The following is a 59,134-nucleotide window of genomic DNA, read 5'->3' on the forward strand; positions in this document are numbered from 1 at the left end:
GGCAATGATTGATGAGTTTTACCTGTATTCTTGTGCCTTCTGAACCCAATAAAAGCCCATTGAGGAACAGGCTCCTGGCCCTTCTCCTTTGAGAGATTGGTCACCTATCCTCCCCAAGCAGATCATGTCTTGGTAGACTTATACTCATTCGTGGTGGTCAGAGGCAAGTGCGGGGGGCCTGTAGACAGAGGCCCGCCTCCAGAGTTGGTTATTAAGAAAACTAGGTATTCTTAATATTTATAACATCTCATTAACTGAATATTATGCTCACAATTCAACTTAAACAAATGTATTAATAAAATTCTTCTGAATTGTTCTTTTTTATGTTTTCTTTTTATATGGCACAAAATAAAAAAAAAACTCACTCCATTGTGGGAGTTGAACCATTTATCAACATCCATGGACGATCACTGCTTTTACAAAAAACTCCAATCCATGATGCAGGTGGTATGAACCTCAGAAATGTCTACCCCCCAAAAAAATAAATAAATAATCATTCTGAAAGTTTGCATTATATATTTTTAAGATGCATGTAGTGTATTGTGTCACAGGATCCTTCATTTAGAGAACAAAATGAGAGTGTTGAATCCTAATCTAAAACAAATATATTAAGACTTTTGTTAAAGATGTACTAAAATCAATTTTCATACACTAAAAATTTTCAGCAATATTTGTACATTTGATTTGAAATTAACTGCTAAACATTTATGCATCATAGTTTCATTTTTCCTTTTAGGTTAATAAAAAACTTTCTGCTATATATATTTTAGTTTTTACCCATGTTCACAAATCTAACACCACAAGGTTTTAAGTAAGTTTCTGAACATTTATATAATATACTTCATTACATAACTAAATCAATATACTTTTCTACTGTTTTTCAGAGATCTGGTTTTTAAAAAACTAAGGGATTTTTAATTCAGAAAATAAAAGAGAAGATAGTGGCATAGGTAAATACAGCTTGCTGCCTCACAAAATCACATAAAAGTTAGCTAAATTACAGAAACCCATCACTCAAAACCATCAAATCCGCTTGAAAGAAAGTCTGACAATTATAGAATTAGAAACCACATCCATCCAGACTGGTAAAAAGGGTGGAAATGCAGAATGGACTGGTGCCACATCCATGTGTTGTGGGTTGGATATCTCAGGGATATCCCTCAGGAGGGATATCTCAGGAACAAGGAGTCCCAGACCCACACCAGGCTCCCTCCAGCTTAGGGTTCCAGTACCAGGAAGATAAGTCCCCATAACTTCTGAATGCAAGACACAGCAGGAATTCAGTCAGTAGAAGAACTTCTGGAGTCCCAAGCACTTCTGAGGCAGGAGATAGTCAGGAAGGAAGCTCCAGAGGCCCCACAGGGCTCAGGTAGAAAACATCTATACATGACAAAGATCCCCTAAGATGGGTTGTTCCTGTTTTCTGGGATAACTCTGAATCATGGAATGCACCTGCGCGCTACCCGTGATTCATTATAATATCATTATAATGAAATAACATTGTGGGACTCCCTTCTCCAGTAGCCAATCAAGAAAATCATGGGAAACCACACATGCTCAGTAGCTTTGAAATCCAACTCCTTGTACCTGCGCAGGAAAAGCTCTCCAAAGACTAGTGAAGGTGCTTCTGCCCCTATAAGAATAGAATCCCCCAGCCCACGTGTCCCTTCTCGGCTCAGAGTTGGCCCGCTCCCATGTCCTGTGGAGTGTACTATCACTTAATAAATCTTCCCTCTTTCTTTATGCTAAAAACTTTGTGTGTTCGGTTCAGTTCTTTGTCCTCGATCACTAAGAACCTGGTTACCTGTGCACACCTGTGACAGTTCCTTTTAGAGAACTCACACATGAAGTTACACAGACTCACTCTCTCTGAGCTCCAGCACTGTGGTAGCAGCTTAAAAGGCACCTGTGGCATACAGGGAGGGACTGGAATGTCTGGTATCAAGGTGAGAGCTGGGGGGACAGCTTTGTCCCTAGACATAATGGTGAGCAGAACCATAGAGCTGGGAAGGTGGGTACCATATCTGAGACTCAATTGACCTAGCAAATAATGTCTGCCCAGCCCTAGGGATCACCTGAGGCTCCATCCCCATCCCAACTTACAGCTACTACAGTGACATTCTATATGAATGGCTGGTATTGGCTCATGCTTCACAACTTCCTAAATCCTTTCAAAGAAGCAACAGAAGGCCTCAGTGAACCCCAGCTACCTCCCCTTTCCTCCCCCATACCACACCTCTTGCCAAGTGGTCCCAGGCATTGCACTAGCGCCAGCCAGCCTAAATTCACAGCTTGTTTTCACCTGAGAATCTCCAATCTCAGCAAGCATAGTAGCCATCTCAGATTGCTGTATAGCTCAGACAGGGTGGCCCTGGGCCAAGCAGAGGAGGGGGTGAACCATGACCTATACCACACAAGAAACCCCAAGACTTGTGCACCCAGTGGACAGCTACAGACCATGGTGGAGCACCACCGCCCTGCCTCTGCATAGCTGATCTTCCACAGAGAGCAGAGGTTGGTGGTCAGTGGTAACAGCCAGTCCTTACAGCTGACTGGCCTGGGTAAACCCCTCCCATTAACTTGCCAATAGCACCCAAGGCTCAGCTGCAAGAGGAAGGGGTACACAGCCCACATGAAGGGCACACTTTGAGTACCTAGCTTGGTTGATAGGAAGGGTGTGCCACTGGACTCTACAGGACACCTACTACATTTGGCCACACTACCAAGATGCAGAGCCAAAGTAGCTCTACCTATTGCACAGAAACAAATACAAGGGGTACCAAAAAGAACAGACAAAGAAACATGGCCCAAATGAAAAAAAATGATCAAAACTCCCGAAAAAAAACTAAATGAAATAGAGATAAGCAATCTGTCATGCAGAGTTCAAAACACTGGTTATAAGGATGCTCAAGAAACTTAGTGAGGACCTCAACAACATAAAAAGATCCAGTCAGAAATGAAGTATACATAATTGAAATAAAGAACAACTTACTGGGAAACAACAGTGGGGTGGACGAAGACAATAACCAAATCAATGATTTGCAACATAAGGAAGCAAAAAAACAACCACATAGAACAAGAAAAAAAAAAACCCAAAATGTGCATAGTATAAACTGCCTCTGGAACAACATCAAGAGATCCAACATTTACATCACACAGGTGCCAGAAGGAGAAGAGAAGCAGCAAGAAATGGGAGATTTATTTGAAAAAAAATAATGAAAGAAAACTTCCCTAATTTGGTGAAGAAAATAGGCATGTAAGTCCAGATAGTGCAGAGAATCCCAAACAAGATGGATGCATAGAAACCTACTCTAAGATGCATCATAATTAAAATGCCAAAGGTCAAAGACAGAGAGAGAATCTCAAAACCAGCAAAGAGAAAAGCAGTTAGTTACCTGCAGGGGAGTTCCCATAAGACTGTCAGCTTATTTTGCAAAGAAATTTTGCAGGCAAGAAGGTATTGGCAAGAAATATTCAAAGTCAAGAAACTCAGGGACCTATAGCCGAGATTGCTTTACCCAGCAAAGCTATCCTTTAGAACTGAAGGGCAGATAAAGTGCTTCCCAGATAAGAAAAAAAATAGAAGTGTTTATCATCACCAAGCCCTTATTATATGAAGTGTTAAATGAACTTATTTAAGAAGATAAAAAAAAATGAAAAAAGAACAAGTAGAAGATCAAAACTGTGAACAATAAAATGACAATAAATATCTATCTACCAACAATTGAATCTGAAAAACAAACCAAGCAAACAAGAAGATCCAAGAAGAGCAGAGACAGAGTCATGGTTACAGAGAGCATTTTGATGGTTGCTAGATTGGAGGGTGGTTTAGCTAAATGGTAGAAGGGAGAGAATTAAGAACTACAAATTGGTAGTTACAGAATAGACATGGGGATGTAAAGTATAATACAGGAAATGGAGTAGCCAAAGAATTTATAGGTATAACCCATGGACATGAACAATGGTGGGAGGGTGTCCTGAGAGAGTTGTGGGCGGGAGCTGGGTAGAGGGAGGCAAAGGAGGGAATATTGGGACAACTGTAATAGCATAATCAATAAAATATAATTAAACAAATAAAAGACACTAAATCTAAAAAATTGTTTTTTAGGGCCCTGCACCATTCTTTAAGCAGATAAGCCCTGAAGGGATCTTTTTTGTGTTTGTGGAATCTAATGGTCCAGGTGTCAGAGACTCATTTTTTCTGGAGACTACAGTTTTAAATTCTGTTACTAATAAAAAACACAACTCAAAGAGAACCCTGAAAGGTGGAAAGAAGAAGGAAAATAATTTGGTACACCAGGGTTAGGGAAAAACAGTGTGAGGGGGTATCTTATACTCCCACCCAAATGAAAGTGACTGAGGCCTGATGCTTCCCAGACCCTACCTAACAACAGGAGGTGGTGAAGCAAGCCATTCCCCCTCTGCTCTGCAGAGGGAAGCCTGCCCAGCAACTCCAGGCAGGCCTACAAGGTGATCCATCAGGACACCTGCTAACAAAAGCAAGCAGAGCAAGTGCCTCTCCTTTCCCTAAGAGAAACCAGGGTGGGTGGGTTGGAGGTGGGACCAGCAAAGAGGATTTTATGACTAAAAAAAATGTACTTAGAAAGGCTCTTCATCCCTGAGGGCATGAGACTCACATCCCCAATGAAAGACATTAGATAGTTGGACATTAAAATGTTACATTCACATAAGTCAGCCACGAAAATTAACTAACAGCACATAAATGTAATATAGATAAAAGGCAATGACAGCATATGAGAGTGAAAAAAGACAGAAAGAAAAATGTATGCTGTGTGATTTCATTTATATGAGGTTCAAAAACAAGCAAAGAGACTCTATAATACTCAGTCAGCCCAGTGGGTAAGCAGTGAGGGAGGAGAAGCAGTGAGAGAATGGATACTCAGGAGCAGGGCTGTGGAGGACTGCCCACTGCATTTGGTGATCTGGTTTGTAATCACATGGTTCCATTCTCTGTGTGACCAATGTGCTCAATTGTGATGTAGTTAGTGTCCTTCACATAAGGTAAAATTAAATAGCAAAGTTTATTTTAGAAACCAAGCATATACAGGAGCACAGTTTTCTATGAAAAAGCAAATGTGCATTACTGGTATACAGTATGACAAAATATTATGAAGTCAAACAATGGAATATTAGAAGACTTTAAGTAGCTGTAAATATGTACAAAAATATGAATGAATCCTACAAATACAATATTGACTGAAACAAGCCTTAATAAAGTATATGAAATGTTTGATATTTTACCCTTTTTTCTTCATTATCTATGTGGAGCAAGTCAGAGTTCTTAGAAGCACAGGCCATCAAACTCTCAGTCCATGTTTTTCGTTCAGTGCTGATGTAATAGCAGTTGTTGGAATATGTGAACCACTCCAGTGGACAATGACCACAAGGATATGCTGAGGAAAGATGATGAATTATTACACAATAACAACTTGCAGTTTAAAAATGAAAATTAAGTTATATAATTGCACAAGTATAAACACATATGTACATAATATGTACATGTATCCTCACAGTCTGGTACATACAATGCAAAACACACTCATATACAAAGCCATCACCCCCTAATTTATGTAAACACACACACACAAAATAGCCACTCTGTACATGCCCAAGAGTCAATGAATGAAAGCACTTCTTAAGAATAGTAAAATTACTTATTTTGTCATATTATAACAATGGTAAGTTTGAGCCCATAGGCAGCAATGGGTTTGGAGATTTTAAATGAATATTTCTCTATATTTGCATAAGAAAAAACACTCTTCCATAAATGTTATTTATGAACAATTATAGCCCATTCTACAATTCACATTCCCCCAAAAAAATCTGTTATCATTTTTGCATAGCCTAAGATAGAGACAAAATATGAACTGTGAAAATATGAGAACTTTGAAAATTATGTACCTTCCCGGATCTTTGTTATTGTTGAGCAAAAGTTCTGCACCTGTGTTGCAGTAGCTACAAAAATTAAAGTCATTCATAAGAATTAATCTAAACAAATTATAATACTTTGAATTATGACATATTGTTTAGGAGTAGAATAATCTGGAATAAAATTTATTTTTCCAGGAAAAATAATAAAGTTTTAACCATTCAGGGGAAATATATCAAAAGTCAATATATCAAACTTCACTATTTCTTAACATTATTTTGTTTATCCAATCTTAAATAGAATTTGTATTTCTAAGGTCTTGAGTCTTCAAAAACACGTGTTTGAATTATGTGATCAGAATATATGAAATACTCTCTATAGCATTATTAGTCATGCATTTAGCAAATTCAAAATAACCATTCTACATTTAGTCTAAATGCATAATTTAAATGAGTGCTATAATGTTATGAAGTATTTAGAGGCACTGATGAATATTAAAGTGAAAAGTTCCATATAATCTTACAAATATTTATTTATGTTGATAACAACTTTTGTTATATATGTATATATATAAATTACTTTCTAAAATCATTCTGATATTTATACCTGGAGAAATTCAGAATAACAATTTTGCACTTAGTCTAGAGGTATACTTTAACATGAGAGTTAATTCTATAATATTATGAAGAGTTCAGAGGCACTAGTGAACATAAAAATTATAAATTTTTAACTGAACATGATTTGAATAAAAAAGTAAAATTTAACCTACATATATGCATAGGTATATACATATATCAGCACAATGCCTATGCACACTGACAGGATGATACATATGAAACAAAAAGTGGTCATACACATCTGGGAGGAAGGTTATATATCTCATCTCCAACTTTGTGCCTATATTAAAAAAACGCACATATGATCTTACCTATTAGTGGAACCTAATCAACAAAACAAACAAGCAAGCAAAACAGAACCAGAGACATTGAAATAAAGAACAAACTGAACATAACCTTGGGGGAGAGGGGAGGTGGATAATGGGGAAAAGAAGGGGAAGGATCATTGGAAAACATGTCCTTGTCCGTGGCCCAGGGACAAGGACAACAGGGGTATGATTGAGGGTGTGGAGTGGGCATGGGTGGGGCAAGGGAGGGTGGTGGGGGAAGTGGAGACTACTGTGCTAGAACAACAATAAAAAATAAATTAAATAAATAAATAAACACAGAAGCAAATATATCCAGTTTCTAATGCCTAGGACGACAATGAATGTAACTACGTTCTTTTTAGAGTAGGAATGTTATTTGTTCATCTTTTAGAGCAGTAGGACATTTAAGCCAATTGGTCCCAATTGGTATGGTGATGTTATTTTATTCATTTATTTTTTATCTTCACATGAGGATATGCTTATTGATTTTAAGGAGAAAGGAAGGGAAAGAAAGAGAGTAAACTGTGTTGTGAGAGAGAAACATTGATGAATTGCCTCCCACACAGGCCCTGAATAGGGACTGAACATGCAACCTAGGTATGAGCCTTGACCAGGAATTAAACCTGCTATATTTCGGTGCACCAAACATTGAAATCAGCTGAGACGCCGAGCCTGGGGAGAAGTAATGTATACTTCTTCATATTGTTGTATAAGAAAAAAGAACTCCTTCATAATCATTAGTTATAAACATTTATTGCCATATTTTATCATTTATATTCTCCCACCATAAATATATTATGTTTCTCTTCCATAGAGCAGAGAAAAATATAAACTATACTAATAACAGAACTTTGAAAATCAGAATGTATCTTTTTCCATCCTTGCTACTGTGCAGAAATTTTCCCCTCCAGCTCTATAGTACCTAGGAAACATTACAGTGATTCTCTACATAAAACTTAATATTAATAGAATTAAAACATCACAATTTTAGTTTCATAGTTTGAAATTTGGTATATTGCTTAGGAGCAGAAAGATCTGAAATAAAATTGATTTCACCAAAACAATTAAAAACAAAGTAAAGATTTAGGGAAAGAATATTTCAAAAGACTGTAGAATCACATGTCACCATTTCTTACAATATTGATTTAAACAATCTCAAGAATTAATTAATATTTATCAATAAAGTCTTTTAGATTTCTAAAGCATATATTTGAGTAATGAAATCAAAATATACAAATATATTTAAAAAGCTCTCTATAATCATTATCTTATTCATTTGACAAATTCAGAATAACATTCCACATTTATCTAAATGCTTACTTTAAATGAGAGCTCTATTCCATAATATATTAAAATGTTTAGAGGCACTGAGATTCATTAAAGTGAGAAGTTCTCTTGAATGTTTTTCAAAAGTATATTTACAGGGAATAAATACTATCACTCTCACTACAGTGTACATCAAGATAAGGCAGATGACTCCCAGGATCCCAGCAATGAGATTCTCTGTTGGTGACAGTGAATCTGTAACAAGAGAAAAACAAATGGAGACATTGGCTGGACAGTTTTCAGAGAGAACCCAAATGAACAGGGAATCACATAAATAAACTTGAACCACCCCCAAACCAAGTTCTCCACTGCAATCTCCCAACCCTCCGCCATATTATAGCATTGCATTGCAGGAAATATAATCCTCCCTGACTTGCTGGTCAAAGGTGACCTCTTACAATTATGTCTGAATAAATCACTGCTCAGATTTCATATTAAGACACTGTTTTGCAACTTTAAACTCTGATCCTCACAAATGAAAAAATGTCAGCTAATTTCCTACCCTTTCCCCCACACTTCTTCATGCCAACTGCACATCCCAGAACAGTTCTACTGTGTGTCTGTTAAATGTGTCACCTGTGCAATGGTCCTTGTCATTTCCTTGAAGATCTTGAGAAGCATTCGGATACTCTATTTCCACAGAGGACATTTGCTGTTCAGTTTGTAAAGTGGAACTTTTTCATGCCCTTGCCCTTCCTTTGCTGTCTCCTGGAGTCCTCAGCCAGATGCAGTTCTGAGTTGTTTTCTCGCTGGAGATCCATCTCTGCAGCTGAGTAATGTCAGGGATGGTGCCTGTGATGACAGTCCTTCAGGGTTAATACGTGATGTTCACATATCACTGACAGGACCCCTAGGAGAGTCAGAGTGGGTGGAGTGTGAGATAAGAAACAGTACTCACTTTGCATTGAGCCAATGTGAAATCTTGTTCTCACTGATTTAGAGATTTAAATAGGTGTTTCTGGGAGAAGAATGGTTTTCAAAATGATATTCTATGTTTGACATGATATTATTGGTTGAAATAATGAAAGGTAACAAGTTAGCAAAGAATAAAGTAATTCAGAATAATATCTTTATAAAGTCTGATTCCACTGAAACATTTTAATACTGTTAGAATAACTGTGAAAACTAAAATGCTGTATAAAAAAAACAATGCATCAATTTTAATGACAATTTCTAAATCCACTCATGTTTAAAGATTGAGTGTTCTAAAGTTGGAGGAATATTACTATTTGCATATATGGTAATTAACTGCAATAAATTAATGTAATTTACTCACAATTATTAGGTGAAAGGACAGAAGAGTTGCTATCAAATATTTTATTTTGAATAATTGTAGAGTTCTGAGAGATCATTTAAATTTTAATGAAATTTTTTATATGTTGAAAATGTTGCATGGCATACTAAAGTTACCCAAAGCTCAGTAAATAATGAATGCAATAGAATATGAAAGGAGTATTTAACATACTTTACACCAGTAACTTGTAATTTATTTAATGGTTAAGACATGAAAACACAAAAAGTGATGAATAAATGTGTTGTAGATCATTTATGGAGGAACACTGTTGGCAAAAAAATCCCTTGGCTGTCAAATTTTGTGAAGGTAGCTTTAGTGTACAGTAAAATGGAATAAATCAGAAAATGTATTTTAATAATTCAGTCACTGGGCATTGCAGTCAGTGAGATTTGGAATACATTCTGGCTTTGAAATTCACAATGTACAACCTTTAGTAATTAGTGTCTAGCAACCTAGTTTGCTAATTAAAGTGGGAATGAAAATAATGTGAGATAAAATGCATGTAAAACACTTAATACTCAATCTGACATTTACAAGCTTTCCAAAGTTCATTTAATTACTGTACCACAGTTGCCATGTTACTCTTTTTACTTATATCAGACAATGTAACAATTCTTGCCACAGGAGCATCTTATCAATGTGGCATCTCTTGTTGCAACGTGTTGTTCCATTTCTAAAAATCTTTTGAGTATTGATAATTAAGGTTAAATAACCATTTTACAGAGACTACTAAACCCTGATTTTTACTGCAAGTCAAACAGCTTTTATTTAACTGAAATGCATTTTTGAAGAATTATGTTTGACCTTCATGATTTGATGAATTCATTTTAAGAATCTATTTGTGTGGTCTGGATTAAATATGAAGTAATACACATATATTATTATATCTATTAATTACAAAATCCAAAGTTAATTGCTCCTTGTCAGAATGCTTACAGCTTTTCCATTTAAGTTACCATGATTTTCAAACCAAAATATGCATGTGATATGCTTGCTAGTAATTTTGCACAGGCAAAGATTTTATTTTTTTTCAAATTTTACTCTTTACCCTAAACTATACAGAAATGAATACCAGTGTTTTCTTTGATTTGATTGTATATTAATGGTACTTCATCTGTATCACATCCAGCATTTGTACTTTTCCCATGAAAAGAATTGGGTCAGTAGAGACACAGGAGACTAGAGACACAGACCTCTGGGAGCCAGAAAGCCCTGCATCCTTCACAGGAGACCTGCTGACTCCCATCTACAAGCAGTGTCTGTGGTCCTCACACACTGACCTCCTGAATACTGAGAGTGAGGCAAAATTCGAAAAAAAATTAGATTTCTCATCACTGTGTCACTTAAAGTTTGAACAGGAAATTCTTACACTTGGGCAATTTTGAAAATGGTTTATCTCATCACACACCTCCAGAATATAGGAGACTGTGAGCTTGTGGAGTGTCATTTAGTTTGTGCATTTGTAAGTGCCCCTGAGAAGTCACTTGCATATTCCCAAAGATTTCTGGAACAAAAAACTTGTCCACCCTACTCTTAACTTATCTTCACCTTAAAATTTACAAACACTGAAAATTTAGGCCTTGTTAAGAGGATTTTATATATTTCAGCCCTACTCTTGGAAAGTGTTGCTAAATACTGGCATTACTTAAAATTATTTATATGCTCCTTGTCTGTCAGTTATAATGGAAAAAGATAAAATCATAATCCCATTAGCAATAGGTACTCAATGATATTTGTCACTAATATTCTGAGGAATGACTGCATTTTCAACTTAGGATAACTGTCACAAATATTAATGCCCAAGCTTACCTCCTCAATCTCTCTGCCCTTGGTTTTTTGTGAATGGCTGCATTAAATTTGTTATTTTTATATGAGAAATTTATATTTCCCCTGATGAAAATAAGTGTCTCTGAAGGAGAAAAAATTAAACAAACATTGTACTATACTATAATGTAAGAGATTGAAATTTAACATTGCTACTCATTCATATTATTCATTAACTCATCCTCTAATCATAAATAGCTGTCTGTATTTTAATAGAAATATTTGTTGTAAATGACAAAAGCCAAAATATAACTTTGTAGGATGAAAACTAATGTAATTTTTTAAAAATTTAACCTAACTAAAATGCGGGAGGGCAGAGAAAGTATTTTTGAAAACACGAGTTAAATGACACATGAATCTCAAAAGAAATAAAACACTAAATCTGAGTTATCTGGTGTGTACCAAATGGAATCATTTTCATCCATGTCATATTGCATCAAGAAAAGAGAAAACATCTCCTATCCATAGTGAGTTACAATTGGAAGTACCATGTGGTCCAGCAATCCCACTTCTGGGTATTTATTCAAAGGGACACAATTATTATGAAGAAGTATTATGAAGGAACCTGTATTCCAAGGTTCCTTAAAGCATTATTCACCTTAATTAAGGTATGAAAGCAACCTAAGTGTGTTTAATGGATGAATGGATTTTAAAAAGTTACATACACACACACCCAGTAAATTATTATTCATCCTTGAGAAATAGAAATTTCTCTCATTGGTGACCAGGATGCACCTGAAGGCATTTTGCTGAGTGAAATAAGTGAGACAAAGAAAGACTAATGCTGCATGGTATCATTTACAGGTGAAATTTTAAAATAACAAATTCAGAATAAACAGTGGTTGTCAGAAGCTGGGAGTAAGAATACAAGGAGAAGTTGGTAAAAGGTACAAACTTTCACTTGGAAGATGAAGAAGCCTAAGGATCTAATGTATCACATGGTGGCTACAGTCGATAACACTGTATTGTGTAATTGAAATGTACTCAGACATGGATCTGAAATGTTCTTACCAAAGGGGAAAAAGGTAACAAATAAAGCACAGATTGTAAAACTTTCAATTGATATGCAGCTCTACTGCATAGGAGAAGTTCTAAAAGATAATTTTACAAATTGGGAGTTACAAAATTGTCATGCAGATGTAAAGGTTAGTAAATATGGTCAATAATATTCAAATAATCACATAGAGTGCTGGGTGGGGACTAGACTTATTCGGGGATCACTTCACAAGTTATATAAGGGTCTGACCACTATGCTGTACACCTGAAAATACTCTACAATGTTGTTGGATGTCAACTGTAATTGAAAAATAAAAATTAAAGTAAAATTGCATTTGCAAAACTAAAAAGACATTCTGTAATGTGGTTTGATCTCATTGCATAGGTGCAATTGTTGAAAGCCCCATTAAAAACATTACTACTCATTACCTGTTATATACTGAAAATAATTGAGGTCAGAAAATCATGGGGTGAAAAGTATGGTCCTCACACCATGCAATTCATTCACACAAAAGAACAGAAAATCCAATGCACTTTTCCTAAGGGTATAATATGCTTGTGCATGTTGGGTTAAAAAAAAAAGAGGTTTCATTCTGATGGGTGTGAAGAAAAGACAAAAAACTGTACTTGAACAACAATTAAAATTTTAAAAAAAGAAAGAGAAAAAAGAGGTTCCAGAAGATTTTCTATTTTGGGAGTATAAGGCAAAATTATTTAAAGTTTTAAGCTTAATTTTTGGGAAATCCATTTTTTAAGTTACTTAACAAATACAATGAAGAAATGTGTTTATAGTATCAAAAAGTGTATTTACATTACAGCATTGGAGAGAGAAACCATCATCTGATGGATGTTCTTACTCTGTAAGCATTGGCTTAGCTGTTTGAATTAGTCTTAAAATGAGTTATCTGGGAAATACCCACTCGAAAGAAAATTATGCAGTTTCAGGTATGACATATGTTGCCTCTCTTTTTGTAATTATTATTTTTCTCTGCTATTCACTGTGTCCCCAAATTGTCAAAATCAGTAAATATTACAGGACAATGAAAACATGGCCTTATACTCAGAAACATGAACAGGCAAAGAATCACCATTTGCTCAGGTCTCTACACTTATCTTCTCAGATCTTATGTATTTATTTTTAGAGAGGAGAGGAAGTGGAGAGGGAAAGAAACATAATGTCTGGTTGCCTGTCACACACCCCCTACTGGGGACCTGGCCTGCACCCAGGCATGTGGTCCTCATTGGGAATCAAACCAGGGACATTTTGGTTCACAGGCAGCCACTCATTCCACTCAGCCACACCAGCCAGGGCACTGTCTCTCCACTTCTTATGTGGTTAGTACAAAGGTAACTTCTAAACAAATCATGTCCTTGCCAGGTGCTGAGTGTTATGAAGGAACTATGGGAAGTGTAGCTGGTCATCTTCAGCAGGTAATAAAACAGACACATTTTAAACTACACAAATTGTAGCCATCAGTCTTTGAAAATGAGGTTTATTAGACATGATTTGCCTTCAAATCAACTTAAATTTTGATAATATCTATTTTTCATTGTTGTCCAGTTACAGTTCTCCCCATTTCCCCCCAGTTGCTGTCCCCTACCCCACCTACTCCTGCTTCCACAGCCAATTCCCACCCTGTTGCCCATGCCCATGGGTCCTTCCTACACATTCCTTCACTAGACCCTTCTCCTTCTTCCCCGAGTTATGCCCCTCTCTCATCCCCTCTGGTCACTGTCAGTTTATTCATTATTTCCATGTCTCTAGTACTATTCTGTTCATTTGTTTTATTGATTAGCTTCTACTCATTAGTGAGATCCTATGGTATTTGTCTTTCATGGACTGGCTTTTTTCACTTAGGACAGTGCTCTCCAGTTCCATCCATGCAGTCATGAAGAGTAGGGACTTCCTTCTTTTTTCTGCTGCGTAGTATTCCATTGTGTAAATGTACCACCATTTTTTTGATTCACTCATGTACTGATGGCCACTTTGTCTGTTTACAGCTCTTCCCCATTGTAAATAGCACCACTATGAATATAGTGGTGCATTAGTTGTTTTGAATAGGTGACTCTGGATTCCTACCATATAGTCCAAGCAGTGGAATCACTGAGTCAAAGGCAGTTTCATTTTTAGTTTTTTAACAGCCATTAATATTTCAAAAATGGGGGCAACAGCATACAATGGAGTAGACAGCCTCATCAATAAATGGTGCTGGGAGAACAGGACTGGTACATGCAAGAAAATGAAACTAGACCACAAACTTAGACTATATACAAGAATAAACATCAAAGTGGGTAAAAGACAAATATAAGTTGTGACACCATAAAAGTCCTAGAGGAAATCAGATGCAAGAAATTTTAGATATCCCATGTAGCAATACTTTTGCCAATGTATCTCCTACTGCAAGGGAAATTAAGTAAAAAATAAACAAATGAGACTACATCAAACTAAAAAGCTTCTGCATGACTAAAGAAACCATCATCAAAATGAAAAGGGAACTGACTTTGTAGGAGAACACATTGTCCAATGACACATCAGACAAGGGTTTGATCTCCAAAGTATATAAATAACTCATATGAATCAAAATCAGAAAGACAAACTATCCAGTTAAAAAATGGGCAAAAGAGCTGAACTGATACTTTTCCAAGGACACACAGATGGCCCACAGACATATGAAAAAATGCTCAACATCACTAGCCATGAGAGAAATGCAAATTGAAATCACATTGAGATGTCAGCTCACAACTGTCATATGGCCATCAGCAATAAATCAGCAAACAACAAGTCCTGGTGAGGATGTGGAGAAAGGGAACCCCTAGTGCACTGTTGGTGGGAATGCTGACTGGTGCACTCACTGAGGAAATCAGTACAAAATTTCCTTAAAAAACTAAACATGTTTGTTATATTTTAAAGTGTTAAGAACATTGAAAGACTTGAAATGTCATGGAGACATGGATTCTCAGTGGACTGTTGCTTCTGATTTTATGACAGGACATTTTCCCCCTCTCTTCTGAGAGCCTTCACATCAGACTCCCAACATTAACAAGCACATGGTTGGAACTGAGTTTTTAGAAACACCAAACCATATACAGTCTCCAGTTACAATGATACTCAGACAAAAGATATAGACATTGGCCCTGGCTAGTGTGGCTCAGTGGCCTGAGCACCAGGCCTGAGAACCAAGGGGTTGCCACTTCAATTCCTAATCAGGGCACATGCCTGGGTTGCAGGCCAGGTTCCCAGTAGGGGATGCATGAGAGGCAAACATACATGGATGCTTCTCTCCCTTTCTTTCTCCCTCCTTTATTCTCTCTCTAAAAATAAATAAATAAAATAAATAAAAAGATTTCGACATTAACTTGCTTTTTTTAGTCATTTTCTTGTATCTCATTCCCACACCCCTCCATCCCCTGAATTAATGTCTACAACAGGCCAAGAATTAGACCTTATCTAATAGGGCCTCTGCAAATGTAAACAAATTAAGATAAGGTCCATGCTGGTGTAGGAAGGCCTTAAGTAATACATATGATATCCTATAACAAGAGAGACATTTGAACCCAGAGACAGACACACAGGATGAGAACAATGAGATGACAGAGGCAGAGACTGGAGTAAGATGTCTGGAAGCCAAGGGATGCCAAGGACTGAGGGCTCCACCCAATAGTAAGAGAAATGCATGGTCCAGAGTCTCCCCTGGATCTTCACAGAGAAGATAGTCCTGTTGACCCCTTGATTTCAGAGGCTAACCCTCCAACTGTGACAGATGAAATATTGTTGGTACAAGCCAGAAACATTAAAATACATGAGTAGAAGCCTCATGGCCAGGGACAACAGGTAGGGACTAGACTTCAGGGTGGGTGGGCAGGGCAGGGGAGGGAAACAGGGAAAATGGTGGGACAACTGCAATTGAACAATGATAAAACAATAAAAATAATAAGAAATAAAATACAAATAAAATACATCATGTTCAGAGGTATAAGTGTTGCATGAAAGCATTTCAGAGAAAGTTAGAATAACTGGGAATGCCATCTGGGAAAAAAAAACTGCAATATCATTGGGTTCCACTGGGAACACAATATTCAGCTGAAGACATGAAGTTGGTGTAAAAACCAGTAACATTGATAAATTTGACGCTAATCATCACAGTATGCAAGTGATATGGTCTCAAGTACATTCTCCATTCTTGTAACTTGATATTTATTTGTCTTTTTGTTATGTACACTGAACATCTGTGGAGGGCAGAGCATTTCAGACAGACTCTGCAATCTCTGTGATGATGCTGTCAGAGTCACTTTATGTCAGAGAAGCAGCTGTTGAGATGAATGGGGACTTTAACCATATACACAAAAGTCACCATTTTCCCAAGATCATTCAAAGAAGTCTGACCACTTTTTTTTTTTCATATTGGCTTTGATCAACTAATTTCCTATGCAGAATTATTCTCCTGATCATTGCGTTTGGTGATTTCTCCTCAAAAATTTAATGGTTTCTATTTGTTTCCCTATATTGACAAGAGGTACTTTAAATTTGAGAAATTATTCTTTATCATTAAATAATGACTCTATTGATGTGTAAATTGATTGTGTTAAAATACAGGACACATACCTGGCAGTACTGAAGTGATGTGAGGACCAATGTGGCTCTGCAGTGCGTGTGGATATGTCATACTCTGACCTCTGGGATTCCCATAACCCCACAGGGGTCATCACTGCTGAGACACTACTCCCATCTGCACATATTTCTATGGCTGTTATTGTAGATTACATTATTTTTCAGTGAATCTACATTTCTTTTCTCTGACCACTATGAGAAGAGTATACTTTGCAGAAAATTAACAAGGTTGGCCACGTGACTGGTTTGGTTAATATAATGTTTGTGAAAGTAACAGTTTATGAGTTCAGAGCACAGGCATTAAGTAGCACATTTCTGCTAGCTCTGTCGAGAGTGGCTAATCCCTGCTCTGAGAAGATCACATGTCAGGTAGCCCATTGTTCAGAGAATAAAAGATATAAAAAAGATCTGAACTGAATCTGTGGTCTGCACCTAAGCTCATACATGCTCAGCCTATAGCAACTGGAAACCAACCGAACCACAGATGTGTGACTGAGAAAAACTGAGTAAAATTAATGCTTGTTTGTAAATGCCAATACAACTGGGTTGTTTGTAACACAACATCAGGTATTAGAATACAACTCAATGCACCTATCACTTGTAAATTAATTTTGAATAATCACATACTTCATATATATGAACATAATGAAGAAATACAGAGACCATAAACAAGATATATTTAAACAGATGAATGTATAGGGAATGTATTAATTCATTTTGCATATGATAAACAAATATAGAATTTCCACTATTTGTAACTGAATTATAGTGAAACTACCACTTAATGATGTCAAATTAATAAATTTGTTTCCACATTCTGTCAATAACTAATGTTTAATTCACATGGACATGTTATCTTTTTAATTTTTATATTCTTAATTTTAACATTGTATTTTTTTCTATCAATGTAGGTTTCTAAGCATAGTAATTAAGAATGTTTAAAGGGAAAGACAAAGAATTCAATAAAACAAGATAAGTTCAAAAATAAGTAAAATCCAGTAGAGGAAAATAGATATATAAGAGATATCAAAGAACAGTAATTATTGCCCAATGAAACTACTAGTCTCTACCAAAAAATGACTACAATCATGGATAATGACTCACTAAATAGATTCAGAAGATATTTGTGTTGGTTCTGTTATCCAAGCAAGTAGAGTATAGTCACATGGCTTTTGTTATAGAAACCTTGGTGTTGTTGCATAATAAGAGTGAGTGCCAATTAGAAATTCAGTTCTCTCTGCTCCAAATCTATATGCTTTGCACTTTCTGAGATCATGGCAACAGATTGTACCACCTCTTCTCCAGTCAGCTCACTTGATGTTTTGTCAGTGAAAGGACACTGGGAGAAAGGACCCCTCTCCCTGGTTTCATGCTGTTTTCTCTCCTTTGGCTCCAGTGCTGTGGCTGACATCTGCATGCATGCAGGAAGTTCTTGTGGTATTCACCCCCCAGCAAGTTTCTGTGACTAGTCACAGCCAGAGCTCCCCTTCTCCAACCTGGGCCTGCTGACACTTTGTCAGAGAGGTCGCCCTAGTTGCCAGTCACACTGTGAGATCCACCCTCACCCACATCAGCCTGCAGAGTAGGAACTGCTCTCTCCTAGAGCCATCCAGTGAACCTGTCTGCTATAGAGTTCTCTGTAGTGACATGAGTCTAAACCCATTGCTGAAGAGATTGTCTTTGGTCATATATGATTCTTCCTTTTGGTAATCTTCTTTGATTAAAACTTTGGTACATTTTGTAATTTTCATCTACCCCTCTCTGTAGGCTATCCCCATAAAATACTTAATAGTTCTTTAAATCATCCCTGGTTTCTCTCTCCTGACTCCACTGCCTTACACACCTTTGATATCCTGATATGTTCAGTCCTCATTTTCAACATTCAAAGGCTAGGGAAAATTACATTAAGATTGTGTGTACAATTATTCATGTTATTTTAGACTTAGAAGTAACAGTGCTGGATATTAAAATTCATAATTTATACTTGATATATTTTAACTAATAACAAGACTTTTAAATGTTTAATATGCACCTGGATATATATTTTAAAGGTTACCATAAATATAGATATCAAAACAATTCTATAATACCAAGGATGAAGCTTCAGATAAAGTATGGACTTTTAAGTGACCATGATGTGTCAGTACAGACTCACTCTCAGTAACAAACGTCCCACTCTGCTGAGTGATGCTGATAATGGGGATGCTCTGCATGCAGGGGAACATGGGAAATGTCAGTACCTTCCTTTTATTTTTGTGGTGAAAACAAAACTGATCTCAAAATAATTCTTAAAACTTAGTTTTACAAAAATAATTGTAGCATTCTTGAAGAAACTAGAAATGTGTTCTTTAGGGATGGTGAGAGTAACATTATACCAAATTTAGGTGAGCTAATGTGACTGGTGCTTACAAATATATGTTCTCTTTTCTAGACAGGATTCAGAGCAGAAGTTGTGTGTGTCAGAATTCCAATATACACAATTCTTGTCCAACTCTGAAGTTTTTGCAAATCTGAAATGCAGAGATAATAAATCATTAATCTGAAGATACATAACTTAATATTTAAATAAACAAATATTTAAAGTAATATTTACAAAGTAAACCTGAATATTTCTTAATATTTTTTGTAAAAAACACTTAAATATTTCTTCACATACTTGTTTACCCATTGCCTTTTGTTTCTAAGATTAATTCCTGATTTGAAAGCATGAGGGAATAATACTTAGGCATTCTAAAGAAACTTACAGTTCAGAAGAGAGAGTTGTGCCAATTGTCCACACCCAAGAATTAGTATTATTTCTCTGGGACAGTCCAATCCATGCAAACATTTCAAAAATGTTCAAAAAATTCTATGAGAAAAAAAGTTATGAGAAATTAAGTAAAATTAATTTGTATTTGTAAAAACAATCAAAGTGGCTCACAGATAGAGGGGGAGGTGACAGCTAAATAAACTGCACAGCCCACCAACATCTGATGACATTAGTGAATAAGCAATCAACCACATCCTGCACTCCAGGAATTCTTGGTCACCCCACCCAGCTGGCCCAGCATATCCAACACCCAAAGATCACACCACCTTGTGTGAAAAAATTAAGGACTCTGAATCAACGTGGGACACATCAAGATTCACCTGATTTGAGGCAACAGCTGCAGCAGAACCAACAATATTCTAAACAACTGGCCAAAGAAACAGGTAAGTCCATGAAACAGTTCATATCTCCTCCTACCACCCTCAGTGAACAGCATGGAAGGAAAATACAGGTTAATTCTCAGTGGCTGAATTCAGAGCATCACTGACCAACTCGCCTCCAAAGGTGAGCAGCTGAGAAAGAGAAAGAGTGTTTTGCATGAGTGGGGAGCCTGTGCCAGAGCATCTGGTGGAACTCCTGAGGAGAGCTCAAAGGAAGGAACCTTGTGTTCTGGAAAAGCCAAACTCACCCTCAAGCTCAAGTGCAAGATGAGGGAATTACAGAGGATGACCTCCACCTTATTCATAAAAAGAGTCTTCTCTTAGGCAACTGGAAGCTGATATTATGGATATTCATAAACTTTTAAAATGTCTGGGAATGATAATTCATGGAAAAAAGGTGTGATCACATTAGAAGCCAAGTTGAAAATGCAGGGGTGCATGTGCAACAAGCCAACAAGCACCAATCAAGGGCAGCAGAATATCAGAATGAGAACCCTGCATGTTGCTGTGAGATGCACAAGACTTCAAAGAAAACTACAAATCTACAACTGTGCTCCCATAGGAGGATAAACAAAAGTCTAAACCTTTATATTTTATTTTATTTATTTATTAAAGTTTCAATTTATTTAATTTTAGAGAGAGGGGAATAGAGGGAGAAAGAAAGGGAAACATCGATGGGTTGCCTCTCCTATGCTGGATCCCAGATCAATCCTGCAACAACACAGGCACCTGCCCTGACTGGGAATTGAACCAGTGACATTTCCCTTAATACAACAATGTTCAACCCACTGAGCCACACCAGTCAGGGATACCTTTATGTTTTAAATGACATATTATAATTCTTTTGCCTCTGACTTTTATTTGTATATTGAGAATTTGAATGCAGGTTTTGTTAATATTGAACAATGAGAATGATTTTGGACACTAATAAATTGGCCATAGGAAAATGCAACAATGCTATTTTCAGAGAACTTATTTTGAAAGCAACTTTTAAAGAAATTGTTTTTTTCTTTACAGTTCACATTCAATATTGTTTTGGACCTGTGTATAGCTTCAGAGGTGACCACCCGCATGGATCTGGAGCCCATCTGACACCATGTATAATTTTTAAAATATTGTTGACTATATTCTCCATGTTGTGCTTTGCATTGCTGTGACTGATTTTATAACTGGCAATTTACAAAAGAACTTTTTCATAAAGTTTCAAAGTGCACAAGCTTTTAAGCTACTCTTAATTTTCATACATAGGTAACCATTTTTTACCATTCTTCATTTAAAAAAAATAGATGTATGCCAATTAACTCACTTCCCTTTTTAAATCAATGATATTCTTTGTTTTGTTTCTCACTTTATTTTTATTGATGAAAGAGAGAGAGTGAGCAATCAGTTAGTTGGTTCATTTAGTGTGGCATTCCTTGGGAGCTTCTTGTATGTGCATGATGGGGCATCAACCAGCACCCTGCCTGTATTCCAATGATGCTCTAACCAGCGGACCTACCAGGCCTGGGTCTATATCAGTGTTGTTTTAACATTCTAATTGGAAGACAGAAAGAGAATTATATAGGTTATAGTTTGTATTTTATACTGTTCTTATATGGCAGTTTGAAAAAGGCAATGTTTTATATGCAAGCTATGAGACTTCAAATGGAATCAAATAAAATATCCAGTAACTAAATCATATATTTGCAACCTAATTCAAGATGATTTTAAAAATGATAAACCAAATACAGTTATTTTTTCAAGGTTAGAGTGATTGAATTTATAATATACTTTTATATATTGGACACATTAAGAAAATGTATTAGCATGATTACAAGAAGGGACAAATATAATAATTTCATGCCTCTGAAATTTGATCAAAGAGTAAAAATAACATGAGCATTTATTACTGGAAAAAGCAGCTAGAGATTCCAGTAAAAATAGAGCAAATCTGTAGTCTTCATGTCTAAGACTGCTCCCATGTGTCCCCCATTCCCCATCTCAGTGCCTGAGTAAGAAGTGTAATTCTTACTATTTGGGGAATGCTGAAACATCACTGGTGTCCCCACAGGGGAAGTCTGATTACCTCTGGAAGTGGTGGTGAAACTGCCCACTCCTTTTTCAGGTCAAAGTGCTGAATTCACTAGGTTAAAAGTGAAGATGACCACCCTTTTTCTGGTCTGTGTCAGCACAGTGCCAGCTACAAACAGGAAGGTACTCAATATGAGAGCACAGTACAAGAGGTGATATTAACTCTCTACACCTACTTGATTGGTGGGAAAAATATTTGCACTGTGTAGAAGAAACAAAAATAATCTGGTAAAAAATGTAAGCCAAAGTTGTTTGAATAACTGATTTTAAAATTATGAGTACTCCCTTACAAACACACACACACACACACAGTACAGCAAGTAGCAGAGGGTGGAGCCATACTGACTTGAGGTATTTGAATAAATTTTTAAAGATCATTGTCTGTCAAGTAAGCTATGCAGGCCCAAGGGGAATCCCAGTAATTGAGCCTAAAAATAAAATAATAACAAGAATTTTAAAAACTGAGTAAGCACACTTCAAAAGAGATGATTCTACAGTAATAGTTTACTGAAGTTACAAAGTATAAATCTAATAAGCATGTAGGAGGATCCATGTTTATTATACTATGTTATTGAAAATGTGAACTTACCCACATTTTAAAACCATGTAAAAGAAACTAAAAAATATCTTCCATATTCAGGGGGATAAATCACCCATACAAAATAACTTTCACTGGGATAAGAAATTGGATTTTTATACAAATATTTAATACTAGTTATTATACATATATATACACCTAAAATATATTTTAAAAACTATGTTCCAATAACTCTATGGAAATATGATGGCAGTGACAGAACAATTAGGAAAATAAAAACTGTATGAATAAATCAAATAAAATTATCAGTTGAAAAATCATTATCTACATTACAAAATTCAATACATTTACATAAATGTTGAGATATAGAAGAAAGAATTGATGAAATAAAGATGGAGTGACAGAAATAATTAATTCCTGAAGGTAGAGAGAAAGAGATAGAAAAACTAATGTCACCTCAAAGACCTTTATAGAATTTTATCAGTTAAACCGACTTAGGTGTAATTATTCCCTCTGAACAAAAAGAAAGACAAAAGAAGAGAGAAAAACAATTTTTGAGACACAATGAATGATCATCCTCTTAAATTTTATGTTAAAATATATAGACCCATGTATATAAAGTTGTTTATGTAGAAAAGATCATCTGCTATAAATTATGCTGTATCAACTAGGTAATGATGCAGGAAAGTGGGAACTTGACCTCTACCACACAGCATCACAAACACAGCATCACAAAAATATACATTCTCAAAGTATTATAAACCTAAAAGTAAAAGTCCATCAATAAAGAAAAAAAAAGATAAACCATAAAGAGTAATGCAGTAGATTATCTTCATGAACTTTGACTAACTTGTGAAACATGTCCAAAATAATCACCAACATCCAAAATGAGATATTGGACGATGGTAACGTTAATAAATCCTGGTCATTAAAAAACTCCAATATGAGAAAAAAAAATTAATTAACAGTCAAGAAAGCCATTTGCATCTCACAAATTCAAAAAAAAGTCATATGGAAAATATAACTACTTCTAAGAAGGAAAATAACAAGTAACATACAGGAGAAATGGTCAAGAGACATGAATGGGCACTTCTCATTTTCACAGTACAGAAATTCATAATGAATGGTGCTCTGAAAGATGTGTTCAATTGATCAGTATGAGAAAAATACATATTTATGTCATAATGATGCTTTTATATAATGATCAGAGCTGATGGCATTAAAATTTGTGGCAGTACTAAGCTTTGGATCATGAAACTATTGGATGTAATGTGTATTTATACAACAAACTAGAGAGTGCAGGGATAATTTACATACACATATATTTTTGACCCTGCAATTTCATTCTAATGCAAAATGGCAATACATTTTACTTATACACATATGCCATTAGAACAACTATATTTATAAATAATTATACTATTATAAACATAACATTTATGGTATATCAATTTATATATTATATGTATTATTATGTATAAATTATTTTAAATATATATTATTTGGAAAAAAGACATACACAAAGATTTTTATTAAACAAATATTCATAGCAACCACATATTAAAAATATCTCTATTCTGAGTAGAATAGATTAAAGAATGCCAGGTATATACACTAGAGTAGTGAAAATTAACAAACTTCAGGTACATTCAATAATATGGATTAATTGAAAAAATACCATGAGTGAGTTAATGGAGACATGTATAATGCATAATGAATGATTCCCATTACATAAAATTCAAAATTAAGCAAAAATAATTTGTGATATAAAATCTCAGAACAGTGGTTAAGTGAGGGGAGAGGAGAAGTCATGAGAGAGTGCACAGGAGCGGGCTGGCAACACCTACTTCATGACCAATTTCAGTCTGTAACACGCACAATCACATCTATAGTCTCCATGATGCATGATACAATGAAGTAGCAAAGTTTATTTTAGGAAAAAAAACATTATAGAAGCCTGATTATCTATGAAAATCAAGAAAACTGTGATGTTATAGAGTCAAACAATAAAATACTAACAATCTTTACAATAAATTACAGATATATACAAAAATATGAATGAATTCTATAGAAATATAAAATAAAATACTCTTTTAAATAAAATGTTGGAAACATTAAACATCTTACCATTTCTTCTTCATTATCTATATAGAGCAGGTTAGAGTTCTTAGAAGCACAGGCCATCAAACTCTCATTCCATGTTTTTTTTCCAGTGCTGATGTAATAGCAGTTGTTGGAATATATAAACCACTCTGGTGGACATCGACCACAATGAATTGCTGAGGAAAGATTATGTATTGCTATCCAAGAACAATATGAAATGTAAAATGGAAATTAATTTCAGTATTTGCATAGGTAGAGACAAATTAGTGCACAGTATATGCATATGCCCTCACAGACTGGCATATATAAAGCATAATACACTCATACACACTCACACACACTCACAGAGAAGGGTCAGCCCCTCATTCCCTAATTTATGTGCCCATATTAAGCAAACACACAAAATGAAAATATTCACTTTGTATATGCCCTGAATGTCAATGAAAGAAACCACATTTTTAGAAACCAAAATTATCTTTCAGTCAAATGGCAGCAATGAGTATGATGAAATTAAATGAATATTTCTTCATATTTTTGCATAAGAAATGCACTCTTCTACACTCATTTTATATATGTTTATTGCCCAGTACTATAATTTGTGTTCCCTTGACCTCCCCAAAAAACCTATAAATTTTGACTGTGTTAGAGACAAGGTAGGAGCTGTACTGATATCAGAACACAGAAAATAATTAGGTACCTTTCTGGTTCCCTGTTGTCTGGTTCTCTCCTGTACCTATCTGGTTCCCTGTTAAAATAATTTATAATTTATATTATGTACAAGAAAGAAGAATTTTTCTGCACCAGTATCACATTAGCTAGAAAAAGAATTAGTATAAAAAAGTAATGTTGATGTACATAAATCATAATATGTTTGTTCCTTACTTTGAAATGTGGTAAAATTGTCTAGGATTAAAATAATCTGAAATAAAATTGATTTTACCAAGAGAAATTAATGAAGCTATGTCAAATTGGGAAAAATATTTCAAAAGCCTTGAGAAGGAAACTTCACCATCTCTTACAGTTATGGTCTAATCAATATGAAAAATTTATTTGTATTTCTCAATAAAGGTCCTAAAGAATGACTTGAATTATAATACAAAGATATATACTGATATGTGGGATATATACATATAGATTTATACATTACTTTCTAAAAAGTTCTGATATTTATACCTTGGACAAATTTTGTGCAGAGTAACAATTTTGCTCTTAGTCTATATGCAAACTTTAAAACAAGTCTTTATTCTACAATATTATGAAGTGCTTAGAGGCACTGAGGAACATAAAAATAATGAAGTTTTAACTGAACACAATTTGAATTATAAAACAAAAACTTACATATGTGCATAGGTATATGCATACATCAGCACAATATCTATGTACACTTACAGGCTGATACATATGAAAAAAAGCATTCATATATGCATCATGCAGAAAGGTCATCTCTCATACCCTACTATTTGTGCCCATATTAAAAGACATATAAACAAATATATCCATTCTCTAATGCCTAGGACATCAGTGAATGCAACCACTTCTTATGTACCATAGTAATGTTATTTGTTCATCTTTTAGAGCTGTAGGACATATAAGCTAATTGGTCTCACTGGGTAAGTGATTTTATTTCATTAACTTATTTTTGTATCCTCACATGAGGATATGCTTATTGATTGTAAGGAGAGAGGAAGGGAGAGAAAGAGAAAAAGAAACAGTGATGTGAGAAAGAAGTATTGATGAGTTAACTCTTGTACATGCCCTGAACAGGGATCAAACATGCAACCTGGGATGAGCCTTGACCAGGGATCAAACCTGCAATTTTTTGGTGTGTGGGATGACATTCAAATCAGCTGAGCCACTGAAGCAGACATGGATATGGTAATTTTAAATGTATGCTACTTCATATTACATGAGAAATAATCACTCTCCTATAATCATTTATGAACATGTATTGCTATATTTCATCATTTATATTCTCACCCTCATAAATATATTTTATTTGTGCCTTCCCTAAAACAGAGAAAATATAAAAGGTACTAAAAACAGAACTTTCAAAATAATAATGTATCTTTTTCCATCCTTGCTGCTGTGGACAAATTGTGCCTCCCCAGTTGTACAGTACCTAGAAAATGTTAGTGACTCTCAAAATAAAAATTAATACTGATAGAATCAAAGCACCATCATTTTGGTTTCTTAGTTTGAAATTTGGTGTATTGTTTAGGAGCAGAGAAATCTGAAAGAAAATTGATTTCACCAAAGCAAGTAATACAAAAGTAAAGATTTAGGGGAAGAATATCTCAAAAGACTTTGGATCACATGTTACCATTTCTAAAACTAGTGGTTTAAACAATCCCAAGAATTAATTTGTATTTATCAATAATGTCCTTAGATTCCTAATGCATATATTTGAGTAATGAAATAAAAATATACAAATGGATATGAAAAGGTCTTTACAATCATTCTATTTATGCACTTGAATAACTCAGAATGACATTCCACATTTATCTAAATGCTTACTTTAAAGTGAAAGCTCTATTCTATAATATATTAAAATGTTTAGTGGCACTGAGATTCATTAAAGTGAGAAGTTCTCTTAAAATATTCAAAAGATAACTTACAGAGAACCATTCTGACTAAAGTGTACATCAAGACAAAGCAGATGACTCCCAGGATCCCAGCAATGAGCTTCTCTGGTGGAGATGGTGAATCTGCAGCAAGAGAGAAACAAATGGAGACATTGGTTGCACAGTTTTGAGAGAGAACCCAAATCACACGGGGACTCACATAAATAAACTTGAACCACCCCCAAACCAAGTTTTCCACTGCAATCTTCCCCCCAGATTATAGCATTGCATTGTCAGGAAATATAATCCTCCCTGAGTTGCTGATCAAAGACTACACCTTACAACGATGTCTGAATAAATCACTGCTCAGATTTCATATTAAGACACTGTTATGCAACTTTAAGCTCTGATCTTCACAAACGAAAATATATGTCAGCTAATTCCCTACTCTTTCCCCTACGTCTTCACGCCAACTGCACATCCCAGAACAGTTCTACTGTGTGTCTGTTAAATGTGTCACCTGTGTGATGGTCCTTGTCATTCCCTTGAAGATTGTGAGAAGCATTTTGATACTCTATTTCCACAGAGGACATTTGCTGTTCGATTTGTAAAATGGAACTTTTCTTGTCCTTGCCTTTCCTTTTCTGTCTCCTGGAGTCCTCAGCCAGATTCAGTTCTGAGTCGTTTTCTCGCTGGAGATCCATCTCTGCAGCTGAGTAACGTCGGGGATGGTGCCTGTGATGACAGTCCTTCAGTGTTAATACGTGATGTGAACACTCACAGGATCCCCAGGAGAGTCAGTGTGGGTGGAGGGTGAGGGAAGAAACAGCACTCACTTTGCACTGGGCCAATGTGAAATCTTCTTCTCATTGACTTAGAGATTTAAATGTTTCCCATACAATAATTGGATAATTCTATGATATTCTATTTTTGACATGATATTATTGGTTGAAGCAGTGAAAAGTAATAAGTTAGCAAAGAATAAAGTAGTTCAGAATAATATATTTATAAAGTCAGATTCCACTGAAACATTTTAACACTATTAGAATAACTTGGAAAATTATAATGCTATTTTTAAAAATTCACCAATTTTAATGACAGTTTCTAAATCCAATAATGTTGAAAGACTGAGTGTTCTAAAGTTGGAGGAATGGTAGTGTTAGCATATATGGTAATTAACTGCAATAAATTAATGTAATTTAGTCACTTACAATTATTAGGTCAAAGGACAGAAGAGGTGCTATCAAATATTTTATTTTGAACAATTGTAAAGTTCTGAGAGATCAGTTAAATTTTAATGAAATTTTTTGTATTTTGAAAATGTTACATGACACACTAAATTTACCCAAAGCTCAATAAATAATAAAGGCAATAGAACATTAAAGGATTATTTAACACACTTTACACCAGTAACTTGTAATTTATTTAATGGTTAAGATATGAAAACACACAAAATGATAAATAATCATGTTGCAGATCATTTATGGAGGAAACTATTGCTGCAAATGTCCAGAAAAATCCCTCATCTGTCACACTCTGTGAAGGCAGCTTTAATGTGCAGGTAAATGTAATGAATCAGGAAATGTAATTTAATAATTCAGTCACTGGACGCTGCAGGCAGTGAGATTTGTAATACAGTCTGGCTTTGAAATTCACAATGTATGACCATTAGTAATTAGTGTCTAGGGACCCAGTTTGCTAATTAAAGTGGGAATGAAAATATGTGAGATACGATGCATGTAAAACACTTAATACTCAATCTACATTTATAAGCTTTCCAGAAAATTATTATAACACAGTTGACATGTTACTCTTTTTACTTATATCAGACAGTGTAACAATTCCTGCCACAGGAGTATCTTATCAATGTGGTATCTCTTGTTGCAATGTTTTGTTCAATTTTAAAAAATCTTTTGATTGTTTATAATTAACTTTAGTTTACCATTTTACAGAGACTACTAAGCTCTGATTTTTACTGCAAGCCAAACAGCTTTTATTTAATTGAAAAGCATTTTTGAAGAATTATATTTGACCTTCATGATTTGATGAATTCATTTTAAAAATCGATTTTTATCATCTGGATTAAATATGAAGTAATACACATATATCATTATACTTGTTAATTAGAAAATTTGAGAAGTTAATTGCTCTTTGTCAGGATGCTTACAGCTTTCCATTTAAGTTATCCTGATTTTCAAACCAAAATATGCATGTGGTATGCTTGTTAGTAAGTTTGCACAGGCGAAAATTTGAATTTTTGTCAAATTTTACTCTTTACCCTAAAGTATACACAAGTGAATACCAGTGTTTTCTTTCATTATATATTAATTGTACTTCATCTGTATCACAGCTAGCATTTGTACTTTCCCCTTAAATGAATCCGGTCAGTAGAGAGACAGGAGAGTAGAGACACATACCTCTGGAAGCCAGAAAGCTGAGCATCCTTCACAGGAGACCTGCTGACTCCCATCTACAAGCGGTGTCTGTGGTCCTCACAGACTGCCCCCTGAACACTGAGAGTGAGGCAAAAGTATAGAAAAAAATAGATTTCTCATCACTGTGTCACTTAAAGTTTGAACAGGAAATACTTACACTTGGGCAATTTTGAAGATCGTTTATCTCATCACACACCTCCAGAATATAGGAGACTGTGAGCTTGTCGAGTGTCATTTAGTTTGTGCATTTGTAAGTGCCCCTGAGAAGTCACTTGCATATTCCCAAAGATTTCTGGGACAAAAATTTGCCCACCCTACTCTTAACTTACCTACATCTTAAAATTTGCAAACACTGAAATTTTAGGCCTTCTTAAGATTATCTTAGATGTTTCAAACCTACCGTTGGATGATGTTGCTAAATACTGGCCTTACTTAAATTTATTTATATGCTCACTGTCTCTTAGTTATAATGGAAAAGGATAAAATCACAATCTCATTAGCAATAGGTACTCAATGATATTTGTCACTAATATTCTGAGGAATATCTGCATTTTCAACTAAGGATAACTGTCACAAATATTAATGTCCAAACCTACCACCTCAATCTCTCTGCCCTCATTTTTTTACATGGCTGCATTAATTTTGTTATTTTTATATAAGGAATTTATATGCTCCCTGATAAAAATAAGTGTCTCTGAAAACAGAAAACATGAAACAACATTGTACTATACTATAATGTAAGAGATGGAAATATTAAATTGCTACTCATTTTATTATTCATTAATTCATCCTCCAATCATAAACAGCTATTTGTATTTTAATAGAAATATTTGTTGTGAATGACAAAAGCCAAAATATAACTATCTAGGATGAAAATGAATACAATTTAAAAAAAATTAACCTAATCAAAATAGAAAATGGCAGAAAAAGTACTTTTGCAAACACAAGTGAAATGACACATGAATCTCAGAAGAAATTAAACATTACATGTAAGTCATCTAGTATGTGTCAAATGGAATTAATTTCATCCATTTCATATTGTATCAAGAAAACAGGAAATGTTTATCTATTATTGGTAGTGAGTTATAACTGGAAGTACCATGTGGTCCAGCAATCTCACTTCTGGGTATATATCCAAAGTGACACAATTATTATGAAGAAGTATCTGTATTCCCAGGTTCCTCGAAGCATTATTCACTGTAACTAAGGTCTGAAAGCAACCTAAGTGTGTTTAATGGATGAATGGACTAAAATCATACCCACATTTACACACCCAATGAATTATTTTGAGCCATGAGAAAAATAAACTTTTCTCATTGATGACCAAGATGGACCTGAAGGCATTTTCCTAAGTGAAATAAATGAGACAAAGAAAGACTAATGCTGCATGGTATCATTTACATGTGAAATTTAAAAGTAACAAACTCAGAGACTAATGGTTGTCAGGGGTTGGGAGTAAGAATTTAAGAAGTTGGTAAAAGGTGCAAACTTTCCCGTATAAGAGGAAGAAGCCTAAGGATCTAACATATCACATGGTGGCCACAGTCGATAACACTGTATCACATAATTGAAGTTCACTCAGACATGGATCTGAAATGTTCTTACCAAAGGGGAAAAGGGTAACAAATAAACTGCAGATCATAAAACTTTCAATTGATATGCAGCCCACTGCATAGGAGAAGTTCTAAAAGATTATTCTACAAATTGGTAGTTACAAAATTGTCTTGGGATGGAAAGGATAGAAAATATAGTCAATAACATTCAAATAATGACATAATGTGTTCGGTGTGGACTAGACTTATTCGGAAATCACTCCATAAGTTACATTAGGGTCTAACCACTATGCTGAAACTATACTACAATGATATGGGAGGTCAACTGTAGTTGAAAAATAAAAATTAAAGTAAAATTGCATTTTCAAAAATGAAAATGCATTCTTTAATATGGTTTGATCTCATTGTATAAGTGCAATTTTTGAAAGTCCCATGAACAACATCATTACTTATTACCTGCTATATTTTGAAAATAATTGAGGTCTGAAAATCATGGGGTGAAAAGTTGGTCTTTAAACCATGTACTTCATTAACACAAAGGGACAGAAAAGCCAATGCACTTCTCCTAGGGCTATGATATGCTTGTGCATTTGGGTAAAAGAAAAAAAAAGAGGTTCCAGAAGTTTTTCTATTTTGGGAGGAGAAGGCAAAATTATTTAAAGTTTTAAGCTCAATTTTTGGGAAATCTATTTCTTAATTTACTTAAATAAAATGAAGAAATGTGTTTATAGCATCAAACAGGTTATTTGTATTATAGCATTGGAGAGAGAAACCATCATCTGACTGATGCTTTTACTCTGCAAGCAATTGGCTTAGCTGTGTGTATTAGTCTAAAATGAGTTATCTGGGAAATATCCATTCAGGAGAAAATTATGCAGTCTCAGGTATGACATATGTTGCCATTCTTTTTGTAATTATTTTTTCTCTGCTTTTCACTGTGTCCCTAAATTGTAAAAAGAAGTAAATGTTAGGATAGTGAAAACTTGGCCTTATACTTAGAGACAAAATTAGGCAAAGAATCACCATTTGCTCTGGTCTCTCTACTTCTTTTTTAAGATCTCATTCATTTACTTTTAGAGATATGGGAGAGGTAGGAGAGAGGGAAAGAAACATAATGTTTGATTGCCTCTCACATGCACCCTACTGGGGACCTGACCCACAACCTAGGCATGTGGTCCTCATTGGGAATCAAACCAGGGACCCTTTGGTTTGCAGGAGGCCACTCAATCCACCGAGCCACACCACCCACCACATTGTCTCTCCACTTCTTATGTGCTTAGTACAAAGGTATCTTTTAAACAAATCATATCATTGCCAGGTGCTGAATGTTATGAAGGAACTATGGAAAGTGTAACTGGTCATCTTCAGCAGGTAATAAAACAAATTGTAAACTACACAAATTGTAGTTCTCAGTCTTTGAAAATGAGGTTTATTAAACATAGGATTTACCTTCAAATCAATATAAATTATGATAATTTCTGTTTTTCATTCATATTCAATTACTGTTGTCTCAACTTTCTCCCAGTTGCTCTCCCCCGCCCTACCTACCCCTGCTTCCACAGTCAATTCCCACCCTGTTCTCCATGCCCATGGGTCCTTCATACACATTTCTTCACTAGACCCTCCCACTCTCCCTCGTTATGTCCATCTCCCATCCCCTCTGGTCAATGTCAGTTTGTTTGTTATTGCCATGTCTCTAGTACTATTCTGTTCATTTGTTTTGTTCATTAGGTTTCACTTATTAGTGAGATCATATGGTATTTTTCTTTCACAAACTGGTTTATTAGCATACTATTTTGCAGTTCCATCCATGCATTCATGAAGGGTAGGAGTTTCTTCTCTTTTCCACTGCGTAGTATTCCATTGTGTAAATGTACCACCGTTTTTGGATCCACTCAGGTACTGATGGGCACTTAGGCTGTTTACAGCTCTTGCCTATTGTAAACAGCACCACTATGAACATTGGGGTGCATAAGTTCTTTTGAATAGGTGACTCAGGATTCTTAGAGTGTATTTCCAGCAGTAGAATCACTGGATCAAAGGCAGTTCCATGTTGAGTTTTTTAACATCAATGAATATTTGAAAAGGGGGCTACAGCATACAATGGAGTAGACAGCCTCATCAATAAATGGTGTTGGGAAAACAGGACTTGTACATGTAAGAAAATGAAAGTAGACCACAAACTTAGACTATGTACAAGAATAAACATAAAATGGACAAAAGACAAATATAAGTCATGACACCCTAAAAGTCCTAGAGGAAATCAGATGCAAGAGAATTTCAGATATCCCATGTAGCAATACTTGTGCTGATACATCTCCTAGTGCAAGGGAAATTAAGTAAAAATACACAAATCAGACTGCATCAAACTAGAAAGCTCTGGCATGACTAAAGAAACCATCATCAAAATGAAAAGAAAACTGACTTTGTAGGAGAACATATTTTCCAATGACACAGCAGACAAGGGTTTGATCTCCAAAGTATGTAAATAATGGAAATGAATCAAAATCATGAAGACAAACAATCCAGTTAAAAAATGGGCAAAAGAGCTGCATAGATACTTCTCCAAGGAGGACACACAGAGGCCCCCTAAACATATGAAAGGATGATGAGCATCACTAGCCAGGAGAGAGATGCATATTAAAACCACATTGAGATGTCACCTCACAACTGTCATATGGCCATCAGCAGTAAATCAGCAAACAACAAGTCCTGGAGAGGATGTGGAGAAAAGGGAGCCCTAGTGCACTGTTGGTGGGAATGCAGACTGGTGCACTCACTGTGGAAATCAGTGCAAAGTTTCCTTAAAACCACTAAACATGTTTGTTATATTTCAAAGTGTTAGGAATGTTGAAAGACTTGAAATGTCATGAAGACATGGATTCTCAGTGGACTGTTGCCTCTGATTTGATGACAGGACATTTCCCCCTGTCTTCTGAGAGCCTTCACATCAGACTCCCAACGTTTAACAAACACATGGTTGGACTTGAGTTTTTAGAAACACCAAACCAGATACTGTTTCCAGTTACGATGATGCTCAGACAAAATATTTAGACATTAGACCTTCCTGGTGTGACTCAGTGGATTGAGCACCTGTCTGTGAACCAAGGGTTGCTGGTTCAATTCTCAGTCAGGGCACATGCCTGGTTTGCAGGGCCAGATCCCCAGTAGAGGGTCTGTGAGAGGCAACCACACATGGATGTTTCTCTCCTTCTCTTTCTCCCTCCCCTCCCCTCTCTCTAAAAGTAATTAAAAATAAATTAAAAAAGATTTAGACATTAACCTGCTTATTTTAGTCATTTTCTAGTATTTCATCCCTACACTGCTCCAACCCCTGAATTAATGTCTGCAACAGACCAAGAATGTGACCTTATCTAATAGGGCCTCTGCAAATGTAAACAAATTAAGATAAGGTCATGCTGGTGTAGGGAGGTCTTAATTAATACATATGATATCCTATAAGAAGAGGGACATTTGGACCCAGAGACAGACACACAGGATGAGAACAATGAGATGACAGAGGCAGAGACTGGAGTAAGATGTCTGGAAGCCAAGGGATGCCAAGGACTGAGGGTTCCACCCAATAGTAAGAGAAATGCATGGTCCAGAGTCTCCCCTGGATATTGACAGAGAAGACAGTCCTGTTGACCCTTTGTTTTCAGAGGCTAACCCTCCAACTGTGACAGATGAAATATTGTTGGTGCAAGCCAGAAAACATTAAAATACATGAGGAGAAGACTCATGGGCCGGGACAATGGGGAGGGAATAGACTTCAGGTGGGTGGGCAGGGCAGAGGAGGACAATGGGGAAAATGGTGGGACAACTGCAACTGAACACAATAAAAAAGTCAAATTAAAAAAATAAAAATAAAATATTTCTTGTTTGGAGGTATAAGTGTTGTATGAAAGCATTTCAAATAAAGTTAGAATAACTAGGAGTGCAATGAGGGTCAAAACTGCAATATCATTGGGTTCCACTGGGAACATAATATTCAGCTGAAGACATGAAGTTGGTGTAAAAACCAGCAACATTGATAAATTTGACACTAATCATCACAGTGTGGAAGGGATATGGTGTCAAGTACATTCTGTATTATCATACCTTGTCATTTATTTCTCTTTCTGTTATTTACACTGAACATCTGTGAGGGCAGAGCATTTCAGACAGACTCTGCAATCTCTGTGATGCTGCTGCCATAGTCACTTTATGTCAGAGAAGCAGCTGTTGAGATGAATGGGGCTTTAACCATATACACAAAAGTCACCATTTTCCCAAGATCATCTAAAGTAGTCTGACCAGTTTTTTTGTTTGTTTTTGAATATTGGCTTTCATCAACTAATTTCCTATTGAGACTTATTCTCCTGATCATTTCATTTGGTGATTTCTCCTCAAAAGTATAATTATTTCTACTTATTTCCCTGTATTGACAAGAGGTACTTTATATTTGAGAAATTATTCTTATCATTAAATAATGACTCTATTGATGTGTAAATTGATTGTGTTAAAATACAGGACACATACCTGGCAGTACTGAAGTGATGTGAGGACCAATGTGGCTCTGCAGTGCGTGTGGATATGTCATACTCTGACCTCTGGGATTTCCCTAAACCCCACAGGGGTCATCACTGCTGGGACACTGCTCCCTTCTTCATGTGTGTCTATGGCTGTTATTGTAGATTACATTATTTTTTAGTGAATCTATATTTCTTCTCTCTGACCACTATGAGAAGGGTATACTTTGCAGAAAATTAACAAGCTTGACCACGTGACTGGTTTGGTTAATAGAATGTTTGTGAAAATAACCATTTATGAGTTCAGAGCACAGGCATTAAGTAGCACATTTCTGCTAGTTCTGTCCAGAGTGGCTAATCCCTGCTCTGAGAAGGTCACATGTCAGGTAGCCCACTGTTCAGAGAATAAAAGATATAAAAAATATCTGAACTAAATCTGTGGTCTGGAGCTAAGCCCATACATGTTCAACCTGTATCACCTGAAAGCAAACCAAACCACACATGGGTAACTAAGAAAAACTGAGCAAAACTAATGTTGTGTGTAAATGCCAAAACAACTGGGTTGTTGTAACACAATGTCAGCTATTAGATACAACTCAACACAAATCACATGAAATTAATTTTTAATAGTCACTAATTATATATATATATGAACATAATGAATAAATACAGAGAACATAAACAAGATATATTTAAATAGATGAATGTATAGGAATTACTAACTCATTTTGTACATGATTAACAAATATAGGATCTGTCACATTTTTAATTGAATTATAGTGAAACTGTCACATAATGATGTCAAATTAATAAATTTCTTCCCACATTCTGTCAATGACTAATGTTTAATTCACATGGACATATTATCTTTTTACTTTTTATATTCATATATTTATTTTTAACATTGTATTTTTTCTATCAATATAGGTTTCTAAGCATAGCAATTAATAATGTCAAAAAGGAAAGACAAAGAATTTAATAAAACAAGGTAAGTTCAAAAATAACTAAAATCCAGTACAGGAAAACAAAACATGATATATAAGACATATCAAAGGACACTAATTATTGCCCAATGAAACTACTAGTCTCTACCAAAAAATGGCTACAATCATTGATAATGACACACTAAAAAGATTCAGAAGATATTTGTGCTGTTTCTGTTGTCCAAGCAAGTGAATAGTCACATGGCTTTTGTTATAGAAACTTTGGGGTTGTTGCATAGTAACAGTGAGTGCCAGTTAGAAATTTAGTTTGCTCTGCTCCAAATCTATACATATTTCCCTTTCTGAGATCATGGCAGCAGATCCTGCAACCTCTTCTCCAGTCAACTCACTTGAAGTTTTGTCAGGAAAGGGCACTGGGAGAAAGGACTCCTCTTCCTCTTTTCATGGCATTTTCTCTCATTGGCTCCAGTGCTGTGGCTGACATCTGCATGCATGCAGGAAGTTCTTGTGGTATTCACCCTCCAGCAAGTTACTGGGACTAGTCACAGCCATAGCTCTTCTTCTCCAGCCTGGGATGCTGACACTTTGTCAGAGAGGTTATCCTACTTGCCAGTCACATTGTGACTCACACATATCATCCTGCAGAGTGGGAACTGCTCTTTCCTAGTGTCCTCCAGTGTACTTGTCTGCTGTAGAGTTTTCTGTAATGACATGAGTCTGAAACCCATTGCTGAAGAGATTGCCTTGGGTCATATATGGTTCTTCCCCTGGGTAATCATCTTTGATTAACCCTTTGGTACATTTTGTAATTTTCATCTACTCCTCTCTGTAGGCTATCCTCCTAAAATACTTAATAATTCTTTAAATCATCCCTGGTTTCTCTCTTCTGACTCCACTGCCTTACTCACCTTGTTATCCTGATATGTTCAGTCCTCATTTTCAACATCCAATGGATGGGGAAATTATATTGAAGATGTGTCTACAATTATTCATGCTAATTTAGACTTAGAAGTAACAATGCTTGATATGAAAATTCATAATTTATACTTGATATATTTCAATTAATTACAAGATGTTTAAATGTTTAATATGCACCTGGATATATACATTTAAAGATTAACATAAATATGGATATCAAAACAATTCTATAATGCCAAGGATGCAGCATCAGATAAAGTATGGACTTAAGTGACTATGATATGTCAGTTAGACATTCTCAGTAACAAATGTCCCCCTCTGCTGAGTGATGCTGATAGTGGGGATGCTGGGCATGCAGGGGAACATGGGAAATGTGAGTACCTTCCTTTTGTTTTTGTGCTGAAAACAAAACTGATCTCAAAATAATTCTTAAAACTTAGTTTTACAAAAATAATTGCAGCATTCTTGAAGAAACTAGAAATGTGTTCTTTAGGGATGGTGAGAGGAACATGATACCAAAGTTAGGTGAGCTAATGTGACTGGTGCTTACAAATATATTTTCTGTTTTCTAGACAGGATTCAGAATAGAACTTGTGTGTGTCAGAATTCCAATATACACAATTCTTGTCCAACTCTGAAGTTTTTGCAAATCTGAAATGCAGAGATAATAAATCATTAATCTAAGGATACATAACTTAATATTTAAATAAACAAATATGTACAGTAATATTTATATAGTAAATCTTAATATTTCTTAAAATTTTTTCTAAAAAAATACTTAAATATTTCTTCACATACTTGTTTACCCATTTCCCTTTGTTTCTAAGATTAATTCCTGATTAGAAAGCATGAGGGAATACATAATATATAGGCATTCTAAAGAGACTTACAGTTCAGAAGAGAGAGTTGTGCCAATTGTCCACACCCAAGAATTAGTATTATTTCTCTGGGAAAGTCCAGTCCATGGATGTATTTTAAAAATGTTCAAAAAATTCTATGAGAAAACAAAGTTTATGAGGAATTAAGTAAAATTAATTTGTATTTGTAAAAACAATTAAAGTGTCTCCCAGATAGAGGGGACGGTGACAGCTAAGTAAACTGCACAGCCCACCAACATCTGATGACATTAGTGAATAAGCAATCAACCACGTCCTGCAATCCAGAAATTCTTGGTCACCCCACCCAGTGGGCTCAGTATATCCAACACCCAAAGATCACATGACCTTGTGTGAAGAAATTTAGGACTCTAAATTAACGTGGAACACCTCAACGATCATCTGATTTGAGGCAACATCTGCAGCAAAACCAACAATATTCTAAACAACTGGCCAAAGAAACAGCTAAGTCCATGAAAAAGTCTGTATCTCCTCCTACCACCCTCAGTGAACAGTGTGAAATTAAAATACAGGTAATTTCTTAGTGGCTGAATTCACAACATCACTGACCAACTCTCCAAAGGCCAGCCTCTGAGAAAGGGAAAGAGTGTTTTGCATGAGTGTGGAGCCTGTGCCAGAGCATCTGGTGGAACTCCTGAGGAGAGCTCAAAGACAGGAATCTTGTGTTCTGGAAAAGCCAAACTCACCCTCAAGGTCAGGGGCAGGATGAGGGAATTACAGAGGATCTCCCCCACCTTATTCATGAGAGAGTCTTCTCTTAGGCAACTGGAAGCTTATATTATAGGTATTAATAAACTTTTCAAAAGTCTGGGAATGATAATTCATGACCAAAGAGCTGTGATGGCATAGAAACCAAAGTTGAAAATGCAGGGGTCCATGTCCAACAAGCCAACCAGCACCCATTAAGGGTGGCAGAATATCAGAAAGAGAACCACGCATGTTGCTGTGAGATGCACAAGAGTTTTAAGAAAACTACAAATCTACACCTGTGATACCATGGGAGAATAAACAAAAGTCTAAACCTTTATATTTTATTTTGTTTTTATTAAAGATTCAATTTATTTAATTTTAGAGAGAGAGGAAAAGAGGGAGAAAGAAAGGGAATCATGGATTGGTTGCCTCTCCTATGCTGGATCCCTAACCCATCCTGCAACAACACAGGCACATGTCCTGACTGGGAATGAAACCCATGACATTTCCCTTAACGGAACAATGTCCAACCCACTGACCCACACCAGTCAGGGCAACCATTATATTTTAAATGACATATTATAATTCTTTTGCCTCTGGCTTTTATTTGTGTATTGAGAATTTGAATGCAGGTTTTGTTAATATTAAACCATGAGAATGATTTTGGACACTAATAAACTGGTCATAGAAAAATGCAACAATGATATTTTCAGAGAACGTATTTTGAAAGCACTTTTAAAAAACTGTTTTTTCTTTAGTGTTCATATTCAATATTGTTTTGGACCTGTATATAGCTTCAGAGGTGACTATTCCAATGGATCTCAGGCCCATCTGACACCGTGCATATTTTTTAGAATACTCTTGACTATATTCTCTGTGTTGTGCTTTGTACTGTTGTGACTGATTTTATAATTGGCAATTTACAAAAGAACTTTTTGATAAGGTTTCAAAATGTACAACCTTTTAAACTACTTTTAATTTTCATATGTAGTTAACAATTTTTTACCATTGTTCATTAAAAATAGATGTATGCCAATTAGCTCACTTACCTTTTTAAATCAGTGTTATTGTTTGTTTTGTTTCTCACTTTATTTTTATTGATGAAATAGAGAGAGAGCAATCAGTTAGTTGGTCCACTTAGTGTGACATTCCTTGGGAGCTTCTTGTATGTGCATGATGGGGCATCAACCAGCACCCTGCCTGTGTTTGGATGATGCTCTAACCAGCGGACCTATCATGACTGGGTCTATATCAATGTTGTTTTAAAATTCTAATCATAATATGGAAAGAGAATTATATAGGTTATAGTTTGTATTTTTATAGAATATACCAATTTGAAAAAGGCAATGTTGTATATGCAAGCTCTGAGACTTCAAATGGAATCAAATAAAATATTAAGTAACTAAATTGTATATTTGCAACCTAAATAAAGATGATTTTAAAAATGATAAACCAAATACAGTTATTTTTCTAGGTTAGAGTGATACAATTTATAATATACTTTTATATATATTGGACACATTAAGAAAATGTATTAGTATGATTAGGTGAAGGGACAAATATAACAATTTCATACCTCTGAAACTTGATCAAAGAGTAAAAATAACATCACCATTTATTACTGGAGAAAGCAGCTAGAGATTCCAGTAAAAATAGAGCAAATTTGTAGTCTTCATGTCTAAGACTGCTCCCATGTCCTCCCCCAATTCCCCATCTCAGTTCATGAGTAAGAAGTGTAATTCTTACTGTTTGGGGAATGCTGAAACATCACTGGTGTCCCCACAGGGGAAGTCTGATTACTTTGGAAGTGGTGGTGAAACTGCCCACTTCTTTTTCAGGTCAAAGTGCTGAACTCACTAGGTTAAAAGTGAAGATGACCACCCTTTTTCTGGTCTGTGTCAGCACAGTGCCAGCCATAAACAGGAAGGTACTCAATGTGAGAGCACAGTACAAGAAGTGATATTAACTCTCTACACCTACTTGATTGGTGGGAAAAATATTTGCACTGTGTAGAAGAAACAAAAATAATCTGGTAAAAAAAAATAAGCTAAAGTTGATTTGAGAACTGCTTTTAAAAGCATCAGTACTCTCTTACAAACACACACACACAAGTACATCAAGTAGCAGAGGGTGGAGCCATACTGACTTGAGGTATTTGAATAAATTTTTAAAGATCATTGTCTGTCAAGTAAGCTATGCAGGCCCAAGGGGAATCCCAGTAATTGAGCCTAAAACTGAAATAATAACAAGAATTTTAAAAACTGAGTAAGTGCACTTCAAAAGAGATGACTCTAAAGTAACAGTTTACTGAAGTTACAAAAGTATAAATCTAATAAACATGTAGGAGGATCCCTGTTTATTATACTATGTTATTGACAATGTGAACTTACCCAAATTTTAAAATGGTGCAAAGAAACTAAATAATATCTTTCATACTCAGGGGGAGAAATCACCCATACAAAATAACTTTCACTGGGATAAGATGTTGGGGTTTTCTATGCAAATATTTAATAGTAGTTATTATAAATATATATATGCATAAAATATATTTTAAAAACTATCATCATGTAACTCTGTGGAAATGTGATGCCAGTGACAGAACAATTAGGGAAATAAAAACTGTATGAATGAATTAAATAAAATTATCGGTTGAAAATTCATTATCTACATTACAAATTCAATACATTTACGTAAACGTCGAGATGTAGAAGGAAGAATTGATGAAATAACGATGGAGTGACAGAAATAATTAATTCCTGAAGGTAGAGAGAAAGAGATAGAAAAACTAATGGAACCTCAGAGACCTTTATAGAACTTTATCAGTAAAACCTAGTTAGGTGTAATTATTGCCCATAAACAAAAAGAAAGGCAAAAGAGGAGCAAAAACAATTTTCAGACACAATGAATGATCATCTTCTTAGATTATGTTCAAATATATAGACCCATGTATATAAAGTTGTTTATGTAGAAAAGATCATCTGCTATAAATTATTCCACATCAACTAGGTAATGATGCAGAAAAGTGTGAACTTGACCTCTACCACACAGCATCACAAACACAGCATCACAAAAATATTGATTCTCAAAGTACTATAAACCTAAAACTAAAAGTCCATCAATAAAGAAAAAAGATAAACCATTAAGAGTAATGCAGTAGATTATCTTCATGAACTTTGACCAACTTGTAAAAAATGTCCAAAATAATTACCAACATCCAAAAGGAGATATTGGACGGTGGTAACATTAATAAATCCTGATTGTAAAACACTCCAATATGAGAAGAAAAATGTAATTAACAGGCAAGAAAGCCATTTGCATCTCACAAATTCAAAAAAGAGTCATATGGAAAATATAACTACTTCTAAGAATGAAAATAACAAGTAACATACAGGAGAAATGGTCAAGAGACATGAATAGGCACTTCTCATTCTCACAGTACAGAAATTCATCATGAATGGCACTCTGAGACATGTGTTAAATTGATCAGTATGAGGAAAATACCCCTTAAAGTCATAATGATGCTTTTATATAATGATCAGAGCTGATGGCATTAAAATTTGTGGCAGAACTAAGCTTTGGATCATGAAACTATTGGATGTAATGTGTATTTATACAATAAACTAGAAAGTGCAGGGATAATTTACATACACATATATTTTTGACCCTGCAATTTCATTCTAATGCAAAAAGGAAATACATTTTAATTATACACATACACCATTAGAACAACTATATTTATAAATTATTATACTATTATAAACATAATATTTATAGTATATCAATTTATATATTATATGTATTATTATATATAAATTATTTTAAATATGATGTATTTGGAAAAAGACATGCACAAATATTTTTTATTAAACAATTATTCATTGCAACCACATATTAAAAACATCTGTATTCTGAGCAGAATAGATTAAAGAATGCGAAATATGTACAACATAGCAGTGAGAATTAAACTTCATGTACATTCAATAATATGGGTTAATTGGAAAACTATCATGTGGGAGTTAACAGAGACATGTAAAATGCATAATGAATGATTCCCATTATATAAAATTCAAAATTAAGCAAAGATAATTTGTGATATAAAATATCAGAACAGTGGTTGAGTGATGGGAGAGAAGTCATGAGAGAGTGCACAGGAGCGGGCTGGCAACACCTACTTCATGACCAATTTCAGTCTGTAACACGCACAATCATGTCTATAGTCTCCACGATGCATGATACAATGAAGTTGCAAAGTTTACTTTTGGAAAAAAAAGCATTTATAGAAGCCTGATTGTCTGTGAAAATGAAGAACTAAAAATTATCAAATGCACATTAATGGCATAAAATATAAATTAAATATTATAGAGGCAAATAAAATATTAACAATCTTTACAATAAATTAGATATACACAAAAATATGAATGAATTCCATAGAAATATAAAATAAAATACCCTTTTAAATAAAATGTTGAAAACATTAAAAATCTTACCATTTCTTCTTCATTATCTATATAGAGCAGGTTAGAGTTCTTAGAAGCACAGGCCATCAAACTCTCATTCCATGTTTTTCCTTCAGTGCTGATGTAATAGCAGTTGCTGGAATATGTGAACCACTCTGGTGGACATCGACCACAATGAATTGCTGAGGAAAGATTATGTATTGCTATCCAAGAACAATATGAATTGTAAAATGGAAAATTAATTTCAGTATTTGCATAGGTATAGACAATTTAGTGCACAGTATATGTACATACCTTCACAGACTGGCATATATAAAGCATAATACACTCATACACACTCACACACACTCACAGAGAAGGGTCAGCCCCTCATTCCCTAATTTATGTGCCCATATTAAGCAAACACACAAACAAAAATATCCACTTTCTATATGTCTTGAATGTCAATGAATAAAACCACATTTTTAGAAACCAAAATTATCTTTCAACCAATTGGCAACAATGTGTATGATAAACTAAATAAATATTTCTTCATATTTTTGCATAAGAAATATACTCTTGTATATTCATTATTTATGTAGATTTATGCCTGGTATTATAATTTATGTTCCCCCCACAAAAAAATAAAACCTATAAATTTTGACTGTCTTAGAGACAAGGTAGGAGCTGTATTGATATCAGAACATAGAAAATAATTAGGTACCTTTCTGGTTCCCTGTTGTCTGGTTCCCTGTCCAGTTCTCTGCTGTAACTGTCTGGTTCACTGTTAAAATAATATATAATTTATATTATACACAAGAAAGAAGAATTATTCTCCACCAGTATTGCATTAGCTAGAAAAAGAAGTAATTATTATAAAAAAGTAATGGTGATCTATATAAATCATATTACTTTTGTTTCTTACTTTGAAATGTGGAATATTGTCCAGGATTATAATGGCCTGAAATAAAATTGATTTTACCAAGAAAAATTAATGAAGCTATGATAATTTGGGAGAAAATATTTCAAAAGCCATGAGAACCAAACTTCATCAACTCTTAAACTATTTCAGTTAATCAATATGAAGAATTTATATGTATTTCTCAATGAGGTGTCCTAAAGCATGCCTGGAATTATAACACAAGAATATCTATGGATACATGGGATATATAATTGTGTGTATATATATATACACACACGCTACTTTTTAGAAATATTTATTATTTATTTATTTATTTACTGTTGTTCAAGTAAAATTATCTCCATTTTCACCCCACCTAGGCCCCTCACCTTACCCATTTCCACTTTCCACCCTTAAACTTACCCCCTTTGGCTTTGTCCATGTGTCCTTTATGCATTGTTCTTGAAGGCCTTCCCTATTCTCCACCATTATCCCTCTCCCCTCTTCCCTCTGGTTACTGTCAGTTTGTTCTTCAATTCAATATTTCTGGTTATATTTTTCTTGCTTGTTTGTTTTATCCATTAGGTCCACTTATAGCTGAGATCAGATGGTATTTGTCTTCTACATTCTGGCTTATTTCACTTAGCATAATGCTTTCCAGTTCCATCCACACTGTCACAAAGGGTAGGAGTTCCTTCTTTCTTTCTGCTGCATAGTATTCCATTGTGTAAACTTACCATAGTTTGTTTATCCACTCATTTACTGGTGCCCTTAGGTTAGTTCCAGCACTCGGCTACTATAAATTGTGTTGCTTTGACCATTTGGGAAAATATATTTGCGAATGTTATCTTGAACAAAGGTTTCATCTCCAAAGTATATAAAGAACTCACACGACTCCACTCAAAGACAACACACAACCCAATTAAAAAATGGGCAAAAGACTTAAATAAACTACTTTTTAAAATAATGCAGATGTTTATACCTTGGAAAAATTTAGAATAACAATTTTGCACTTAGTCTAAAGACATACTTTAAAATGAGAGTTCTATTCTCTAATATTATGAAGTGTTTGGAGGCACTGATGAACATAAAAATGAACAGTTTCATATAATCTTACAATAATTTACTTACAGAAAATAATAGCTCTTGCTACCACAGTGGTCATCAGGACAAGGCAGATGACTCCTAGGATCCCAGCAATGAGCTTCTCTGGAGGTGATAGGAATGCTTCAGGGAGGGAAATGGAAACACTGAGAAAGGAGGGATGCAGACAATTGTTTGGACAGTTTACACACAGAGAATCGTGTACATAAACTTGGACCCCAACCCATATCTACCACTGTAATCTTGCTCTCAGAATATACCATTACATTTTCACTAAATATAATGCTCTACAAGTTACTTGTCAAAGACTACAACTTACAACAATGTCTGAATAAAATTAGTCCTCAGCTTTCATCTGAGAATACCACATTCCAGCTTCAAGTCCTGATCCTTAAGATGAAAAAATATGTGAGCTTATCCCGTTCTCTTTCCCATAGGTATGCACCCAGCTACACATCCCAGAACAGTTATACTGTGTCTACTGAATGTGTTACCTTTGCGGTGGCCATTCTTGTCACTCCCTCGAAGATCCTGAGAAGCATTTTGAAGATTTAACTGTGCATAGGTTAGTTCCTGCTCAGTTCCTAGAATAGAGCCCTTAGTGCCCTTAGGTTTCACGTGCTGTCTCTTTCCATCCTTAACCAGATTCAGTTCTGCATAGGTTACTCTTTGTTCACTCATGTCTGCAGCTGAGTGGTGGCTGAGACTGTGCTCTACAACATGTGTGCTTACGTACAAGTGACACACACACTGAAGACATCCCTCACAGTGACACTGAAAAGGGTACGGGGTGAGTATCAGGCTCATTTCCCAGTTAAGAACCTGATGTTGTGCTTATAGATTTCTTAGATCTTTAAACAAGTGCGTCATGGTAGATACAATATTTAAGATATTCTACATTTGATAGTATATTATTTGTTTGAGCAATTAAAAAGCTGTATGTTAGTGATGAATAAAATGATTTCATAAATAACATCCTTGTTTATTAGGGTCAGATTCCAAAGAAATATTTTAATACCATGTCTATTTAACACTAGAATGTTAGTATGAAAAATAAAATACAATAGTAAAAAAACGAGACATACTAGTTATGATAAATTGGAAGTTGAATAATGATTAAAGACTGAGTGTCCTCAAAATGGGGTACTAATCATGTTGGCATATCTAGTAATTTTCTGAACTAAATTTTTATTTAGTGACATGCATTTATTCATTAAAGAGGATGAGCTGTTGTCAAACTATCTTCTATTATGAATGAAAATGTTTCATATGTTAAAAAATCTTTGTCATGCTAAACTTATTCAAGACCTGAACATATTGACAACACAGTGAAATTTTTTAAACACATTACACAAGAAATTGGCAATTGAGTAATTGAGTTAAGGACAAAGATATAAAAGCATAAAATGTGAAAATTTATCTTTGACCTCCATAATTAATATATTTTAAACATGTCTTTTTAGAGGCTGGGCTAAATGCAAAATAATAAATAATTATATTAATATTGATTATAAAATCAAAAAATAGCTGTTCCTTTTCATATTCTTATAGGATTTTTACTTTAAATTGTTTTGATTAACACAATCAATTATTCTTGTGTATATACACTTGAATAATTGTCCACAGTGAAGAATTTGAGTAGTTCAAGACATCCTCAAACATATTTCATATTTTATTCTTGACTTTTTACTCTAATTTATTTAAATAAAATATTAATATTGTCTTTGATTTGATTGTATATTAACCGTACCTCACTGATATCACATCTTATGTTATATTCTCCCCCTACATGAGATGGGCTAAGACAGAGACAGGAGAGGAGAGACACACACATACCTTCTGAAGGCCAGAAAGTCGTGCATCCTGTAGTGGGAGACCAGCTAACTCTTGTAAACAAACAATCTCTGTGGTCTTCACAGACTGACCTGTGGAGGCTCAGAGTGAGGCAGGAGTGAAAAACCAGATTTGTCAATAATGTGTCACCTAACGTTTGAACAGGAAATTCTTACACTCGGGCTGTTTTGAAGAGTGTGTATCTCATCACACACCTACAGAATCTAGGAGATATGGACTGATAGTGTGTCATTCAGTTTGTCTATTGGCAAATGCATCTGGAAATTGTTTTCTTACTCTGAAAGTTATTAGGGGACAAGCACTGGACCACTCATGCTGTGAACATTCTTCAACCTTAATCACAGACTCTGAAATCTTAGTCCTTGTTAAGAATATCTTGTATGTGTAAATTCTACTCCTAGACAGGGTTATTTAATTTTGGCTTTACATATTTCTTTTCCTTATATTCTCATTATGACATTTCTATTACAATGGAAACAATGTTAAAATCATAATTTCATAAACAAAAGATATTTGATGATATTTGTCAGCAATATTCTGAAAAATCACTACATTTTCACTGTTATGGTAACTGTCACAATCACTAATCCCATACTTTTTTCTCAATTTCTTGCCTTAGTTCTTAAACTTCCTCTATTGATTTTATTGTTATTAACTGTTATTTAGATTTCCCCTGGTAAAGATAATATCTCTGTGAAAGATAAAATATTAAACAACATTGAACTGTATCACCATGGCAGAGGTTAAATTGTTATGTAAGTAACAATTGCTGATTCATTTTCAAATCACTACTAATTGTCTGTAATTTAATTGGAATATTTGTTTTAAATTACAAAAGCACAAATCTAACTATGTATGGTGAAAACAAATGTAATTTAATTGTTTTCCTTATTTAAAATGGGAAGGACAGAAAAAACAGACTTCTGAAAGACAATTAAATGACACATGAGCATCAACAGAAACAAAAATTTTACTTCATAATGTAATCATTTGCATATATTGCAAAATGATTATCACAATAGGTTCAGCTAATATCCCCCTTCTCCTGGAGTAAAAATTAAAAGGAATAAAGAATACAGAGGGTAGTCACAGTGCTTGTGTTACTCAACTACTAATCACATAGTAGCTGTCTGTGTCATCAGACCAGCGATTTTCAACATTTCATCTGTCATGGCACAATTAACTAATTACTGAAATTCTGTGGCATACCACAAAGTATTTTTTGCTGTTGTGAACAAACATAGGTATAATTTTGATTGACTGATGAAAAAATAATAGTACTATTACCTACTCTTTTTGCTTTAATTTGACTTTTTAAAATATCAAGTGCCCATACTTGTATATGGTGAGGTCTGTCTGAAAAAAGACCAGCCATTGTTAATGTAACCAGAATGGTTTGCATGACATCATTGTAACATGGCAGACAAGGAGAGTGGACTGGAATGTACATACATGAACAATGCCACTGCACTGTAGTATTCAGTGGGGGCAGTTAGATGCCACTGATTGAGCATGTGTACTGTGTGGCTGTCACATTCAGAATGACTGAAGAAGTACAGAGCAATGAACCTGTGCCAAATTTTGTGATTAGCATAAGTATCCCTCCATAGAACATACAGGGATGATTCAGAAGGCTTTCAAAGATGATGCAATGAGTGCAGTGCAAGCAATAAAGTGTGGCAGAAATGCTTCAAAGGTGGTCGAGAATCTGCTAAAAGTAACCCATGTTCTGGAAGGTCTACAACAAACAAAACACCTGAGAATGTTGAGCGTGTAAGGTCTGCAGTCATCAAAGATGGGGGACTGACAGTGCAAGAACTAGCAGCTGATCTGGGCATTCCATAAACTACTGTGTCATATGTTTTTTTTTATTTTAATTGTTGTCTCCCCTCTCCCCTCTGGTCACTGTCAGCCTGTTCTCTATTTCATTGTGTGTTGGGTGATATTTTGCTTGCTTGTTGGTCTTGTTGTTTAGGTTCCTGTTAAAGGTGAGATCACATGGTATTTGTCTTTCTCCCTTCCTGATCAGCACTCAGTCAGCCTCATGTGCACTCTCCCCAGGGCTAGCCTGGGACCTCTCCCTGGGCTTTTGGTGTGGGATCCAGGCCTTCCTCAGAGCACACTCTCCTCAGGGTTACAAGTGTGGGCTCCTGGCCTTCTACAGAGCTCACTCTCCATGGTTTGGGTGCATGCCCTTGGCAAGGTGGCCCTGGGTCCTACCTGTTTGGGCTTGCACTCTTCCCAGGGCTACAGGAATGCACACTCAGGCTTCTGCACTGCCCGACTGGGTGGGGAGGAGGCTGGAACAACTGCTGCAGGTGAATTCTCCAAACAGCGTCTCTTTATTCACTTTTGCTTTTTGACAAAATCCTCCTACTCAACCCTTCTGCTCCATACAAGGGCCTGGCCTCTCCCACAGCCCAGTTCTCCAGCCAGACTGGGGACTATCTGGGTCAGGGCCCATTAAGGCCCTGCTCTCAACTTTCCCCAGTGGGTGTCCACAGACTCCGTGGGTGCTCATAACCCCTGTGTGTTCTCCATTTTGTCCTTATTCCTCCTCTGGGATTTCAAGCAACCAGATCTCTTCCTGTGCTGCTCAAAACTTGTGTGGCTGGGGAGGGAGCTGCTGACTCAACTCTCTCCCAAGAACTCTGTGGCAGACCCAGGGGGCACTGGACTTGGGGCTGCAGCAGTCATGGTCCCCACACTGGTCCCTGGGACTTTATTGTCCTGAACAACTCTCCTCACCATCTGCTTTTTCAATGTCTGCTATAATTTTTGGTCTCCTGTTTTCATATATGCTGGGGTACTGTTGGCTGTTGCTCTGTTCCTCTGTAGATCAGTTAGGATTTTCTCCCATATTGGGGGAAGTGGAATCTTCTACTTTCTACCTCACTGCCATCTTTCTCCTCTGTGTCTTAGATTTTGATGCAGGATCTTAGCATGGGAAAATCCCTTCTGTGGCTTCTGCTACCTGAGCAAAAGGAACATCATGCTGCAGTTGCTAATGCTAGATTTAAACTGCTACCGATGAACTGGATTTTCTCAAGAGGGTCAAAACTGGAGATGAAATCTGGGTGTGTGGCTGTGATCCAGAAATGAAGGCCCACTGGTCACTATGGAAGTCACCTGGTTCTCCAAGCCTCAGGAAGGCACAGAAAATTTGAAGCAAGGTCCAGACCACTGTAACTGTGTTTTTTTCATGGGGAAGGTGGTGTCCATCATGAGTATGCCTCTTGGGGCCAAACAATTCATAAGGAGTACTGCCTCAATGTCCTTGTCATTTGGGGATACAATAGGACAGACACAGCAGCAGCTATGGGCTTCTGGTGATTTCAGCTTCATTTCAACAATGTGCCTGCTAATGCACAACATCTTTTCCAGAGTTTTTTTGGTGAAACAAATCACGCAGGTGACTCAGCACCCTTACAGCCCAGATGTGGCACCCTGCAACTTCTGAATATTCCAAAAACTAAAATCACCTTTGAAAGGGAAAAGGTTTCAGACGATTGATTAGATTCAGGAAACAGAACAGCACATTTGTGAAAAATCAAAGAAGGGATTTTACAGAGTATTTTGAACAGTGGGAGAGATGCTGGGAGAACTGTGTGAGGTCCCAATGGGCCTGCTTTGAAGGAGACTGAGACGCCATTGTCATTTGTACAAGATTTCTTGTATCTTGTAACTTCTTTAATAAGTCTCTATTTTTCATATTATATGGCTGGATACTTTCTGGATTTCTGTACCAAGAATTAACCAACCAGACACAAGCTTATTATGTGTCATGATCAGTCAGATTCAACTCTAGTAATGACCTATATATTTATTGTTGATGGAAGTACATTCAGACAGTATGGATATTGTGTTGGTTGTTGTCATATTTTACTTTGACAATCTAAGGGAAAAGAGGTCAGTGTCCCTGACTAAACAGTCAGGTATTGCATGTTTTAAAGATTCTTGCAGCATTTCTGTTCAAAATCTCTGAGCAAGGCTTTTGTGGTGTCACAGTGCTTGTGTTCAACTCTCACTTATTCATGAACCTCCTGAAATTAAATCATTGGGTGGAATGCAGCATTAAAGTTACCCATATGATGACCTAAGGATTACAACCTTTGCAGCCACACGTTTCTAAAATGAAAAGAAAGACACAGCAACTTCCAATTATAGTGTCCTACCAAAACTATTCAGCAAAAACCCCCTTAACTCTCTACCTCTAACCACTGACATGGTCTGCTTCTGACCCCATCACTGACATGGTCATGACTCAGTTGTTAACATCATTAAAAACTAATAACCCTCTATCTGACATATTCACACAAGGTTACCACCAACCTATTGCTATGTCCCAATCCCTATGTCATTCAACTCAAATCATATCATCACGTAGGCATTTTATCATCTCACATCATCATGTGGAAAAGGAGGGTGAATACAGCACAGTAAGGTGTTTTGAGAGAGAAAGAGACCACATTAACAAAACTTTTGTTACTTTATATTGTTATAATTGTTCTGTGTTATTATTGATTATTATTGTTAATCTCTTAATGTGTTAATTTATAAATTACACTTTATCATAGCTGTGTATGTGTAGGAAAAACATAGTACACAGCAGGGTTCAGTACTTTTCATGGACTCTGGCATCTTCTGGGAGTCTTGTAATGTGCACTCTGCAGACACTGGGGAAAGTACTGTGTATCCCAGAGCAGGGTTAGCAATAGTAATGTTGTACTTACATCGTTAGTACTTCTTTAATTTGAGCTGATCTTTGACTTTTTTGCTGGGAACCGCCCTGACTGGTATCAGAAGCTGAAACCCCCACCTAGGCTAAGGCTAAGGCAAACACCCTTGGAACCGCAAGCCATCAAGGAGACAAAAGCTTATCTCCCTGGCAGGAATGCTGCTTCTGCTGCTTTATTCATAACTGAACCCCAAAAAGCTTGGTCGGTTAGCCAAAGACGGGTAAGATTCCCCCATGGGGGGAACGACCTAAGACAGGCACGATCACTTTGGGAGGCCCCCCAAAAGAAGGACTTGGGGGGCTGCAGCAAAAGAGGGTGATGGACCCTCGCTCCTTGGCTTTGACATAGCCTGAGATTTCGTGTCTGGGGAAAAAACTTCTAATCTCTCAGTTGCTTTAGTTCCCTTGCTCCACCTAAGCCTGAAACAATGACAGGGTGGTGCAGGTCTGTGCTGAAAAAGGAGGATTCCCTGGGGTGATCAGGCCTAAGAAAGAATATGTAAATTACTGTGAAACTTTCTTTGTTTTGAATGCTCTCAGTTGAATGAAAGGGGTCCAAGGAGGAAGTTAGTTTGTTCCTCAAAGCCTTACAGCTCTTTTACCCCAACTCAAAATAGACCAGCAGAGTTCCTTGTTTTCTATGGTTCCTTACTTCCCCTAATGAGTACTGTACTTTACCTGAATTATTATGCAAAATGAGCCCAATAAAAGCAGGTATGGACTGTAAATCAGTGCGCTCCCCACTAGGGGGTTGGCCATTTCATCCCTACTTCCCTACAGAAACTAATCTGTCTCTGTGCATGTTGTTTTTTCTCGCATGTTTTTCGGTGAGCCATCTGCAGCGTTCCGTGGTCACTGCTAGCCAGAGACCCACGCAGCACTTTTTGACCACCTTTTTTTAATTCATTGTCTCCCTAAACCCTCACCTTTTGAACCACAAGTCTGATCTCTTTTTATATAACCTGTTTTTGTTGTCATTTTTGGGTTTACATATGAGATCATACAGTATTTTATGACTATAGCTTTATAGTATAGCTTGAAATCAGGAAGTGTGATATCCCTGCTTCATTCTTTTTCCTCAGATGTATTTGACTATTCAAAGCCTTTTGTGGTTGCATATATGTAGGAGTGGTTTTTTCACACTTCTCTTAAATATGTCTGTGGATCTTGATAGGGATTGCATTGAACCTATAGATGGATTTTGGTAGTATTGACAATTTAACACTATTAATTCTTCCAATACATGAACATGGAATACCTTTGATTTATTTGTGTCTTCAATTTCTTTTATTAATACCTTGTGGTTTTCTGCATAGAGATCTTTCATCTCCTCAGTTAAATGCATTCCTAGAATTTTACTGTACCTGATTCTTTGTAAATGGAAATTCTTTATTTCTCTGTCAGAAATTTAGTCATTAATGTATGCAATACTACTGCTTTTGTTGCAATATGTACCTTCTAGGCCCAATATTTTGGGTTTTTATCATGGTAAATGTTGAATTTTTGTCAAATGCTTTTCTGCATTTATGGTGATAATCATATAATTCTTTTCTTTCATTCTGTTAATGTGCTGTGTCACATTAATTAATTTGGCTGTGTTAAACCATCCTTTCATCCCAGGTGTAAATCCCATTAGATCATGGTGAATGATCTATTAATGTTCTGCTAAATTTAGTTTGTTAACATTTTATTGAGAATATTTGCTTTTAAATTTATCAGGGATATCATCTAGTAGTTTTCTATTCAAGCAGTGCCCTTCTATGATTTTGGTTTCAGGATGATGCTGACCTCATAAAAAGAGTTTGGGAGTGATCACTCCTCTTTAATTTTTGGAAGAGCTTGTGAAGAATTGGTGTCAATTCTCTTTTACATGCTTGGTAAAATTTTGCAGAGAAGCCTTATGGTCTTGGGTTTATCTTCATTGAGAATTTTTTTGATTACAGATTCAATCTCCTTACTAGTAATTGGTCTATTTGAATTTCTATATATTCTTGATTTAGCCTTGTTAAGTGTATATTTCTAAAATACCTCTACTTTGTAAAATTGTCCAGTTGTTGACATATAATATTTCATAGTAAACTTTTAATGACCCTTCTAATTTCTGTGGTTTCTGTTGTAATATCTTCTTGTCATGTATATTTTTGTCATCTTGGGTCCTATCTCTTTTTTTTATTTTTTAGATTTTATTTATTTATTTTTAGAGAGGGAAGGGAAGGAGAAAGAGAAAGAGAGAAACGTGCGGTTTCAATGTGCGGTTGCTGGGGGTCATGGCCTGCAACCCAGGCATGTGCCCTGACTAGGAATCTAACCTGCGATGCTTTGGTTCGCAGCCCATGCTCAATTCACTCAGCTACGCCAGCCAGGGCCCTATCTCTTTTTTACTTCATTAGTCTAGCTAAGGGCTTGACAATCTTGTTTATTTTTTTTCAAAAAAGCATCTCTCAGTTGGTTTAATCTTCTCTATTGTTTTTCAGTTGTCAGCTCATTTATTTCTGTTCTAATATTTATTTTCTCTCTTCTGCTGACTTGGTGCTCGGTTTGTTCGTTCTAGTTGCCTAAGGCATAGAGGAAGGTTGTATGACAGGAATTGATTTTGTTTTATAAAGTTTCCTATAAAAGCATTCTCCAAGCTTTGTTGCCATTAGTACTTAAAATGTACCACTAAAAATATGATAGTATTGGAAATTATTACCCTAAGTGAAATCAGAAAAAAACAAATGCCATATGTCAGTCTGAAAAATACAAATATCATATGTTCTCAGTTTTATATGGCATCTAAAGAACAAAATAAACTTTTGAACAAAATAAAATACAGGCATTGATACATGGAGCAGATGGACATCTTTCAGAGGTGAGGGATGGTGGAGGAGACTGGATGAAAAAAGCGAAGACAGAAGCCAATGAACCTGTGTGCATAACTTTAAACACAGAGAAGAGAGTAATGATAGTCAGAGGGAATGGGGGTGGGGACTGGGTGCAAAGAGGTGGGGTGGTTAAAGGGGCATCTGTACTAGTGTAAGAAATAAAAATATAGTTAAGAAAAGAAGACTGTGGAAACAGGAAGAAGGTAGTGAGGGCTAGGGTGGTAGGAAGGCATAGGGGGAAAAGGTAGAAAACCGTATTTAAACAACAATAAAATGTTTAAAGAAAGAAAGAAATCACAACTGTAAAAAAATAAAAGAAAAAAATAATAAAAAGGATGAACAATTTTTAAAAATATATAATAGTATTTATATACAAAGTGTTCCAGGAAATAGAAAAAGAACAATGCTTTCCCATATAGCTTTGACAATAGAAACTGCTGAATATTAACTGACCATAGAGACATGGGTTTATTTCTGGTTTCTCTATTTTGTTGCATTCATCCATATGTCTGTTCTTCTGCCAATACCAGACTATTTTGATTAAAATGGCCTTGTAATATAGTTTGATGTCAGGGATTTTGATTTCTCTTACTTTGTTCTTCTTTCTCAAAATTACTGCAGCTTTTTAGGGTCATTTATCATTCCATATAAATTTTTGAAATGTTTGTTGTATTTCTTTGGAATATTCCATTGTATTTTAATAGTAATTGTGTTGAACAAAGGGGATTAAAAGAAGTAAAAATGGCCTCTTAAATAAATGGTGTTGGGAAATCTGGACAGCTACATGCAAAAAAAATGAAACTTGACCAGCAACTTACCCCATACACAAAAATGAGCTCAAGATGGATAAAACACTGAAATATAAGTTTCAGCACCATAAAAGTCGTAGAGGAGAACATAGGCAGGAAAATCTCAGATATTCTATGCAGCAATATTTTCACCAATATGTTCCCTAGAGCAAGGGACATCAAGGAATGAATAAACAAATAGGACTTCATCAAAATAAAAAGCTTCTGCACAGCTAAAGATAATGTCAGTAAAATTAAAAAGGAACCAACTGTATGGGAAAGTATATTTCCCAGTGACACCTTGGACAAGGGTCTGATCTCTACAATATAAGATGCTCACACTACTACACTACAGGAAGACAGACAACCCAGTCTAATAATGGGCAAAGGACCTGAACAGATACTTATCCAAGGAAGACATACAGAGGGCCCAGACACACATGAAAGGATGCTCAGCATCACTAACCCTTAGAGAGATGCAAATTGAAACCACAGTGAGATATCACCTCACATCATTCAGAATGGCCATCATAAACAAATCAACAACAACAAGTTCTGGCGAGGCTGTGGAGAAAAGGGAACCCTAGTACATTGCTGGTGGGAATGCAGACTGGTGCAGCCACTGTGGAAAACAGTATGGAATTTCTTCAAAAAGCTAAAAATGAAACTGTCTTCTGACCTGACAATTCCTCTGCTGGGATTATACACTAAGAATCCCAAAACACAAATTCCAAAGAACTATGCACCCCAATGTTCATAGCAGCACAATTCACAATAGCCAAGTGTTGAAAGAAACCTAAGTGCCCACCAGTAAATGAGTGCATAAAAGAATCTAAAGAGACATCAAAATAAAGCACAAACTGACAGTAACCAGAGGGGTGGGCATAGAGGGATAACAGGGGAAAGAAGGGGAAGGGTCATCAAGGAACATGTATAAAGGACCAATGGACAAAGCCAAAGGTGGGTAGGATTGACAGTGGGAGGTGGGTGGGATGGTGAAAGTGGTGGCGGGAAAAGGGAGACAACTGTACTTGAACAACAATAAAAAATAAATACATAAATAAAAACTGTCAGGTACATAACAGAAATAAAAGCTCATTCAGAACTCTTTATAAACAATGATAAAAAAGCAACTTAATGTAAGTGTAATAGGTGCACTGAAATTTAAAGGACAAAACAAAAGGATTATTGACGCTTTAAGTTAGAATGCAGGATTGGTTTAATATTTGAATAAAATAAAAGTAGTTTATTTCATAAACCTTTTACACAGAAAACATTTATCATTCCAAATGGTACAATAATAAAAATGGAACATCAATCCAATGTAGAATCTATTAGAAAATACCAATATTGTGGAATTGCTTTAATATGTGAAAAGTATAATTAAAGAAATTTAAAACAAAGCTCAACTTTACAATGAAATATTTAAATATTTTTCCCAAAAGAGAGAAGGATCCATATAGAGCTTTTACTCGCCACACTGTACAACATTGGAAATAAAACCCCACTCTGTGGTAATAAGTCAAGGCAATAAAAAATTGTACTAGGAAAAAAGAAATTAAATAAATGTTTACATAAATTATTCAAAGGAATATATGTTTGAAATGCTACAACTAATACAACAAAGTTAATATGTAAACCTCAACTTTATATCTTTTTAAAGTAGCAAAATTTACTAAAGAAAAATGTTAAAGGATGCCATTTAGAAAACCATGACAATGCAATACCAATATTGATACTTCTTTAAGACTTCAATAGAGGAAAATTAAGAATATATACTAAAGAAATGAAAGAAAACCAAGTACATGGAAGAAGAAAGCATGATTTGAGTGGAGGGGTCTATATTTTAAGTTGCCTAATCTTTATAAATTGCAGGTAGTAATTTCTTTAAAGTTTACATACAATCCCAAACAACCCAAGTCTTCTTAAAGCTTTACTGAGGTGTAATTATCAAGCATACATCTCATACATTTAGAGTGTGCATATCAGTGATTTTAAGTACATTCACAGAGCCTTGCAGCTATCACCACTACCGGAATTTGGAAAGTTTGCAGCCCCCAACAGAAGCTGTGAGTAAACCAATCAGTAGTCATTTCCTATTTCCACTTATCCTCAGAACTCTTTGGGTTTGCGGGTTCTTGAGAGTTCATTTAAATTGAGTCACATGACATGTGATCTTTTAGAAAAGTTGAATGTCACAAACATAATGTTGAACAGAAAATGACAGGCATTGAGGGAATGTATATCTGTACTTTTGGATATGTGTATTATTTTTCAGTAATGCTTATGGAATTGTTTTCATTACTAGAACAAATAATTCATTTGAAGACTTATGCAATCAAAGTATTATTACCATTTCATGAAAAATAGTTATGCAGCAGAATTCAAGTTTTAACCATAAAACCTATGCTTGCAAATATATATTTTTGAAGATTCTTAACTGCTTGATGTGAGGTCATATTCATGTAGAATCGCACAGTATCCATTACCAGATGATGAATCTGTGATCCTGCAATGGAGAAAATGCACAGTTTTGTTTTTAGGTTGTATGAGGGCAATTCCTGAAACAATAAGTAGCATATTCTATGAGAGCATAATAGAATATTTTACAAATAAGCAGTGATATTTTCCATATAATATAGTAAGTGTTGTGTTGGCAACCACCCTGCCTGGTTTCACTGTAACCCCTAGTGGCTAAGGCTGTGCAAAAAGATCTTGGGACAATAAACCACTTATGAGACAAAGCTTATCCCCCAGGCAGGAGCACGGCCTCTGCCTGCTTTCTATTCATCTGCTTGGCCCCAGGCAGATGACTGGTTAGCTAATGACAGGTAAGATTCCTCAAGAAAGGGCTGACCTAAAAACAGTCAAGATCAGGGAGGGACCCTCAGGGAAGAACTAGGGGGTCTATAGATAAAGGGGGTGATGGACTCTCATCCTTCTGATTTTACATAGCCTGAGACCTCATTCTGACTGGAGAAGTCTCCTAATCTCTTGGCTGCCTTACTCCCCCTGCCTGACTTAAGCCTGAGACAGTGCCTTAAGCTTGATACAATGCCAGAGATGTGGTGTGCAGCCCTGTGCTGGAATGGCCAGGTTCCCTGAGGCCATCAGGCCTAAGAAAGAATGCATAAATTCCTATGAAACCTACTTTGCTAATATCCTCAATTTAAATGA

At 35.6% G+C, this 59,134-nt stretch overlaps 2 protein-coding genes and 3 pseudogenes across 2 annotated transcripts; 2 read left to right on the forward strand and 3 right to left on the reverse strand.

The window, feature by feature from the left end:
* Window positions 1-5,922: 5,922 nt before the first annotated feature.
* LOC123817893 lies at window positions 5,923-8,902 on the reverse strand (annotated as a pseudogene).
* Window positions 8,903-19,836: 10,934 nt separating this feature from the next.
* Window positions 19,837-22,279, forward strand: LOC123817894 (annotated as a pseudogene).
* A 237-nt stretch (window positions 22,280-22,516) lies between these two features.
* LOC123817895 (NKG2-A/NKG2-B type II integral membrane protein-like) lies at window positions 22,517-28,029 on the reverse strand. The gene is made up of 3 exons (XM_045837684.1): window positions 27,846-28,029; window positions 27,380-27,469; window positions 22,517-22,551 (listed from the first exon to the last, which is right to left on the reverse strand). The coding sequence occupies exons 1-3, from the start codon at window positions 28,027-28,029 to the stop codon at window positions 22,517-22,519; spliced, it is 309 nt and encodes a 102-aa protein (XP_045693640.1).
* A 10,543-nt stretch (window positions 28,030-38,572) lies between these two features.
* On the reverse strand, window positions 38,573-46,394 carry LOC123817896 (NKG2-A/NKG2-B type II integral membrane protein-like). The gene is made up of 4 exons (XM_045837686.1): window positions 46,208-46,394; window positions 45,741-45,836; window positions 43,760-43,911; window positions 38,573-38,680 (listed from the first exon to the last, which is right to left on the reverse strand). The coding sequence occupies exons 1-4, from the start codon at window positions 46,392-46,394 to the stop codon at window positions 38,573-38,575; spliced, it is 543 nt and encodes a 180-aa protein (XP_045693642.1).
* Window positions 38,807-39,574, forward strand: LOC123817892 (annotated as a pseudogene).
* Window positions 46,395-59,134: the final 12,740 nt, after the last annotated feature.

This window comes from Phyllostomus hastatus, unplaced genomic scaffold (assembly GCF_019186645.2).
Source record: "Phyllostomus hastatus isolate PE091 unplaced genomic scaffold, TTU_PhHast_1.1 phas_contig_2297, whole genome shotgun sequence".
In the NCBI taxonomy this organism is placed as follows: domain Eukaryota; kingdom Metazoa; phylum Chordata; class Mammalia; order Chiroptera; family Phyllostomidae; genus Phyllostomus; species Phyllostomus hastatus.

What these genes read in the sequence shown, in the direction of transcription:
- LOC123817895 (XM_045837684.1), bottom strand. Translation starts at nt 28,029, where the DNA reads ATGGATCTCCAGCGAGAAAACGACTCAGAACTGAATCTGGCTGAGGAC. An exon ending in TGACAAGGACCATCACACAG is followed by an intron (nt 27,470 to 27,845) that starts GTGACACATTTA and finishes CTCTTGCTGCAG; the next exon opens with ATTCACCATCTCCACCAGAG. An exon ending in TTTAGTCAGAATGGTTCTCT is followed by an intron (nt 22,552 to 27,379) that starts GTAAGTTATCTT and finishes TTTTATTTTTAG; the next exon opens with GCTCAATTACTGGGATTCCC.
- LOC123817896 (XM_045837686.1), bottom strand. Translation starts at nt 46,394, where the DNA reads ATGAGTGAACAAAGAGTAACCTATGCAGAACTGAATCTGGTTAAGGAT. An exon ending in CAAGAATGGCCACCGCAAAG is followed by an intron (nt 45,837 to 46,207) that starts GTAACACATTCA and finishes CCCTCCCTGAAG; the next exon opens with CATTCCTATCACCTCCAGAG. An exon ending in TAGATAATGAAGAAGAAATG is followed by an intron (nt 38,681 to 43,759) that starts GTAAGATTTTTA and finishes GTTTTCTCATAG; the next exon opens with AATTTTTTGAACATTTTTAA.